General features: G+C 56.1%; 1 protein-coding gene and 1 long non-coding RNA gene across 7 annotated transcripts; one reads left to right on the top strand and one right to left on the bottom strand.

The window, feature by feature from the left end:
- Positions 1-19,371: 19,371 nt before the first annotated feature.
- KLF13 (KLF transcription factor 13) lies at positions 19,372-59,692 on the top strand. 6 transcript variants are annotated; one of them, XM_057720488.1, is made up of 4 exons: positions 19,372-20,471; positions 39,024-39,107; positions 47,559-47,660; positions 59,069-59,207. In XM_057720488.1, the coding sequence occupies exons 1-3, from the start codon at positions 19,883-19,885 to the stop codon at positions 47,609-47,611; spliced, it is 726 nt and encodes a 241-aa protein (XP_057576471.1). In that variant the 5' UTR covers positions 19,372-19,882; the 3' UTR covers positions 47,612-47,660; positions 59,069-59,207. The 6 variants fall into 6 exon arrangements, with proteins under 6 accessions (XP_057576471.1, XP_057576465.1, XP_057576467.1 ...); XM_057720482.1 differs by having other exon boundaries at positions 19,375-20,471; positions 47,467-47,660; positions 59,069-59,360; XM_057720487.1 differs by lacking the exon at positions 19,372-20,471 and adding an exon at positions 36,280-37,521 and having other exon boundaries at positions 47,467-47,660; positions 59,069-59,360.
- On the bottom strand, positions 54,400-59,162 carry LOC130844227 (uncharacterized). Its single transcript, XR_009051217.1, has 3 exons — positions 59,044-59,162; positions 58,461-58,559; positions 54,400-54,727 (listed from the first exon to the last, which is right to left on the bottom strand). It is a non-coding gene; the product is annotated as an uncharacterized LOC130844227 (long non-coding RNA).
- Positions 59,693-69,182: the final 9,490 nt, after the last annotated feature.

Below are 69,182 nucleotides of genomic sequence, written 5' to 3'. Positions count from 1 at the left end.
GCCCTGTGTGTCCTGGGCCCGTGTGGACAGAGGAAGGGCTGCCCACTGGGCCGGGGTCACCACGTGCAGAGGTCAGAGACCCCCTGCAGCCCTTCCCAGCAGTGTCAGGCCTGGGAGACGCTGAGCAGCAGAATCAGACCCCTACCCCCACCCCTCCATATGGCTGGCAATGTCCCAAGGGAGGTTGACTTCAGGCCATGGGCAAGACCAGCAGTCGGGGTTGGGTGGTGCCTTCCTGGGGAGCTGGGGATGGTAGGATGACTTTGCAAACGGGTTCAAAGCTGGAAGGGCTAGGGTGGGAGTGGGAGCAAGGGGCTTGGAAAGCAGGCAAACAGACCGGCGGGGACTTACACCTGGGTTCAGGCAGCAGCCTCTGTGGATGGCAAGGCTGGGAAGCCCCCTGCCCAAAGGAAATGTAGCCTGCCTTCTTCCTGTCCTCTAGTCATTATTTATCTACCTGGAAGATCCTTTGATGACAGAAATTCAGCGCTGCACACAGCCCTCTCTAATGAGGGTGACTGGGAACAGAAGAAGGATGAGGCTGTCCCCCTGGGCCTGTTATGGGAAGCTAATAGCCTTTGTGTCCATGGAGCCCTGTGCCTGCTCTAACACATGCTCCCAGCCTTTCCCTCCATATCTCTTCCCAGGCCCCGAGGTGCAGAGGCCTCACAGGTCAGATCCCCATTTTACAGACAGGGAGTCACACTGCTGTGGCCACGTGAACATCCAGGGTGACTGATGCGCTGCCCAGAGGCAGCCCTGCCAGGGGCCTGCCATCTCTTCCTGTGCTCAGGGCACTGCACGCCTACGGTAAATTACAACTGCCCGTTGTTGCCATGGTGACTGGTTGCATCATCTCATCCCTGCAGTGCTGGGTGCACCACCATGCCCCAAGACAGACTGTTTCTGCAGGAGAGAATCTCTACCTCCAATCGTGTGTGTGTCCACTACCCTGGCCCTCCTCACCCTGCTTTCTGGCACACCCTCCATGCTCCCTGGACCTGTGGACCCTGGGCCCCTGTGGTGCTGGGCCCCACTCCTTTCCTAGGGCACTGACTTAGCAGAGCAGAGTGTAGGTTTACCCCTCGCAGCTCTGTGTGGTCAGATCCCCTGTTCCAGTACACAAGTGCATCCCCATCCTTGTTTCAGCTGAAGAGGACTGTTCTGGAAATTCCCTGGTGATTAGGACTCGGTGCTTTCACTTCTGGGGCCTGGGTTCAATCCCTGGTCATCGAACTAAAATCCTGCAAGCCCCGCCACGCCCCCCCCAAAAGAGGACTGTTACATGAGTGGACAGGTCATAATCCGTGTGACCAACCCCTGGAGATGGACAGTTGGGTCATTTCCAATCTCTGGCTACTGCAGACAAATCTGCGAAGAATAACCTTGAATGTGTGTCATTTTGTACATGTCAGGACATTTGCAGGATAAATTCCTAGAAGTAGTATTGCAGGGAAATAAGTGTATGCGTCTCTAAGTCTGATAAAATTGCCACATGTCTGTCCATTGTTATCAGTCATTGAGTGCCTATTATGTGCTGGGCACTGGACTCAATATTTTATCCTGATTATCTAATTTCATTTCACCAGGACCCTATGATAAAGGGTACTCCTATCCTTGTTTTACAGATGAAGATACAGAGGCTCAGAGAAATTTGGAAATTTGTTAACTCACCCTCCAGACTACTGTGTGGCGGGGCTGGAAAGGCCCCTGACTGTGTCGACCTAGGATTCAGGCCCTTCCCTTCGGGCACGCAAGCCCAGGAGTCCTGGGATGGTGGGAGTCCTTCCTCCTTGGCACTCGCCATACCTCTAGCTATGAGGCTGTCCACCTGAGACGCTGTCCCCAGGCTTGGTCAGCGTGGCCTGAGCGTCTCCTGCACAGAGGAGCCTGGTCTCATCCTTCTCCACCGGTTGCGCGATTCAAGGTGGTCCTCTTGCCTCCACTTCTTTTCTCTGGTCCTGGAACCTCCTGGCTGAACTGAGGGACCCCAAGAGCCAGATCCTGGCTGGCCTGGTGCCGGGCAGTGGTCATTAAGCCTGGCTGGGGAGGGCGGTGGGGATGGGCAGGAAAGCCCTGCGAGCGCGGGAGGCCTTGCTCCATCTGCATCACAAAGTGGCTGGGGTGGGGGTTAGAGGGGAGCGTGCAGGGCCCCTCCTGCCACATCTGCATCACAAAAGTGGGCCCCGAAGCTGCGCTGCAGCCGCGCAGAGTGGCTTTGTTGAGAGCTCCCAGCCACGCTCAGGCGAGCCTGGGGAATTGTTCCCCATCCCAGGTCGTCCTGAGCTCCACAGCCACCGTGGCTGACAAAAGCCACATTGTGGGGCCGGTGGCAGCTGCCAGCATCTGCTCCCTGTGCCGCCACCCAGGGGCCTCCAGGCTCCGCGGGGTGAACATGGCCTGTGCAAGGGACACGGCCAGGGTCAGACCCCGAGGCCCAGGGCCAGGGCAGGGGCTGACCTTGCCTGATGAAGTGAGGTCTCCAGGTCATCTGGTGACTAACAGTGACCCTAGACTCGAAGGAGGGAAGAATACTGCCCTGGGACTCACACCTGCTACGTGGTGGGTGCCACACCCAGGCTGGAGCATGGCATTATTTGATGCCCCCCCAGCAAAGCAGCCTTTTAAGGTGGGGAAGCAGGCTCAGAGAGGTTCACTAGCCAGCCCAGTGTCACACAGCAGAGTTGAGGACCCAGCTCCTCAGTGTCTGGTTCTCTCAGCTGCCCCCAGGCTCTGGGCCCCTCCTTCTCCTTTCCTTCCTGAACATCTGAACCTTCTCCCTTCCTCCCTTCCCCATCCTTCCCTAGGGCATCCAGCTGCCTGGGCCAGCCTGTGCACTCCTCTCAGAGCCCCCGTGGGTCCCCACCTGTGTCAGGGACTCCCCAGCACATGACCCTCTGCTCTTTGCAAGCTCCTAGGGCCCTGCCATCATCAGGCTGCACCTGCCTCCTGGAGCACTGTTCTCCAGCCAGGTGGATTTCCTAGCCCCTGAGCACACCTCGCTTCTGCTGGGCTACCTCTGCCATCGCACCCCAAACCCCTTCGGTCCTCAGGGGACCCCCGAACCCTTCGGTCCTCAGGGGACCCTCCCAACCCCTGCACACACCTCACCTTCCCCAGAAACTCCTCCCAGCAGCTCCCCAGAGCTTCTCGGCTGCCTTCTCCCCACTCAGGGCCTCCTGTCCTGGCTGTGAGTACCTGCAATTTGGCGCCCTAGGTACTTAGCCCAGAAGCCACACCTCAGTACCTATGATCAGCCATCATTCATGGAACTAGATCCACTTTATGACCATATTCCAAAGGAGAACACGGCAGCTACTCCAGCTTTTGGAAGAAACATTTAAACCTGTATGTGTCTCCAGCTAACCCAGAGGGGCAAGGGTTGGTCTGGCCACAGATGCAAATGCACCCACATGCCCAGGGGAGCGCATGTGGTCTTGACAAGGATGGTAGCAACATAGGGAAACCACAGGGGCAGGGCATCCCCCTGCGGAAGTAAGAGCAGGCGAGGGGCCATTTCCACCCAGGGTCCTCGTAGGGCAGGCACGCAGTGCTGTGAACCAGGACACAGCTGAGTGGAAAGGGTTTCCTTCAAAGCTGTGACCTGCTCCCAAGGGATATGGCCAGTCTGCAAAGACCCCAGGGGATGGCCCCTCCTCCTCTCTCCCCGTGATTTCCTTCTGGGGCTCCCCATCATCTAGAAGAACCCAGAAGCCCAAGGAAGGTGGAGGGTGCCTGTGATCCTCAGTGGGGCAGGTGGAGGTCCTGCTGGAAGACCCCCAGGAGCACGGCCCTCTGTGAAGGCCTGAGCCCAGCTCAGCTGACTCAATGACAAAAAGATGCAGCCACAGGCAAGATAACACCCATCAGCTGAGGAAGTCGGGGCAGAGCCTGGGCCTCAGGAAGAGAAAAGGGGGCCAGAGAGAAGCACCGGCAAGAAAGGAGGTGTGGGGGGGGCGGGGCGGGGGGCAGTAGGCTGCACGGAGAGGCTGCAGGTAGGCTGGGCCTCGAGGGGAGAGAGCTGGCGGGCTGGGAGCAGTGGGAGGGGCCTGGAGTCACAGTACAAGGGCAGCATTTTGGGCAGCCTTGTTGCTGGACCAGGAACTGAGCCCTTGCCAGGGCCACCCACTTCACTGTGATCCCGTGTAACATCATTTATCTTAGCAGGAGAAGGCAGAACCATGATCGCATATTTGGAGGAAGAAGGACCTCCAGGGGATGTCTCCGTCCCGCCCCGCAAGGAGGCTCCGTGGGGTCACAGCCACCTTGACCAAGCCTATGGTGAGCTTGAAAATCCCTCCAACAAACAGGCCAGGAACAACCCTCACCATGAAAACCCTGGAACATCTCAGAGTTGGGCCAGAGATATGGAATTAGAAACACCCCACCCTCTGACCCTTCCCACTAGAAAAACAAACAGAGCATGCGCACATCAGAGCATGCGCATTCGCTAGGCATCCAATGAAACATTACGGGGGCACTGTGAATTTCAATGGCTTCCTTGCCAAACACCCTCAGTCAGAAAGCAGGCTCTGTACCAGGAGCTAAGGGGTGGGGATGGGGGCACACAAGACGTACCCCAGAGAATTGCTTCTTCAGTCTACTCAGAGACTGGCACGGCCAGCTAAAATGAAGCAGAAGTCTCCTGGGAAAGCTGCTGCTTCTCTCATATGCTTCTGCCTTCCCCCCTCAGTCCCCACCCACCCCCAACCCCCCGCCCAGCTTCTAGCTCCAGTTACAGACCTGGAGCTGTGGCCAGTGTCTCTAGAGCAGAATGCCACCATTTAAGGATGGTGAAGGGGCAGGGAGAAGGCACTGGGCTCCCATGGGCACCCTGAGCACGTCTCCAGCCCTGTCATCTTCTGATGGGAGACTCCTGTTTATTTAAGTGACAGTTAACAGGGTTCTGTTACTTGCAACCCAAAGCATTTCTAACTGATCAGCTGGGCTTGGAATCCAGATAGGGCTCCAACCTAGGCCCTGGGTGTGCCTTAGTGTGGCCTCTGCACCTCTCAGAGCGGGCTGCCCTGTGCCATGGGAAAGTTACCACTGCCTCACAGGCTGTCTCAGGCAGCTCCAGCTGCTGTAACAAAATTCCGTTGGCTGGGTGACTCAGAAAACAGACATGAATTTCTCAAAGTTCTGGAGGCTGGGAGTCCAAGATCAAGATGCTGACAGACTCCATATCTGGTGAGGACTCTTCCTGGCTTGCAGACAACCAATCACCTTCTTGCTGTGTCCTTACATGGTGGAGAGAAAAGAGCTCTCTGGTGTCTCTTCCTCTTTTAAGGGCACTAATCCCATCATGGGGGCCCCACTAGTGACCTTCTTTAAACCTAAGTACCTCCCACCCCTTAGCACATTGGGGGTTGGAGCTCCAACAAATAGATCGGGGAGGGGGGGACACAGATATTCAGTCTCTACCATGGGGCCATTGCGGGGCCCAGATACGAGTGTGTGGTGTCATTCATGGGTGGACAAATGTAGACTGTTTGCTAGTGATCACTGATTTCTTCCAGACGTAATCCCCTTCTTTCTGGAGGGCAGTTTGAGGGAGGGGATGGGTGTTCTTTTCTGTCTTTACAAGAAGGAATGAGATGGTGACCAGGTGGGGACAGGACTACAAATGGCTGGGGGCCTGAGGGCAGCCCTGTGGTTTGAGATAGCTGAGGGTGAGATCCCAGGGCTACAGTCTTGAGACCAAACCGTTTAAAGGCAGCCTTTGTCAGGGCTCAGCTCCATCCCTTTAGGGCCAGATGAGGAGGGCAGAAGGACAGTGAGATATCCTGGTCTCTGGTGACTCCCTTACCATGTCCACCCAGTACCAAGATGGGCAGGCTCCATAGCAACACCTGAGGTGGGGTGTGTTTGGGTGGGAGTGTGGTTTTCTCACTTTGGTTGATAAAGAAGAGATGTGTGGCCAGAAAAGAGCTTAAAAGCCATTTGCAAAAAAAATTAAATATGGTTTGCATATTATGTAATTGTCATAAAAGGATGATGAACCTCTTAGGTGCAATTACGGCTTTGTGGCTTCTCAAGGAGCAGGTCCTTATTTTTGGAAATATTTAGGAGTCAGATGTCATGATGTTAACAATGTACTTTCAAATGATTCAGGAAAAAATAGATACAGGACAATATACGGAGAAATAAAGGAAAGCATAGCAAAAACTCAGCAATTGGTGAATCTGCCTAAAGTGTGTTCAATGCATTCCTCTTTCAGGGTGAAAACTTTCAAAGTAAAGTGTTGGGGTGAAAAGCAAGAGCTGTTTGGCCCTCTGCAGTGCCCCCTGAGTTTAAGGGTGTCTGGGACAGTCCAGGTGAGTTTCAGTCCACACTCTGCCCCCTTGCCCCTTCTGCCACCACCGGTGGGTGTCTCCCATGGGCCAAGCACCATCTGGAGCTCTTCCTAACACCAGGGTGTTTATCCTGTGATGAAAGAGGATGCTTCCGATTTTAGGATGAAGATGCCAGGTTGTAGAAGTGGTCCAGCTAGGACTCCAACCCAGACCCCCCTCCCCCGCTTTTGGCTGCATGGCCCCTCTAGGAAGTCCCCTGGCTCCAGCTATATGTTTCTCCCTGTGCTCCCCCTGCAGCAGGGTAGATCTGAGATACTCACCCGGGCAGCTGCTTTGCTGACCAGGGCCCGTGGGACGCCTGCTGTGTGAACCACCCACCGGCAGGACTAACCCTGCGTCCATCAGGCCACCTCTTGGGGTCTGTCCCAGGAGACTCAGAGGGTCAACAGAGGGTGCTGAAGCTGAGCTGCATGGGGATGGCTGCAAGGGAAGCTCAGGGTGCAGGAGCCGGTGTGCACAGCAGGTAGAGATAAACAGCCACAGTGCCCACAGAAGGAAGGGCCCATGCAGCTCTGCTGTCCAAGTGTCCCACTGTCATGCTTCCCTAGGCCTTGTCCCTGCAGGAAGCCCCCAGGGCCCAGAGGGCTCTGCTTACACAGATGCCTGCTCCAGGCATCATGGGAGAGAGGTTGTGAGCCTAGGGCCAGGCCACCTCCACAGCAGAAATTCCAGTGCTGCCCGATTCCAGGGTGCTCCTTTTCTTCCCTCAGGGAGGCAGCCCAGGGGTCAGGGCAGGGCACGCGTGGTGACTCCTGGAGGGCCAGTAAGTCTCTAGATTCTGGGCAGCCGGTACACAGAGAGCAGAAGGTGGCAAGGGTCCACCTCTCCCTGTCCTGGGTTTCTGGGACACCATATCTCCATGGGCCCCCTTAGATCCCATTGGTCCAAATGGAGTCAGAGGCATGCCCAGCTCCTAGAGGGGCTGGGAAGACCAGAGATTAAATATTCCCCTGTCTCTGCTGCAGAGGCCCTGGGGGACACATCCAGGACGCAGCATGGCTCTGAGGGGGGCACTCTCAGCACCTCCCTCTGGAAGTGGCCTTGGGTACCATCTCAGGGGCCCACTCTCAGGCTGCTGGAACCTCTCTCCTGCTGGGCCCAGATTCTACAGTGACCACAATTTGTAGTGGAGACATATCTCACCTTGATGCTTATAACATTATAGTTTATCTTTAAAAGGAAATAACACCTCTTTTTCTCAAAAAGAACTTCAGTTTCCTCAGAGGAAGGAAGGAAGGGAGATTGGGCTGTGGCTTTTTCAGTCCTCCCCAATGTCCTTATGAATTGCAGTAGAATTAGACACCATTCCACTTCAGCACAGAAAGGCCTCCAGCATCCTCACTCCCTATGGCAGGTTTTATTCCCTGAAGAATGCCACAGAAAGACCTCCCATCCCATATGCTCTTCTAGAACCTTGCTACTCTCCCATTAAGAGGTGTCCTCCCCTTGAAGAAGGGTGGCTGTGTGACTGCCCTAGTCAAGAGAGTACTGTGCAAGTAAGTAATGCCATGTGACTTCTGGGTGTCAGGTTTTTAAAATGCCGTGTGCTTCCATCTCCATCTCTTGGGACACTTGCTCTTGGAAGCCAGTCCACCATGCTGAGTGAAGCCCAAGCAGCCTATGGAAAGGCCCACTTGGAGAGGGTCCACGGCCCCAGCCCCTCAGCCCTGGTTGAGCCCCCAGTGGATAGTTAAGACCAACTTGCCAGCCTTGTGAATAAACCACAGTGAGACAGATTCTCCAGCCCCCATTAGGCCTTTGGATGCCTGTAGCCCCATCTGATGTCAGGGCTATAATCTTGTGAGAGAGACCCCAAGCCCGAGTCCCCCCAGCTGAGCCACTTCCAAATCCATAGAAACTGTGAGTGATAGTAAATATTTATTGCTATCTTAAGCCACTGAGTTTGGGGGCACTTTGTTACGCAGCAGTAGCCGACTAAGACAATAAACAATTAACAATGACGGTCACAATGAGTAAATAGAGAAAACTGGTCTGTAGATGGAAAAGATGGCAGAAAAGAGTAAAGAAGGGATTCTTTTCCTGGAGAGAATGGAGATTAATGGTAATTTTTACTTTTTAAGCTTTTGAATATTTTTCAAATTAAATAATGTTACTATAAGGATGCTATTGAAGCCTGGAATTTTTGAGAGTGTGTCAGAGGGGCCAGGGCTGGGACAGCCATAGTCCCAGTCACCTTCCTGAAGATGAGGCTGGGCTGCAAAGACTCCAGATGGGTCAGGTGCCAGATAGAGGTATGCCTTGGAGATGCGGGTCCACACAACGGCCTCCACCCAGCCTCTCAGAGGAGGGGCTGAGGGGCTGGCCACTTGGGGTCTCTCCCTGAGCCGGGAGGTGAGTTTCAAGTCAGTCTCTAAGTCAAACAGAATAGGTCAAGTCCCTTGAAAATCCTTCAGCTCACATGTAGAGTCCAGACCTCAAACCCAAGCCCACCATCTTGGTTTTCCCCTCCCCAGGATCAAAAGAGATCCCTTTTCTTTGATCCAGACTAGATCAGTTATTTCTTGGTTTCCAGGGACCATGTTTATTTTAGTTACTTTTGCTTGGTAACAAATAATCCTAAATGTAATAGCCTAGAGCAACCACCATCCTTCTATGGATCAGGAATTTTGAGGGGGGCCCAGAAGGGATGGTTTGTTTCTGCTTCACTGATACTTGGGCCTCTGCTGGGAGGTCTGGAGGCAGTAGGACCTGAGAAACAGCTGCAAGACGCTTCTTCACCCATAAGGGGTGGAACGTCTTACACGGAAGCTCAGGGCTCCAAGAGGGAGCCTGTGATGGTTGCTCTGCAGAGCAGCCTGGAGGAGGCCTCTGCTTTTTAGCACCAGAGGTCACACGGCTCCCCTTCCATGGAGTTCTGTGGGTTGAAGCAGTCGCCAGCTGCCCAGAGTCAACGGGAGCCATGTCAAAACGTTTGTGGCCATTTTTTAAAACTGCAACAATATTGCAACAATATTTTAAACTGCCCTGCAATATTGCAACAATTTCTGCCTTGAATAGTGATCTCTCCTTCAGCTTGGCAGCCTTGGGTGGGGGTGGGAGGGGAGAAGGTCCCCTGGTCCCTGCCAGCAGGCACTGTGTTGATGCTGTAGGTAGAACTGTGTGCATCACCCCGATGGTTCGGATGACTCTGGCTCCCTGCCTCTCAGCCTGCCCAGGAGTCTGGACTGCAGTCTCTGAGTCCGGTCCTCCTAGCCCAGGAGATACTGCTTCACAATGATACGTGAGCAGATAAAGGTCTTTAAGGTGAGACTTCAAGGATCCAGCAGAATGTGTCCCCCATTCACTGAGGACCCGTTCCCTGAGGGGCTGCACGCCCCAAGGCACTGGATGTCACAGAGCATCGTCCAGTGGTGGCCCAGAGCTAGGGGCATCCTTGTCCCCTTGGAGAGAAGCCTTTAGAGAGCCTGCCTCCTGGAGACCTGCCAGAGCCAACGCAGACCACTCAAACGGCCTCTGTCAGCCATTTCCAGTGGGAACTATTTCTGGACTTTCAGGAAATGACTTCTGGTTGGAGATGGCAGCCTCTTGGCTGCTCTCAAGTTACCTGAAATGTGATTAAAACTAGTTCATTTTCAACTTTTCCTTTCCTTTTCCTTGGGGGAAAACTTTTTTTTTCCTGGAACATCAAGAGCCCTGGTTGTGCAGTTCTCTGCTTTACATATGAAAGGAGTTTCATACCAAAGACCAAATCCAAATCCCAAATCCCAAATCAGAAAGCTCCAGTTCAAAGAGCCTTGAGTAGAAAGGACCAACTCATACTACATTTGGAAAATATTTTAAATCAACTAGTTGAACTATAAAATCAGGTCTAATAGCTACTGACTCTTGAAGTACCATCCTACATAGGAAGTCCAAAGCCCAGAAAACCAAGTGAATATACGAGGATGTGAATGATGGATAGATTCTGAAGGTGATCACAGACCCCGGGTGCCCATACTAAAGTGCCCACCTGACTGGGCATGACCCAGCCCCACTTGCTAACTCCCTTCAGCATGAAGGAAAGAAAGAAAGAAAGAAAGAAAGGAAGAAAGAAAGAAAGAAAGAAAGAAAGAAAGAAAGAAAGAAAGAAAGAAAGAAAGAAAGAAAGAAAGAAATACTGCTTCCTTTGTGTCCCGTCAATCATCCTTCTGTTCTTCACTAAGGCCTACAAGCAAACAGCCAAGAACTAAAGAGTCTTCGTCCTATATCTTCATGGCAAATCCGCCCAATCCCATTAACAGGAATACTCAGTAGACAGGATTCCCACGAGAGCCCAGAATGGACTAAACTTGTTCTTATTTAATTGATCTTATAAATGCCCACATTAATTAGCTAGCTTCGCAGAGGCTGGCAATGCAGGCACCATGGTGAAGCCAAAGATCCCAGGCTCTGTGACTTGCTAGGTGTGGCCTTGCTAGGTGTGGCCAGGAAATCTCTCGGCCTGACTGAGGCTCGGTTTTCTCACCTATAGAGTGTGAAGGAGTGGCCCCTTTCTTGTGCCATTTCCACATGTGTCAATGTGTTAGGGGAGCTCTGAAGCATTCCCTGAAGGTTGGGACTTTTTGACCTTGATTGATACCAGGCAAGCATCTCAGAGTCAACTCAAAAGGATAAAATACAGCATTTGGCCCAGAACACCCACCAGGGGGGCAATTACCAGTTAGGAATGGCAGACAGTATGGTGTTTATTGTCAGGGCGGAGGGGGCAGTGCATGAAAGAACAGATAATTGCCAACAGAGACAAGAAACCCTCCCAGATCATTGTGAAGGAGGGCAGGATCCCATGTCACTCGTGCTCAGGAGTGGGAGCCATCTGTTCCAGCACCCCTGGAAGGGACCATCCTTCACTTTCACATGCTTTCCTCATACATTTGTTGCTGACCCTGTAAATATCTCTTCAGTCTTTCGATGGCTGGGTCTCAGAAGCATTTCTGGTTTTAATCTTTCCCTACGTACACCAGATGCGAAGCTGGCTTTCATCATTTGGGCCCTGATGAATTATTTTGCACTCCAGGACCACTGGGAGATGGGACGTGGAAACAGTTTTCTGCTCCACCCGCATGTCACACAACAGAGGATGACTTGTTCTCCTGTTAGCGCGGCAAGCCCTCAGTGACTCCCTGGGAAGGAGGAAGGACGATGCTCAGAGCTGGCACCCCACAGCCCGACGGCCAGCAGGAAGCCAGCAGAAGAACACTATAGCACAAAGCACAGACCTCACTCCACCTGCCACCAAGCCCTCTCCTCATGTGCCCTCTTCTGTTGTTTTCCTTCCATCCCCTCTCCCCTCTCCCACGTTTGTATTAGTGCAGGTCAGCTAAGCTGCAGTAACAGGTAGGCCCTGGATTATTATGGTTCAAACACAGTGACCATCTGCAGCACCCTGGGCCAGATTTCTGGGTTCCAGTCTCCTCTATTTTGTGACTCCATCATCCCCTAGGACTTTGTTGACATAAGCATCCAGTCGGCAGAAGGGGAAAAGAGAGGATGAAGGAGAGAGATCCACTCTCTTAATAGCCCACAACCCCTCTGCTCATAGTCCCACCCTGGGGACTTAATTACCTGGTCACACCTAGCCACACAGGTGTGTGGGAAGTATGGTTGCTCGCTGTGATGGAAAGAGGGGATGGATTTTGTTGATGTCTTAGTCCATTTGGACTGCTGTAACAGAATACCATAGGCTGGGGACTTCCCTGGTGGTGCAGCAGTTAAGAATCCACCTGCCAATGCAGGGGACATGGGTTCGATTCCTGGTCCAGGAAGATCCCACATGCCACAGAGCAAGTAATCCCCTGAGCCACAACTACTGAGCCTGAGCTCCGGAGTCTGCAAGCCACAGCAAGAGAAGCCACCACAATGAGAAGCCTGCACACTGCAACAAAGAGTAGCCCCTGCTCACAGCAACTAGAGAAAGCCTGCGCAGCAACAAAGACCCAATGCAGCCAAAAATAAATTAAAAAAAAAAAAAGAATACTATAGACTGGGTAGCTTATTAACAACAAATATTTATTTCTCACAGTTCTGGAGGCTGCAAGTCTAAGATCAAGGTACCAGCATGTTCAACGTCTGGTGAAGACCTGGTTCACACAGAAGGGGTGAGGGAGCTCTGTGGGGGTCCTTTATAGGGACAATAATACCATTCATGAGGGCCCCACCCTTATGACCTAACCACCTTGCAAAGGCCCACTTCCTAATAGCATCACTGGGGATCAGATTGCAACATATGAATTTTCAGGGGACACAAACATTCTATTGAAAGTAGTTTGGGGGCTGGTAGTCTCTGACATGATCTTTCCATTTTAGGTTTTCCTTGCATCAAAGTTCTACATGTTAGATAGCTTAAAGCTGCAAAGTTAGGACACACAGCCATCCCTGATCCCTTTTCTTCTTCCCCATCCCCAGAGACAATTCTTCTTACCACTTTTACCTGATCATTTCCATGACTCGAACAGCATATGCATTTGTTTCCTTCAGCTGCATAATAAATTGCCACAAGCTTAGCTGGAAACATCCATTTATGACCTGTGGTTCTTTAGGTCAGAAGGCTGGGCATGGTGCAGCTGGGTTTTCTGTCTCATAAGGCCAAAACCAAGGTATTGTCTGGGCCGTGTTCTCCTCTGGGGCCTGAGGCCCTGTTCCAGGCTCAGGTGGCCATGGCAGGATTCTGTTCTCTGTACTTGTAGGACTGAGGTCCTCCATTCCTGACAGTCTGCTATCAGCCGAGGCCACTCCCAGCCCCCCATGTTCCTTGCCATGTGGCCCCTCTACTTTCAAAGCCAGCAACAGAGAATCTCTCTCACCTCAAATTCCACTCCTGCTTCCAATCTCCCTGACCTCCTGGTCTCCAACCCCTAGACCCAAATGAAGGGGCTCATGTGATTGGGTCAGGCCCACCCAGATAATCTTCCCCATCTTAAGGTTAACTGATGTGCCACTTAATTTACATCTGCAAAAGCCCTTCACAGAAAAACCTGGGTTGGTGTTGGGCTGCCTGGGAGGAGTAGACACCAGGGGCAGGGAGGTGGAGGGCCAGGTGGAATTCTGTCTACCCTACACGATCACACTGCCTCCTCCCAGGGTTTTGGTCTGGGGTACTGTCAGGTGATCTCCCAGATGTGGGTGTAGACTTGGCTCCCTTTCCTCCCAACGCCTCTGCCTACATGCGCATCTCTGGGGGCCACTTTCCTCCTCTAGATCAGCGCTCCATGTTTTGGATGATTGTTACGGAAACACTGTCTGCAGCTGAGCCAAGTGGTCAATGACCATGGACTTTCTTTTGTTCTCACTGGAGCTCTTGATTACCTTTTTCTGTTTGCTTAGTTTTCTATCTCCTTACCATTAATCCAACCCCAAACTCCTTGCCACTTTTCTCAACAGCCTCTCAAGTCACATCAGGTTTTGTGGAAACCATCAACACTTCTCAGCACAGCTCAGCTCCTTGCCTTCTAGGGACATCGTAGGTCTGCCCCTGGCTCCCTGTTGGCAGGACGGTCCATGTGACCAGCTAAGACCACAAGTGATGTGTGTCATTTTGGGGCCAAGCATTTAATTGCCAGTACAAGGCCTACTAGGAAGTCCTTCTTCCCTCTGCCGTGGTGACCGCCAGTGTTCCAGAGAGGGACTGCTCCATCTAGTTGGAGGATGATCATGCCACAGAGCAGAGTCCTCAGCCAACCCTCCAGGTACCGAGAACTAAACCTGTGGTATTTGAAGCCACTGAGCTTTTGGAACTTTTTTTTTACTGTAGCATAACTTAGCTGCTCCTGACCGGTACAGAGAACTGTAACCAGGAGTGGGGCATTGCTGCCACAGAAAGCAAGGCATGTGGCATTGGTATAAAGGCTGGCCCAGCAGGCAATGAGGACACTGATCGTGGAGGCTGGAGGGACGGCCATCAAGTATCCAGTGGTAGAATATTAGGTAAATTGTCACCTGGGATAACTTAGAAGTTTCAGAGACCAAAGAGACTCAAGGGTGTTCCTCTACCATCAAAGACCAAGAGGCTCGAATAATTTGCAATTCAGCTGAGATAGAAGCATGTCTTGAGAAGTCCTGTGAGGGTGGCCATTGACAAAATCGAACAGATTAGGAAATAAGACAATAACTAGATTTTTGAAGAACTAGTAGGGCCAAAGCAACCATGTAGGAGCACTAATATAGTTTGTGGCTGGAACTTAAGATGACCCTTCATCTCTAACCTTCTACAGGCTGGGGAAACTGCTCAGCCTCCAGGGAGGGCATATTCCCATTGCCCTCCAGCTCCAACCACGCAGCCAAGGAGGTTGATGGTGGAGGAGAAACCCCACAAGGTGAAGCAGGGCCCGTAGAACAGCTGGGTGGCCAGGCCTCCCAGGGAGTGGGACTGGGACTATTCACACAGTCACTCCAGGATCAGGGAGTGACAAAATCTGCCTAGCAGTGTCTCAGAATCGCTATGGACACTGTCTGCAGGGATCTCCCCCTCCTCCCCTTTCTGAATCGGGCTGTTTGGTGTGTCATTCTGTCCCTTTCCATCACTGCACATTGGGATTGTGTATTGGGGCTGGGGGTGGGGTGGAGTCACCTACAGAGGTCCTGGATCTCCAGCAGGATGCTACCTCCCTTGGCTTTGAATCCCCATCTTCCTTCCCATCTCCTATTTCCCTGTCTCTAGCCTCTAGGTCAGGAACGAAAAGGTTTCCCACCTGGAGAAGGGGACAGCGTACCTTGCGTGTGGGAAAGAAGGCGTGAGGGCACCTCTGAGTCCCTCTGCCATGGCGGCCAGCACGTTATAGACAAAGGTTGCTCCATCAACCTGGGCGTCCCCAGGCAACTCACGATGGATTTGTAGCACAGCCAGAAACAAACCTTTGAGATTTGCAGGTGGTTTGTACTGCAGTGTGGCCCAGCTTCTCCCAACATACAGGGATCCTGTCTATCTCACCTCCTGAAGAAGCGTCCGTGGAGCTTCTGACCTACTCCAGCCAGCCTGGTGGCCCTCTGCAACCCTCCCCTCCCACCTATGTTGAACACCTGCTTCCTGGATCACATGCCTCCCCACACGTCCTTGGTTGGCTCCTTTATTTCGGTGAAGAATTCTCTCTGGTAGACTCCTACCATGAGAAAGGACACGCAGGTAAAATTTTTGAGACCTCATTCCTCTCAGAGTACTTGGTTTGTACTTTCACTGGGTAAAGACTGGAGGATAATTTTCCTTTAGATTCCCAAAGCTTTGCCCCTCGCCTTCTGACTCCAGACCATCTCTCTGTGACCTACTTCTAATTTCAGGACACCTTGGTCTCCATTATGCTGAACTTCAATAGTGATGTGCTTTGGGGTAGAACTATATTCTCTCATTGAGCTCCCTGTGGGCCCTTTCAATGCATACTCTTGAGTTGGGGAGATTTTAAGGATGAATTCATTGATGATTTCCCCCTCTTTTCAAGCTCGCCCCTGTGTTTCTCTGATCACATTTTTGGGGTTCCTATTTTTTGATCAGTGGAATTTCTGAATGGTCCCCGTTCGTTTTTTTCTCTCCTATTTCCCATTTTTGGGGTTCCTTTCTGTTCTGCTCTTATAGAGATTTCCTCCTTTATCTTCCAACCCCTCTCTGGAGGCTTTTTTCACTTCCTCTACTTTAAATTTCCAAGAACACTTTTTGTTTGTTCTGCAAATATTCCTTTCTTTATATGTAGCCTCCTTTCATGGGTTGCCATATTTTCTTTAGTTTCTCTGATGACATTATTGATCATTACATTGCCATGTACCTATCTCAGCATACTCTCTGTTTCCTCCAAGTTGCTTTTAAAAAATCTATTGGGGCTTTAGATTTCATGACACAGGCTTTGCTGAGATGCCAGGTCAGCTTCAGCTGCCTGTGAAAGCCCTCTTAGAAGCTCTGCACACATGGGGGCTCATTACCTGCGCCCTTCCCTCTGGGGTGGTATGGCTGTTTGCTTGGGCAACTGCAGGTGTCAGAAAGTTTAGGTGTTCCCCTCAGCCGGGTCTAATGCCCCAGGAAAGACCCTTCCTGCCTCCTGGCTGCCCGCATTTTGAAAATCCAGAAGCGGGGCTGGGGCATGGTCTCAACATCTAATGTCTATAGGTTCATTTAATCCCTCAGTTCCTATTAATGGCGCCTCTGCCCTTAATTGTGTCTGGTATCTCTCAGCCCAAGATGCTTCCTTTTACCTTCTTTAGATGATATACATCCAGTCTTGTATCAGGATGGGGAAGGCAGCACAGATCTGGTGAGAGGAACTGGGCCTCTGGGTGCTTCTTAAGCACACTTTTAGCCAAGTATTATCTTAGCCCCCATTCACACCCATGTCCAGAGATGCCTAGTGCCATCCATTGGTGAACCTTTTGGGGACATCAGAGTTTGTTCTTGGTCTTCCTTCCTGGCTACCAGATCAAGATTTCATTTTCTCAGGCCTGCTAAGTATTTTAGCTTCAACAATCGTGTTGCAGTTACTTCTTCCCTTTCTTGCCCCATTCCTGCCAATTTCTGCCTTACAATGAGCAAACCTACTGCAGTCAGGAGGCTCCAGAAGTCAGAGTCAACACATGGCATCAATTTACCACCTCCAGGGGAAACCTCAGCCCCCTTTTCAGCCCAGCCTCTTCACTCCCCAGACACACCCCTGTCCACTTGCTCTGGACTGATCTCCCCCATCCTGCTTTTGTTTATTCTGTTCCTTCCATGTGACACTTGATCCCCACCTACCCTCATACATACAGAAGGTTCTTCTGTCAAAATCCTATTAAGCAAGGAAAACATGGGCTGGCTGGGGCCAGCAGTTATGGTGAGATTTTCCTCTGGGGAAGAGAACTGTATGGATCTGGAAGATACTCCCATGGAGGATTGGGGTAAAGGCTACTGGGCCCCGGGGCCTCCTTTTGTGAACAATCATCAGAGGCCTGAGAAACAAGCCAAGGGGCTGGGTTTTGCCTCCAGAATCCCGCGGGGGCATAGCCAAAACCCTCAGGGCGGCTGCATCCATGGGGAGGCCTGTAGGCTGTTCTGGGCTGTGGATGGGGGTGGGATGTGTGTCAGTGCAGAGGACCCTTGACCCAGGCCTGCCTCCCCTCACCCAGGGCAGGTGTCTTGTCCATGGTCGTAGCCCAGTGCCTAGAAGGGTGACTACCCCTAGGAGGCCTGCCAGTGTGTGTGCAGGCTGGGGAGTTCTGGGGGAGATCCTGGTGAAAGTGGGGAGATGTGGTACCTTGAAGACTGGGCAGAATCCTGCTGACTGTAGAGGGATGGGTGACTGGTAAGTCAGCATAGGGCTAGCTCCATCCTTAATGAAGTGACTGATTGTGACATGTGGTGAGACTGCAGGAACATTCTGAATCATTATTTGGTCAGAACACAAATCTCTTAAATGTCATCAACACAATCTGCCTGGAGGAAGAATGACTACTTCCTGCCAATAAGAGACCCTCTTAGAGGAACCTGACCCAGCTGGTTGGTACATAGCATACTGTGTGGTCTTCCCAGGGGGCACCGACTCCATCAGGGAGAGGGAACTTTAGGGTTTAAGTCAAAGATACCCAGGGCACCCAAACGTTCACACCAGTTTACAGGTCACCATGACATGCAACCCAGAATGCCCGTCTCAGTTCCTCCTTGGTGACCTGGAAAGAGAAGATATTTCTACCCAGGCCCCAAATTAATTCGGTGAGAAACGCCTGCTCTTAATTTTGTGCGAAGAATGACTTTGTCCCACCCACCCCTCTTCTCGGGTCCGCAGGGATCCGGTGCCCTGGGCTGCCCTCCCTCTCTAGGCTCTCGGCGAGCTGCTCACATGTTTGATTGTCCATTAAGAGCTGCAGACCCCAGCTAGTCTCCCCGGGTCAGGGGCTTGCTGAGCTCGGTTCCGGCCTCCACCCTCTACGGTGATGGCCTAGGCCTGGAGAAGAACGGCGGGGGCTGGCGGGGGGGAGAGTTAGAGAGAGTGAGGGTGAGGGCGCCTGCGAGAGCCAAGGGCAAGTGGGCGGGGCGGGGCACGGAGCATTTCCTCCCGGAGGTCCGACAGTGGGTGGGTGGGGCGCGGTGGGCGGGACCCTCACTGCCGGTGGCGATTGAAGCCTCCCCGGCCGTGGTGGGAGAGGGGCAGCCGGGAGAAGCTGGCAGCGGGCCTGGGGAGGGGAGGCGGGGGAAGGGGCCCTGCGTTCCCTAAGCAGCGGCGCCGGCGCCCCGACACGTAGTTCACTCCTGCGAGCATAGGACGCGGCGGGCACGTCACCCGCGCTGCCGGGCTCATCACCAGCCTGGGGCCAGTCGGGCTCCGGCTGACCCGGGCTCAAGGGCAGCGCGGCCCGGCCCGGTCCCCAGCCGCCCGGGACGGTCGGGGAGCTCCGGGTCCCTCCGGCGGGAGCGGCCCCGCCCCACCCGAGGCCCCTCTCCCGACCGGGCCGCGCGGAGCGCTGGGCTCAGCAGGGGAGGAGCGTGCAGCGGGCGAGCGGCCTGAGTCTCCGGGCGCGGCCGCCCGAGAAGCCAGCTTCGGCGGGGTGCGGCGAGGTTGTTCCGCGCCGGCCGGAGCGGACACGCCTCCTCGCCGGGCACCGCGCTCCGGAGGGGAAAGGCAGAAGCGGAGGCGAGCCCTGCGGGGCGCGCCCATCCCGGCGCCCGGCACAAGCGGGGCTGGAGGGACAAAGGGGCGCCCTCCCGAGCGCTCGCCTCCGCGCCGGGGTTCAAGGCTGTCACGGTACAAAAGCTCCGGCAGGAAAATACGTCGCGGGGTCCCCGCTGCAGAGGGGAGGGGCAGCGGCCCCGCCCCGGCCCGCCGCCCTCGGACGTCGTGCGTCAGCGTGCCCGGCTCCTGGCTCCAATTTCCGCCCCTCCTCCCGCCGGCCAAGGGGGCACGCCCATTGGCACGCGCAGACCCCGAGGCCGGTGGGCGCCTCTCTCTGTTCGGATTGGCCCGGCCGCGAACCTGCGGGCCAATGGCGTCTGCCCTTGCCTTCGGCTACGCCTCCTCCTCAGGCGCGGGCGCGCGACCGCTCCATCCTGCCGGTGCGCGCTCCGGGATCCCCGCCCCTCCGCGTGCGCAGCTCCCCGCGGCCGCCGCCGCCGCCTGTAACCTGCGCCGCCAGGATGTGGCTGGGGGCTGACGTCGGGTCCAGATGTGGCCCCGGCCCCGCCCACCCCCGGGGCCGGGCCGCCCACACCGAGCCGCGGCGCGCACGGCGGCTGTCCCGCCTGCCACAATGCGCGGCGAGGCTGCGGCCGCGACTTGGCGCGGTCGTCCCTAACGTCGCCGCTCGGCATCCTTAGGACAGGCCGCTCCTGACGCCGCGCCGGGACCCCCCTCGCCCGCGCCCCCCCATGCGCTCACTCTTCGGTGCCCAGCCGGGCGGGCGCCTCGCAGACGCGGAGCCGCGCGGGTGACGGCAGAGGCGGCTGCGCGCCCAGCCCAGCCCGCGGAGAGGGCGCGCCGCGCCCCCGCCCCCCGCCAGCTCTCCGGAGGCCGTGGGTGCGGATGCGCCGCTGACGACTCGCAGCGACCAGCAGTGCCGTCCGCCGGCCGGCCGGAGCCCGCAGCATGGCAGCCGCCGCCTATGTGGACCACTTCGCCGCCGAGTGCCTCGTGTCCATGTCGAGCCGGGCGGTCGTGCACGGGCCGCGGGAGGGGCCGGAGCCCGGACCCGAGGGCGCGGCCGCTGTCGCCGCCACGCTGCCCCGCGTCGAGGAGCGCCGCGACGGCAAGGACAGCGCCTCGCTCTTCGTAGTGGCGCGGATCCTGGCGGACCTTAACCAGCAAGCGCCGGCGCCCGCCCCCGCGGAGCGCAGAGAGGGCGCCGCGGCCCGGAAGGCGAGGACCCCCTGCCGCCTGCCGCCCGCGCCGCCCCCCGCCCCCGAGCCCGCCTCCCCCGGCGCCGGTGGCGCGGCGGCCGCGCCCCTCAGCCCGGCGTGGAGCGAGCCCGAGCCCGAGCCCGAGGCGGGGCTGGAGCTGGAGCGAGAGCCGGGGCCCGCGGGGAGCGGCGAGCCCGGCCTCAGACAAAGGGGCCGGCGGGGTCGAAGTCGCGCCGACCTCGAGTCCCCGCAGAGAAAGCACAAGTGCCACTACGCGGGCTGCGAGAAAGTTTACGGGAAATCCTCGCACCTTAAGGCGCACCTGAGAACTCACACAGGTCAGTGGGGCGGCCCGGACGCCCCGAGCGCGCGGCCGGGAGCCAGTGCGAGTCGCCCGGCCACTCCCCCGGAGCCGCCGGCCGGGCGCGAGGGGAGGTCGGCCGGGAATGCTCGGGGCCTCCCCCCTTTCCCCGCCGCTCTGGGCTGCGGGCGACCTCGCGCGCCGCGCGAGGCGGGTCCCGGCGCCGGGAGCCGGCGCCCGACCGGCGACCGCGCCCCCGCCGGGCACGCCCCCTCCCCGGGCGCGCTCGGGCGGGGCCGCGGGGGCGAATGCCGTCATCCGGGCCGGGGGCGGGGACCCCGCCCAGGCCTGGGGGCGCGCGGGCAGGTGCTGGCGAGCTGGGTGCGGGCCGCGGGAGCCGCCGGGGGAGGGGTGTCCTCGCCCGACCCCTCCCCCGCCGGCCGGGCGCGCGCTCGGGAGGGGAGGGGCCGGCCCGGGCGCGCGGCGGGCGAAGTTCACGCAGGGACAGGGCTCCCTCCAGCCGCTCGGCACATTCTTCGCTCTCCTCTTCCTGTAATTTTTCCAGCGATCTAAGGTTTAATTTGTCGAAGCCAGAGCCAGCGGCGGCCGACGCGGGGGGCGGTCCCGGGTCCTTGTCCGCGGCTCTTTGTGGGAGCACCGCCCATCCGGCCGGCGGGGGCGCGCCCGACCCGAGGGGCTCCGGGTGCCCGCGTCGCTCTCTCCCGAAAGGAGCGCCCGTGGGTCTGCGCCGCCCTCCTCTCGGCCCCGCTCTCACCTGCTGGGCCGGATGCGGGCAGGCAGCACCTGCACGGGGGCGGGCGGCCGGAGCGGCAGCCTGGGAGCCGCGGACCGCCGCCCGCCCCCGACCCCAGGGCAGCATTTCCCTTCGCGCCGGCCCGGGACTTTGTCGTTGATGCATCTGTCGTTGGGTTTTTTGTTTGTTTGTTTTTTAAGCGCAAAAGTGGAAACAACCTTTTAACGGATAGTAAGCTTTCTTTCCCAGTTTGGTTTAAAGAAGTGTGTATTTCATCTGAGCTCACGCGAACTCTTCTGGACACTTAAGTCTTTCACCTTTGGGACAGGTTCTAAACCCTTATACTGTTAACCTCGTTATCAAAGGTGTAGGCTTCTAATTTGTAAAACAGTTCACAAGCTGATTAAATGACTGATTTAAAAACCGCAGTCTTCAAGAACCTGGAGTTGAAAGGTTTTTTTCTCCCGGTAAATTTGGAACTGAGCCGGCCCAAGGTCTGCAGGTGTCAGAAACGGCGGATCTCACGAACTTTCCCCTCTGAGGCTGTCCCCGCATTTCTGGTCCCACGCTGTGGCGGCTCAAACCACGTGGCTGGTGGTGGGGTCGCGGCTGAAGGCGAGGCCGTTTCTAGGCCTTCTAAGTCAGAATTCGGGTTGTGTGGACTCTTGAGGGAGGTGGGGACGTTACTGCAAGGGTGGGTGTGGTCGTGGGGGGTGGGCAAGCTAGGTTTGGAGCTAGGTGGACCCGGGGTACCCTGCAGGGACAGCGTTTGGGGTGTGGCTAGGGTTAAGTACCCCGTTGAGGGCGAGGCCAGCACTGGGCAAGGAACTTAACTGGAAAACTGCAGCCTATTTTACTGTGGCCGCCCACCCGACAGCAGCCAGCAGCCAGCTTCGCGAATTACAGAGGGACTGGCCCAGGGGCGGGGCTCGCCGGACCTCCGCCGGGGTGGGGGGGATGTCTTCCCGGTTGACTGAGCCCTCCTGGTGCAGGGTCCGTGTGCCCTGCGCGGCGCAGGGCAAGACGGCTAGATGCTTGGGGCAGGGGCGCTGGGAACCTGCGCCTTCGCGGTGGAGTGGAAGCCAGCCTCTCTGGGGTGCCTGAAAACCCAAGGCAGCCAAAAGAGGATAGATCCATACTTTGCCTGCAGTGTGCTATGTCTATTCTTAGAGCAAGGAGCCGGCGCCGCCCTCCAGGTGTGCAGAAACTTGAAGCTCCATCTCCAGAGTAGCTGCACATCTCCAAGTCAGGAGTGTACCGGCTTCTCTTCGGCCCTTGGAAATGCAGATTTCCAGGTTTCAGATGCTGAGTGCAGTTTAAGGGGTCCTCCAGGTGAATCTGTTTATGAACCAAGAACATACCTCTGGCCCATTTCCAGGCTGAGCCCAGGTGTGCACAGTGTAAGTCACTGGTGTTCATAGAGGGGACAGAGGCAGCCCACAGAAGGGAGAGGAGAGGCAGGCTGGCTTGCAGGGGTTGACTGAGAGGTGACCCTGGGAAGACCTGAGCAGCAGACCCTGGTTTATGGGCTCCCAGAGTGTTTGGGGGGGGCGGGGGCGTATCTCCCAGGTCATGCCAGTACTTTCACGGCATTAGGGAGCCCCCCAATAGTGATTGTATGGTGGGGGTTGAATACCAAAACGACTTTGGCCAAGGAGGCAGTTGGCAGCTCTGTGACCAGGGAATGGTCCCCAGGCCTCCCTGCAGCTTGGTGATGTCTCCTTTGACCACCTGGAAGGTCTGCAGGAAATGAGGGTGTGTGTATGTGAAATTTCTTCGGGAGGTCCTCGGGTTGGCTTTGACTCTGGGGGAAACTTTCCTTCCTGGCTCTGCTCTGATCTCCCACCCCCACCCCAGACCGACTGCATGCAAAAAGCTGCGTGTCCTGGTTAGCTGTGTGGCAGTGTGGTCCCCCGCTTGCATCCCCCAATGGTCATTCTGGGGACTGATGACCCTCTGTCACATTTAGCTAACGGTTGATGTTATAGCAAACTCATGATAAAACAAAACAGAGACACAGACGTGTTTGCAGCTTGGGCCCTTACTATTTGGTTGATCATAACTTCCCAGCCCAGACCTGGGAAGTTTGCTAAGACTTGCTTTGGGGACTAACTAAACCAGGAGCAGATTTTCTTGGAGGCTGAAGGGCTTTGATTTGAATATCCAAGGACTTAGAGAGGGGAAGCTCTGGATTCCTCTGAAGGTAGCCACCCCACCACCACCCCCTAGGTGGCCAGATCCCACATAGGGAGGCTCCTGTCTGCTGTCCAGGGTGGTGGGGCTTGGTGGGCTTCTAGCAGAGTGGGCCCCGTCTTTCTTGGCAGATATGTCCCGAATATATTCCTACCTATTTGTTCCCACAAAAAATGCTTTCAGAAGGCTTCTGTGCCCTGTTTTCCCTCCAGTGCCAGTAGCCAAAACCTCTCCTTGCACCCTGGTCTGGGCCCGTCTCAGCAGCTCTGGGGGCCTGGCCAGAAAGGTGGGTGCTGTGCAGGGCACAGTCCCTCCCTCCTGTAGCCCCAGAGAGTTCCTGGTCACCTGGCCCTGTGTTGGGGGGGGTGGGGTGGAAAGTAGAGTAAGATTTCATTATCTCAGCCATAGCCTGTGATAATTTGGGGCAGGGTTTGTTTGAAATTTATCTTGACCCACTGAATGAGGGATTCGATCCCCCGTGAGATTACTGGGGCAAGGATTTAGGTCCCCTCCCCACTACCAGCTCTGGCTTTAGGACGTGGTTTTCAAGCACAGTGCCTGCCTGGACCCCTGGCAGGTGCTCCCTGGGGCAGCTGCGTTGGAAAGGCAGCCTGTCAGAGTGGAGGGTGGCTGGCCGGGATCTCCTTCACCCAAAGCAGACCAAGCTGGCAGAGGGCCAGCACTTTGTCTGGTACACAGCCAGGCCAGCAGCTCCCGCCCCTGCTCCCCCACAGTCCCAGGCTGCCATTGGGCCTAGTTGTGAAACTCTTCTAACGATGCAGAAGTGTGCAGACCATGTGCAAGCCCTCCTCCCCCCCCACTTAACCACTGTTACCCCATACTTGTGCATCTTTTTCCAGACCCTTTTAATGGATTTTTGTGTACGCACACACACACGTGCATCCACGGAGTAGGTAATTTAAAACACACACGTAGGATCCACGAGAAGCATTCCACCAAGGCTTTTGTCCTGTGTGTTTGCTTAGCGGGGCAGCTTCATTCCTTTTCCTGGCTGCATCGTACTCCAAGGTGCGGCTGTGTGGGCTCTACTGTCCTTTATCCAGCCTCTTACCTGCTGGAGGCACATCTGCGCTGCTTTTCTCATTTGTTTGAAGCCACGTAGCAGTAGACTCTGGTGTGTGTCTCAGTGTCTAGCTGGCATTCGTGTGGGATTGAGACCTGGTGATGGTAGTGACGGGGGCATAGGCGTGTTTAAATGTGTGGTGGAGCTACTTTGTTGATGTAAAGGACACATTATGTTTTGAAAGGAAATTGGCCGGCAGATCTTGGTCTCCCCAGTGCTGAAGTTCCTGCTATGTCTCTGGCTGCCTTTTTAAAAAAATTCTTCCAGTTCTCCTTTTGTACATGTGAAAGCATCATGTTGAGAACGTTTGAAACAACCTCAACAAAACCATTGTTACTCTCTCATGCCTCACGACCAGCTGTCCTGCCATTCTGACTCGGCTTACCCAGTGGTCCTCAGCCCATGCCACAGTGAGGTGTGCCCCCGGGGGCCTCCTCCAAGGCCTGCACTGGGGGAGGGGGACACTGATGTGATGCCATTTGCTCCCCCCTCCCCTGGCTGAAAGGGGACTGGAGGCCCTTCCTCCTGTGCGAGCAGCTGATAGGACCACACTTCACTTAACCAGAGGCTGTGTGTGTGTGTGTGTGTGTGTGTGTGTGTGTGTGTGTGGCTTAAAGCCTCTGGAACCAACAGGGCTGGGGGCCCTGCCCCTTCCGAGGAGGCGTCGCCAAGTCCACTCGTGGCGGCCCACATGCTGTCAGGGCCTGTCTGCTCAGACTTGACTCTGGACCCCAGTGGTTGCCCAGTGGACGTGGCAAATTAAAAGGGCAAGTGTGGGATACATTGCTGGTGCCTGAAAGCAAGGGAGGAAGCAAACCAAAGGGCTAGTCACATGCACGCATGTGTGTTTAAGTATATAACTTGAGAAACCCCACCAAACCCTACAGAACTGGAGCAGACTCAGGGGGTCTGCACGGTCCTCCCCGCCGCACCCCCCAGGAGCCTGCACTCCATGAAACGTGACCTTCTCAGCAGAGATCGGGAGTCCCGGGGCACTGTTAAGATGTGTCTGGTTTGTGCTCTAAGAAGGCCCTGAAAATAGTTTTTTAAATGAAAACTTGTAAAATGACGCACTCAGGGCTCATGCCGTGTCCAGCACATCCACACTGCTTGCCAGAGGCTGGGCCTTCTATTAGCAGTAGTTTATAGTACACTGTTTGATCTTCACGAGGACCCTATCTAACAGGCACTGTAATTATTACTAGTTTTTAAATAAGGACAGTCAGGCTCAGGTGGATTAAGAAATATGCCGGAGGTTGCACAGCAGCTGAGGGTGGAGCTGGGGCCTATGCCCAGGCCGCCCTGCTTCGGGGTGTGGGTGTGCCCGCGTGCCTGACTGCTGCGCCCGTCTGGACTGGGCTCCAGGGACAGCGGATGAGCAAGGCCTCGGGGTGTTAGAAGCCCACGTGCCCCTCACACACTGTTTCCCTGCAAATGGTTATTACTTCTGAAACGTTAAAGGATTGTACAGTGAATTTCGTATACTCATTTTCTGGAGTCATTAGTTAATATACTGTCCCACTTTTAAAAGAATCCTTTCTTCCCTCCTTCCTGCCTTCTCTCTCTAAATATTATATTTTCTCCCTCCCCTGCCTCTCGTCTCTCTAAATATTGCACATTATCTACAATACAGTCCATATTCAGTTTCCCTCTTGACCCCCCAGGTGGTCGTATAGGAGCCAGGATGCAGTTAATCACACGTTGCCTTTGGTGGTTCTAATTCTTTAGAGTCCCTCAGTCTGGAAGAGCCCCCCATCTCTTGGTCTTTGGTGCATTGGTGTTTTAGGGATCCAGGCCAGTTGTCTTGCAGAACAATCCCACAATCTGGATTGGTCTTTTCCTCATGATTAGGTCCAATTTAAGCAATCTTTGGCCAAAACTACAACGCAGGTGATGCTGGGCCCTCAGTGGTGCTGGTGCACCACGGGGGTACATGTGGTGCTGGGTCATGGGTGAGGGGGTGTCTGCCAGGCTCCTCCGCTGTGCAGGGCTGTTCTCTTCTTGACAGTAAGTGACACTCTGAGACCGCGGCTTTCTGGAGGGCCAGGATGCTGCTGGTCCTTCACTGAGCTATGTGCCGTGCTGGGGCGCTGTCTGCTCACCTTTATTCAGCCCCTTCTGCCTGGTCCACTTGCCGGGCTTCTGTTCATCCTGCAGCATCCTTAACTGCACAGGTGCTGGGTTTTTCAGTTTTGTTGTTGGAAGTCTTTTTAAAGTCAAAGAACAACTCAAGAGAGTCTTAGGCGCTTCTTCCCCCAAACAAACGAGATCCCTTAATTTTACATTGAATCAGATGTTTCCAGATGGTATTTGTAGCAGCTCAGGAGGTGGTCGTGGGCATGTTCTCAGTCAGCCCACCCACACCCCAGCTCCGTGCCCACGGGTGACCCATCTCCCAGGCCTGGGTGAGCGGGGCCTGCAGCCAGCAGGCTTAATGTCCTGGTGGATCTCGACATGCTTTCCAGAAAAAAACCCAACTACAGATTCAAGTCCACACACCTGAGCCTGTTTCCCTTTCCTTTCACAGCCCCAGATGGGGTTATTTTCTTGGGAAGTCAGTGTCCCGTCAGGATGGGAACAAACTTCTGAGTGTTCACCCAGCCCGGCGGGTCAGAAGCAGCTGCTGCAGTGTGACTGCGATGGGACGGTGGGGACAGGGGCCCCCAGAGCCGAGCGCTGGGCTCAGAAGGCCTTGGCCACTGCCCTGGGCCAAATACAGTAGAGGCTAGAACTCTGACTTTTCGCTCTGCAGGCAGTGATTTGACAAGAGGCACTTAATGTAGGACAGAAGAACTCCTCACGAACCCGGAGTTCTGCCACTTGGCTGGGCGCGTGCACGCATGCACACCCACGGTACCCTGTCCGTTGCACCTGACCTGAGCATCCAAGCCTGGAATGTGTTTCTGTGGAGCCGTGACTCCTGGTCCCATGGTCACTTTTACAGTCAGGGCCCACCCTCGCCCCCAGCCCTCTCCCATGCAGAGGCCCTGCAGTGAGGTGGCTGCGTCCCTTCACACCTCCGGTGGCCGGGCTCTGCTGTGTCCTCCACCTGCTCCCAGTACGCTGCTGACCCGGATGGGCTGGGGCGTCCTCCCCATTCACGGTGGGCCTTGTGTGCGCAGTGGGGGCGGCCTGGCCCAGTGTGGCGTGAGCAGATAGCACGGGGCACACTCCAGGTTTTTACTGTGATGTGTGTGTGGGGTGTGGGGGTGGGAGATCTGTTTATTGTTCTCCTTTTTTGAAGTTCATCACGCAAAAAACACTTGCTAACCAGGAACTTGGCTGCACTCCGTGGCTATTGGCCAGTCTGTCCTAAGGTGACCTGTTTGAAAAAGTGCTGAGGCTTGATGCCTCAGATTAAATGTCCCTGTGCTGCTGCCACAGGGGTGTGGCCTACCCTGCATGGATGGGTGACCCGTGGTCCCTGAACACAGGGCCCAGGCCTGTCTCCTGGAGCCAGAACCCAGGCACATCATGAGAGAGCTTTGCAAGAAACGGAGGCCCACATTGGCAGTCACTCACCAGAGAGCGCGTGGCTCTGCCCGTGCGTGCGCCTGTCTCTGAAAGAGCTTCTGGCGCCGGCCCGTGTCCTGCAGACATGGCCAGTGGGAGGGAAGCTTAGGTGTGGGAGAGGGTCATGCGGGCTAAGGCGCTCAGGGGGCTTCCTGCCCCCACCCGGGGCCCCAACACGGTGCTGGCAGGGCAGCCTGGCATGTGGCCTGGGGCCCAGGACAGGACTCCTCACGCCCTTGGGTTAGGTTGACTGGAGATAAATTCCTTTTCTGAGTTTTTCACTTGTTTTTAACTCTCTTTTATTGTATAAACGCTCACCATAAAAAAAAAGGAAAGAAAAGAAAAAAGAAAGAAAAAAAGGATAAAGAGCTTGTTTGGGGGTCAGAGGAAGAAGCTGAAGTTAATGGCAGATCAAGAATAGAGGTTTTTGCAAGGATGTGTTGGGAAAGAGAGAGGAACCAGAGAAGGTGCACACAGCCTCAGCACTCAGCCCTACTAGGAGGGGCGGAGCGGGGCCCAGGGGCCCAGGCCCGTCCTTTGGCAGGCTGAGTTGCTCAAAACCAAGTCTGAGATGAGGGTGGGGGTGGGGGGTCCTGGAGGTGGGGGGGGTTAGCACCCTGGGTGCTCCATAGGCATCTTATCAGCAACAGACCTCCCAAGTTTTCACTGGAGGAGGGATGGTGTGAATTAGTTACGTAGGTGCCACTGATACTAATCTAAGCTGTGTAGCCAGTGATGGGCAGTCTGGCTACTTAGTGGCCCTGCCTGCTTCCCTGACTTCTGCCCATTTTCCTCCATCCCCCCCCCCCCACCCGCCACTCTGGTTTGCCCACTGGTCGTGGGTGGTCCTCTCCCACTGGGCGTGCCGAGGGAGCGGGTGGGGCAGGCGCCGCTCAGGCTGTTTAGACGCCATCCTCAGGTCCCCTCCGCCCATCATTGAGGTCTTGCCCACATCCCACTTTGGAATGATTTCCCCGTGTTTGTTCATCAGTTGCCATTTTTGTCCCCAAGCACGGGCGGTGTGGTGTTAGGAGGCCCCCCGGGACGCCAGCTCCTGCAGCCCTGGGTGCTAAGGGTCGTTTCCCAGGTTTCCTTGTCTGTTTCAGAGTGCTCCTTTTGGGCGGCTTGCATAGCAAATCCTGTTTTATAAAGTTTTGCCTTGGGAATTCCCTGGCCATCCAGTGGTTAGGGCTCCGTGCTTCCACTGCAAGGGGCATGGGTTCGATCCCTGGTCGGGGAACTGAGATCTCGCAAGCTGTGTGGCACAGCCAAAAAATAAAAAAAATTAAAGTTGCCTTGTTGCTTGGCTTAAGGCACCTGGGGTATTCCCCGGGAGAGTCTGAGGGCCTTTGCAGGATGCCCTCTTTTATGATGATAAAATGTCATTTAGCATTTTCTCCAAGCGCTCTTCCCGAGCCTTCACTGTGTAGGCCTCCTGCTGTTGTGCTGGCAATCAGGGTGGTTGCCCTGAGCTACTGTCAGGCCTCTGGGGTTTGCAGGAAATTCAGCCTTGGCTTCTTACGTGTTGCTGCTTTGAAGCTGTCCTTCCCGAACACTGGGCTGGGTATTCCGGGCTGGCATCCTGCTTTGGACAGGTTGCATCAGTCTTAAATTCACTCACTTCAGCCTTTGAAAAACGTCAGCCTTTATCTCCGTGTCCCTGATGTCTCCCTGACTTAGGAGCCAAGTGTTTTAACTCCTCCTCTTCAGCTCCTCCCGTCACGTGTTCAGCACTGGGCCTCAGGAGACAGACGCGCGTGTGTGTGTGTGTGTGTGTGTGTGTGTGTGTGCATGCGCCTGTACACGCCAGTGTGCATGCATGTGTGTCCGTGTGCCTATGTACCTGAGTCTGTGCATGTGATCAGCTCCCCCACCAAAGCTCAGGACAGTTGCTTCTTCGGAAGGAAGCCGGTCGGGAGGCCTCTGGCCAGGTGGCTCCTGCTGCCTCACACGGAGGTGGTGCCCTGCAGGGGCAGGAGGAAGGCGCAGTGTGTGTCCGGCTGTGGCCACAGGGGCAGCGCTGGCCTTAGGGCGGAGCGGGGACCCTGGAGCGGAGCTGGAGGGTGTGGGTTCCAGGGCCCGTTCTGCCCTGGATTGGGGCCAGCAGCCCGGCGTAGGGTCTGGCCGTGGCTGGCTGGACGCACCTGAGCTGGGCTCTGTGGCTGCCCAGCGGAGGGTCCAGCCTGGTCCTCACATTTCCTCCCCCCGCCTCTCCTCCTCCTCTTCCTTCATATTCTCCCTCCCTTTCTCCTCCCCCTGTTTCTCTCCTTCCTCACCCTCTCCCTCCTCCTCTTCTCACATCTGGGGTCTAAGCACATTTTTAACCTGCCCTCAGGAGTTTCCAGCCCTTAGGACAGGGGAGGGTCGGTGTGCTGGGGAGCAGGGCCCTGGAGGCTGGAGCAGAGTGGAGACACCTCTCCTTTGTGCTGTGGCCTGGCTCAGCCCAGGAGACCTGGAGACTGACAGAGGTCTGGGGTAGGGCTGTGGCTTCCTCCTCCGTCCTCTGGGCCCCTGGGGACACCCAGGCGGCCCTTCCTGTGGGGGTGTTGGAGGCAGCGGCCTAGGGGCCTAGCTGTTCCCAGTCGGTCAGCATCCTCCTACACAGCAGAGGGAGAGGTAAACACTGGGTCGCCTTGACAACCGGCTGAGCTGGGGCTCAAAGTGCTTGTGGCAAGAGAAGCTCTCATTGTCTCAAGTTTCTAGGATGGGCTTCTATTTTAATTTTTTTTCTTTAATTAGCTGAAGTGACTAAGATACCAAAATGCCTGACCTGGTTCCTAGACTTTCTTCATAAACATTTATATTCCCTTTATAGGAGGCATGTTTCTTACGGTGACTCACGGGCCTTTCTCTTAGGCTGCGGAGAGGCCCTGGCACGGCAGGGTGGGGGTGGCACAGAGGGCCTCCCATGCCGATGGTTGGCGCGGCCGCAGGCGGGGGCGCTGCCAGGGTCCCGGCCCAGGAGTGCTTAGTAAACACCACGCCAGCACTGTACTGACGTCGAGGTTGATTCCATTCCCTGGAGAGTTTGGGGGAGACGCCTCTCTCACCTCAGGATGTTCGGAGCCCTGTAACGCGCTTCCAGAAGTCTGTCTGAGCCCAAGCAGTGCTCTCCCCACCAGATGCCAGGTTCTCCCGGGAGGCCAAGGTATGAACCAGTGTACGTCTTGGTGCAAGGTGACACTTTGGTGTTTGCTGTTAAAACCCTCACTGCGCTCATAGGTGGCTAGGCTGGATGTCCCGCCTCAGTGGGAGTGCCTGAGAGGGTCCGGCCAGCACGAGGCACCTCTCTGTGGGTGAGACTCAGCGGCAGGCTGTCCTGCAGGCCTTGCCCTTTACCTGGGGCTGCCCTGGGCTGCTCTGCTTCATCTGCCTGTGAATTACCTCCTGCAGAGGCACCTGCCCGATGAGTGTACGAGAAGGCTGACCTCATTGGTTCTGTCATGAGTGGAACGGAGGCAGGTGGCTGTGCAGAGTCACACCAGGCCTGTACGCAGGCGCCTGTCTTCATGGTGGGGGTGCAGGCCTCCCTTCCCTCGGCAGAGACAGGGCTGCCTTGTGGGACACCCGCCTGCCCTCCCCCCGCCCCTCCCCCGGGCCTCCCTGCCCACCCCATGCCTGTGGCTGCGTGGGAAGCAGCTCCCTGCGGAGGCGGCTGCTGGGGTCGCCAGGGGTAGGGTGTGCGGGTTCTGTCCTTTGTAAGTCCCGCCTGTCTGGGCTTTGGACTTGGAGTCCTGCATCATCGTTGTATCTCTTGTCCCTGCCACACGGAAGCTGGACTCCACGTGTGCTGTGTCTTAGTTACCTTGGTCAGGTGCCTCTCAGTGTTTCATTTTCTTGTCAGAGAAAGGCCTGTCTGATGGTGCACTGTCATTTAAACAGAGGTAAAGTGCAGTGTGGCCGAGGACGCCTGGCCTTGGAGGGAGAACAGATGGAGCCTGGCTCCAGGTTCTCAGCTGTAAAGCAGGTTGGGCTGTGCTGAGCTCTGACCTCTGACCTCTGAGAGTGTGTGCAAGGCACCTGGTGGGAGGTGTGTGTGGAGGGAGTGTAGTGTGGGGTGTGTGTGTAGGGGCCGTATGTGTGTTTATGTAGTGTGTGTGGTTTGTGTGTCTGTATTTAACCTACGGGAGCAGAGTTTCACCCTCTGCAGTGTTGCTCGTGGGCACCGACGTGAACAGATACTTCTGGCGACCTCTCTTTTGGAAAGCAGCAGATGCTTTAGAGCTGCTTCTTTGACGCAGGTGCCAGCTCGTGCCTCCCAGAGCCAGCCTGTGGCCCTGCGTGTGGGTGAGCTGTGCTCCCGCCTGTCACGTGCCTGTCCTGTCCGTCCTGGGTCTCAGAAAGGCAGTGCAGGCAGTGCCGCTCCCGAGTCCCGTTCTGTGGAGACCCGCTGCCCGAGGCTGCGCTCGGGCTAGGCAGTGGCACGCGCAGGTGAGCCTCGTTTGTTGCCAGGTGCTGGCTGGGTGCCAGCCACTCGGCCCTGGCCGCACTCTTTAAAGACAGAAGCTGCTGAACCGGAACTGTGCAGAGAAGGCCTGGGTCCTCCTCCCCAGAGCAGCTCTGGATGTGCCCGCTGCCGCGCGTGGGAGCAAGGGTGGCGCCCTCCACCTCCCCTCTGCTGGGTGTCACTGGTCTCGACCGTCTCGTGGTGACGGGTGGCTGTGCCAGTCTGCCAGGTGACTGCACCCGAATGGACAGGGCGCTCTGGGAGGGGCTTCCAGAAGCCGGCCACCTTTGGAAGAGGTGCCCACCTCGGGGAGGCCCCAGGGCCCTGATGGCCCTCATAACTGGGAGCCTCTCCAGTTGAAGGACAGAGATCTCGTTTGCAGTGGAAGCGGCCCCTTCACTTAGGAGACGCCGTCCCCGCCATCAGGAGGGGATCTCGGTCAGGACGGACGGTCGCTGTTTGGTGGCCTCCTGGGCCGCTGGTCTCAGCAGCATCCCGCCTCTCGTTTGCAGGGGTAATTGCTCTCATGAGCTTTGGGCCATTTGCAGATTTTTTTCCCCTTTCTTCTTTCTTTTTTGGGGCCGCAATTCTATGTTTGCAGATATGAGAATTGTTTCCTAGAGGGAAGCATGAAAGCATTTCTTGAGGCTGGCTTTTCAGCTGTGGAACCACAGTTCATGCCCCCTTCCTGCTAGGTTTTCACCCTCGTGTAAGTGCACTTGGCATCAAGATGCTTCCTGTGTGGTCTGAGGGGACCACGATGAAGTAGTGTGAGAGCTGAGGGCCTCTATTCTGAGGTGACACCTGGCCACCAGTGTGGCCATCCTTCCTCTGTCCTGGCATCTCGTTTCAGAGGACATTTGTGAGTGTCCAGGTGGGGCAGGGGCTGTTCCAGGGGTTTGCTTGGACAGAGGAGGACACTGAGGGCCTGTCTCCCCGCCCTGCTCATGTGGGCTGGAGTGACTAGGCCCTCGGTGTGGAGAGGCCCCTGCGCCGGGTGCACCCAGCACCCCCATATAGTTCTGTACCTGCACGGCCCCGCTCCTGCCCTGCTGTGCCCAGCGTCACCTGAGCCCTCCCCACCCCCATCCTCAGGATGCTCACCTGCTTGGAGACGGCTAGGAAGCCCGAGTGGGGTCCAGCCTTCTATGGGGACCACAGCAGGAAGGCTCTTCCACCTGCGCATGTGCCCCCCAGTGCCGGCAACACCTCGGGCCACGATGATGCCGGTCAGGTGTCACGTGTTAGAGTATGATTTCCAAGCACAGGAAATGACCGGGGAGGGTTTTCTGCTCACACGGCCCAGAGCTGTTAAGAGCTGGCCAGCCAGGTCCTGTGATACTCTCTGGTTTGCAGGCTCTGCCAGTGGCCCCTGTGACCTTGTGGAGGATGGAGTCTTGCAAAGCCCAGGGCAGATGGTCCAAGGGCGCCTTGGCTCCCAGGCAGAGACTGGCATCCCTTGGTCCAGGTTCCTGCATCACCTGGGGAGGCGGGAGGCATCCGCTTCTCCATCTTCCTGGTGGGGTGGAGTTGTCCCTCCAGGGCCCCTGCCCACTGTGCCGGTGCCTGCAGGTCAGAGCTTGTCACTCCTGTCGCAGAGTCAGGCCTTGCTCCCCTCCGTCCTGTGCATATGGGGCACCCAGTCTGTTCTGACATCTGGTTCCCCCCACCTGCGTTAGTGTTGGGGTGGGGGGGTCAGCAGAGTGGCTTCCTGAGCGTCTTCATCACTTCCCTCACCCCTATTTTTAGGCCAGGGCCGTGGCGCAGACATGTCCCTGAGTCCAGCTAGGGTGCCTGGGAGCGGGCTGGGAACGGCTGCAGCTGGGTGCTCGGCCTTTGGGGTGGCCTGCCCCCTGCCCCACCGGCACGGGTCTGGTGCGTGGGCAGTCACGCGCTGCTTGGGAGCCTGGGCTCAGGGACCTGTTTCCAGCTCCAGGAGACCTGAGCGGTCCTTCCACACCCCTCCCCGGGGCCAAGCGCCAGGGTCACAGGATCTGTCCTAAGAATGTGGAGAATGAGTCCTGGTTCTGAGGTTTACAGATTTTTTCCCTAAAAGCAGTAGAACCTTTCTGGTAACAACATCTCAGTGGATTCCAGGACAGAAAAGAGTCAGGATGGCTGGCAAGGGCAGGGGTGGGGCAGGACGGGCTGCAGCAGGAGCCTCTCCAAGCTCCCGGGGACGGCGCCGGCCACTCCAAGGCCGGGGGCGGGTCCTGCCTCCACACGGCAGGGTGGCCGGGGGACAGGGTCCAGACCCCAAGGCTGTGGGCTGGGTGCACTGATGCTTGGGGCCGGGCTGGGGAGTCGGAGTCAGAACCTGCAGTCCGGGGCAGATGCTTCTGGGCTGGGGGTCCGAGTCCTCCCAGGCCTTTCGCAGGCTTGACTGAGGTGACGGCTGGGGCCCTTGGGGTCTGGCAGGAGGAGGCAGCGATGCGACCCGGGCCACGAGGATAGAGTGAGCCGGCCAGGAGGCACGTGAGGACACATGCCCTCAGGCAGTGGGGTCCTGGCCCCCCCGCTGCAGTCCAGCCCAGGAGTGAGAAGGCAGCCACGGGTCAAGGCGACAGGGCTGGGGCTGGGGGCTGGCCTGGCCGGTGCATACAGGGACCTGCGTGTAAAGCTACGTTTGTGGGGTGTCAGTGCCGGGGCTGGGGGGTTCTTTGCTGTCCCCGGAGTGCCAAGGAGGCCCCGGCTCTGGCTGGCGCTTCTGTCCCTGGAGGACTTGATCCTGGGAGGCCTGTGCCCCCTCCCCCAACACCCCTCTCCTCCCGTGGGGCCCTGTGCACAGTGAGTGGTGAGGGGACCCTGTGGGTGAAAGGAGGCACTGAGTGAGGGTGAGGAGTGGGTGGGGTCTCGGGAGCTGGAGAGCTGAGCTGCTCCCGCTACCCTGCCCCTTCACCAGTGACAGGGGGAGCCCAACGCCCCCTCCGGGAAGCACCCACCTGGCCTGGGGGTGTCGCAGCCATGAGGCCGAACCACGTCCCGCGGTGGGGCAGGTGGGCACGTCCCGACACAAGACAGTGCTGACCCAGGGCGCCCACTCAGCTGGCTGGTGGCAGGTCTCCGTGTTTTAGCTGCAGGAGACATTATCCGCACCTTCCCATGTAGGAAAGGGGCCCTCCTGGGGGGCCCTAGCCCCAGCCGGCTTTTGGCCTCTGCTGCCCTGTGAGTGAAGTCTGTGGTTCCCAACTCTGATCCCAGTTCTAGAGGAAGCACGTTGAGGGCAGGCTTTCCTCGTGCCATCCCACGCGCCCGCGTGTGCACACGAGCCCTGGTCCTCGCAGAGGCCCCTGCTGCCCGGCACCCTGGTTAGCCCCAGCTTGTCTGTCCCTACAGGAATCTGTCCTTCTGCACAGGACACTGAGTTGATGAGCTGGGCTCCACTGCTTCTGGGAAGATCACCCATCTGTGGCTCCAGAAAGTACCCTCTTCCTTTTCCTGAACTTGCCCCCCCCCCGCCAACACACACGCACGCACACACACACACAGCTCACTGCTCCTCCGCAGCACTGGCTGCCTTCTCTCCCAGGCTGGTCCCCATCCCCTTGGTGAGACGTGAGATGGACCTGCTCAGGACCCCTCCCCATGTCACCATCTACATTCTGTCATCCCTGGGCCACCGTCCCCAGCTGCAGCCCAGCTTTGCTCATCTCCCCAGGCCCGGTCCTACTGGAACCCCGCTGCCACCTCTTCCTCCTCTCGGCCTCAGGGGCTTCCAGGCCAGGGGCAGGCACTGCCACCCCCCGCCTCAGCCTCGCTCTAGGGAGGGGCTCCCACGAGGTGATGCCTGACTTGTCACAGCAGCTTACTTATGTGTCTCCTCTTTCAAAGGCATCTTCAACTGAAGAAGAAATGAAAGTACCACCTGTCCTCTGCACCTTTCAGTTTCCAGACAGCGATGACCCAGGCCCCTGGTTGTGAGCCCGTGTGGTCAGTCCGTGGGTGGGCTGGCTCCCCCTCACCCACTGCGCCACAGCCCCCTGCCGTCAGGGAGGTGTTGACGCGAGCAGTGGGTTGTGTGGCCAGCAGGGGAGAGGCTCTGGAGGCGGGGGGCCACACAGGGACCCTGCCCACCGGCCTGCAGCCGGGGCTGTGGTGGGTCAGGTCTGTGCCAAGCTCAGTAGGTGGGAGTGCTTGGGGGCTGAGAAACCAGGCAGAGAGGCGTGGAGCTGGGCTTCGGTGCCCCACCCCCCGGCATCACAGACGTCCCCCCCAGAGCTCCACCAGTGGCACCAAGGCTCCCGAGAAGGCTCCTGCAGCTGAGCGTGGGGACCACCTAGGAGACCAGGGTCCTCAGGGCGCTGGCTCCTGTGCCCAGGCCATTCTGGGCTGGTGGAGGTTTGGGAAGTGCTGTTCTTGGCACTTGTGGGTGGGGAGAGGAGAAGGGGGGTCTTTCCAAAGCTATAAGCCAGGTTCCTGTAAGGGAGAGGGGTTGGGAGTGGACTGTGGGGGGCATGGGAGTGGAGATGCACCGCCCAGTCACTGGGGGGTGGGGCAAAGGGCAGGTCAGAGGGGCCCCTGCAGAGGCAGGTCTCGGCCAGAGAGGTGTTGCCTTGGTGATGAGAGCCAGGCCCAGGGCGTGGGCATCCAGAGGTCGTGAGGGATGGTGAGAAGGGGAGTCCTATGGGGGCTCCTCACCAGCAGGGTCTGGACAGGGGTCATCAAGGAGGGCGGGGCGGCATGACTCAGGAGGCCAGGGGAAGAAGAAAGGAGAAGTGGGTGTTGCGGTTCCCTGCGTGTCCCCCTGGCCTCTGGGGCTGCGTGTGTGCCCCTCCCTTCCTTGGGCATCTTTGGGGGAATGCACAGCCCTCCTGCCCTCCGCCGCCCCGCCCCCTGTAGGAGGAAGGGTGTGTTTCCTGCAGCTTGTCTTATGCTCGGGTGCTTACAGCCCAGCCTTCTGGACGGTCAGCCTCAGCTCTGGCGGCTCCTTCCTGCTCCTTCCGGGCACCCCTTGTCTATTTCTGAAGGCCAGGACCAAACCCTAGGTGTCCCTGCTGGTGGAGGAAAATGGGACGCGAACAGGATTTGGCAAGATGTCAGGCTGCGCACCGGAGGGTTGCGTCGAAAAAAGAGAAGAGGACTTGGCGGAAGCACATGTGAGCAGCCGGCAGCCCCTTTACCCCCCACCCCCCACCCCCACTTGGTATTGCCCTAAAGCGACAGCAGAACCCAAGGGTCTGGCTGCGTCCTCCCAGCCCTAGTGCTCTCTGGGAGGAGGGGTGCCATGCATGGCGCGTGCGCGTGCACACCCGCGCACATGTTTTTATTGAAAATATGTTAACTGCACATGATTCGGGAAAATTTAGAAAAGCTTGGAAAAGAGATTATGTGGCACCCAGTTCTACCTCCCAGAGCAGTTGCTTGGCCCCGCCCTCACCTTTGGGGAATCTTCCATTCCCCAGTGTTCAGCCCCGGGAAGCCCTCCTGGCGCCTGGGCCCAGCCGCGTGGCCACAGCCGCCTGCCCAGGCGTGACGGCTCGCCAGGCCCCCAAGCCTCAGGCTCTGCTTTGCAGCCCTGGTGGCCGTCGGTGGGGTTCGGCACCGCCCAGGGCTGTTTGTGGAGGCCTGCATTCTGTCTGGACCTGGAGTGCAGCTGTGGGGAGGAGTGGGGGCCTGCTGTCCATCCACAGGGGCCTTGGAGGGTCGCGGTCTGCGACTGTCATTCTGATGGCGGCATCACGGGACCCGTGGACGTGCTGCTGCCCTGCGCTCTCCAGGGACCCACCCGCGGTCCTGACCTGGGCACAGTGTTCCCAGAGCAGCTGGCCTACCCGACCTCCGTGGGAAGCGTATACCCATGGGGCTGCAGTGGGAGGAGCAACCCTCTGGTCAGTTGAGCAGCCATCGTCCAGGGGGCCAGGGATTGCGGGCGTGCTTGGCCGGCCCTGGACCCCAGTCTCCGGGCCGGCCAGTGTCAGCCTCTCAGCCCTGGTTGGCTGCCTCCCCACGGATGCTGGCCCCAGCCTCTAGCTGCATGAGCCTTCGGGGGTGCCCACCAGGTGGCTGAAGAGGAAATGAGGGCCCACCGAGGGGACGGGAGTCAGGAGTGGGGTGCTTCAGTCCCTCCAGGCTGCTTCCTGCCCCTCTCCTAGGCCTGGGAGGCTCCGCGGGGTCGCAGCTGCCGGCGCCCCTCCAGCCACTCTGAGGTTGAGTGTGTTAACAGAAGCAGACGAGGTCGAACGCCCCTGGCGTTCCGTAAAGCCGGATGGCAGAACCAGCGGTCGGCTGTGTGTCCTTGGCTGAACCGGAAGCACTAGGAGAGTTGCCAAAGCCGCCAAATCCTGGGAGAAGCTGTCGCAGAAGTTGTGGCTGTTTCTTTGGAGGGTGTGGCTCTTCTGCGCCAAGCAAGGCTCTTTGGAGGGCCCTGGAGTCCCCGAACTTGGAGAATGGTCTGGCCTGTGGCCTCTGTTTTGAAGTCGGCATGCTAGTTACAGGCCAGAGGGGAAGGGGTCTGCCCGAGTCACAGCAGGGGAGTGGGCATGGGGACTCGGGGATCCTGGTGGGGGGAGGGTCGTCCCACAGGTGGCCCAGGCTCCTCCACACGTGGACAGCTGTCCTCAATCGCCTGGGGGCGTCTGTGACCTTCATCTCATTACAGGTCTCGGGGGAATGTATGTGAGGTTCCAGGCAGGGTGCCTCCTTTGGTCCTGTCTTCGTCAGATGCTTGAACTTGCGGCGTGGGGTAAGAGAAGTGAGACCCAGGCCTGGTGCTGTGCGCCTGTCTCACCCACTTGTGTTTAGAGAAAGCGGTCGGGCATGTAAAGAAGCCTCCCGGCTGATTTCAAGGGGTCCACAGGGTGGCTTTGGTGTGGGGACAGCCTTCTAGGACCTCGGGGTGGCCTGGGCTAGTGCAGGAGGTGAGCAGGGCCCACTGGGTTCTGAGGTGCCCCACAGCCGGGCCAGAAGCCAGGGTGCTGGTGGGGCTGCAGCGGTTTTGAACCGATGAGGAGCCCAGCTTTGAGCGGCCCTTCTGCAAGAACGTGATAGTGATGGCGGGACTAGGGACACCACGCGGGTGGACAGCCAGGCGGAGAGCTCCACAGTGTCTCCGGGAACGCCCCAAATCCACCATCCCTGGACCTGACGGCAGCTTCTGAGTTGGGTCCCGTCAACAGTTGGAAAATGTGTGTGCTCCACCCATGTTATGACTCTCTCTTGGTGCTCTGGGACCGGGTTAGATGTGAGTGTGTTCCTGTTTCTCATAAGAAGTTGCTTTACTGGAAGATTGCAATTTCAGCACGTTGCATTTGTTTTTATTTCTGATTATAAAAGTCGAGCATGTTCGTGAAAGAGGATTTGGAAAACAGGAAAATATTAAGAGAGAACTTAACAAGAAGGAAAAGCAATAACTTTAATCCCACGAGTCACTACGTTACCATGCCTGCCTGCGTCTGTTTTAACATAAAACGTGGGGTCATCCCACACGGTCATTTTACGTTTGGCTCTTTCGCACTGTAACATTCTGTTGTGGTCACATCTCCAAAGCGCTGACTGGCTCTTGGACCTGGCCTTTCATGGTTGCCCAGTGCATCCTCATTTGTTTGTCCCCAGTGTCCTACCTGGGCCCTGGGTTGGAGAGCTGTGATACCCCCAGGGACTTGCTCTTCTGTCACCCAGAGTGGGCTTGTCCTTGTTATCGTCCTAGGAGCCAGCAAGGGAATGTGCATTTGGGGCAAGTTGCCTTCTAGAAAGGAAGAATGAGTCTGATACCACCAGCAATGCGTGAGAGCACCCAGACTGGGCCCCTGGCAGAAAGGGTGTTCTGAGATGTCCAGGGGCTTTGCAGGAACTGGCTGGTTGGAAAAGCCCCAGACCCACTCTTTACCCCAGGACCCTCAGACCTCCCTGTTGTACACCCCACTCCAGGCCTTGAGGGTTGGAGGGCATGTGCTCTGTCCTTGGATGCTGAGGTCTCCTGGCCCCGGGAAGGCAGCCGTGGAAGCTTTGCTTATCACTGGGGCTCAGACCACGCTCAGGGCTTTCCACCTCTTCTCAGCACTGGTGTCTGCAGGACACCCTCTGCCTGGAGTCCAGTTCCACCTCTCAAGCCCCCCTGGCTCCCTGCTGTGAATGCCCAGGCATGATGGCCAGGGTGGTGGCCAGCCAGGCCCTGGTCAGCACTTCTGCAGATGTAAATGCAGCTGAGGCAAGTGCCCGGGCCAGTGTGGGTCTGGGCCCGCCTGGCTAGGTGTGGGCCAGCTTGTGCCCTGTGGCAACTTCGGTGACTGAGATGAACGCACATGTGACAGTGGAGTCACATTCCGTGGCTCCAGGGCCAGGACCTGGGCTGGCCCTATGGAAGGGCCTCCATCAGCCACTCTGTCCTGGGGATGGGAGCCCCATCCTTGGGGCCAGGTCCTCCCCATGGCCTCTTTGTTCCAGGCTCCTTCAGGCTTTAGTAAAGCCTGTGCATCACAGGGCCAAGCCGAGTGCCCTTAGGAGTGAAGGGGGATGTTGTTTCCAGGTCCCAGGACCACGGACCGCGACTTCTAGGGGAGCACAGCTCCCTGACCACTGAGCGGCGATGAGGCCAGCCATCTTCCGCTTGTCCATCTGCAGCCACCACGCAGCTGGCCCCCCCTCGGGTGGTCAGGAGTCAGAGCACCTGCCTGCCAGCCACGCCTTGTGTGCTCAGGGCCTTTGGCCACCCTGCTGTGTGACCTGAGGTGTCGCAGACCCTCGGGCCTGATTTCCTGGTCTGTCCCCAGGCAGTTTTACTGGGTCAGGTGAAAAGGCTAGTCCCTTTGGAACCAGGGCAGGAGCTCATAGGCCTGGCTTCACAGCACAATCATGGGGGGGGGGGGGGGGGCGGGTTTATACCTGCTGACCCCGCCCCCCCTCCCCCCCCACAGGAGAAGTCAGCCAGGCTAGTGCCAGGGGGGTCGCCGTGGCCGTGGGGGAGAAGGCCAGCTCCAAGGGCGGCAGCAGGAAGTCCCCGTGGGAGGGAGGAGGGAGCCCCGGGAGGGGCCGGGCTGGGCAGAGGCCCTGCCATCTGGCCAGCCCACCCCCGGCTGCCCCCTGTCTGGCCTGGTCCCGGCAGGGGTTGGGCAGCTTCCAGATTTGTTTTCATTTTCAATTCCCTGTATTGCTCAAACCACCTCAGGGCCACAGAAAACAAACCGTTATCCTCAGCCGACCTCAGATTCCTGGCCTCGATTGTTTGCCGTTTGCTAATTTTAGCTTCTGATCATTTCCACCCTCATCCTCCCCCCAAAGGGAGACACACACCAAGAATAGCGCTGGGAAGGGGGGTGGCCGTGCCTGCAGCCAGAGTTCTCACAGCCATCGGGCCGGGAGTGGGGACGGCCCGGGGCCCGCAGCAGGGACCCCCAGGCCCTCTCGGCGGGGACCCTGCACCCCACAGCATGGATGTGACGAAGAGGAGGAGGGCTCTCCTGCGTCTCTTCCTCCTTTCGAACAGAAACCAGGCCGTTTCTGGGAATACTCCCTCCCACCGTGCCCCTGCCTGGCTCTCAGACCCCTGGAGGCAGCAACTCCCCAGAGCTCCCAGCCTCCAGGGCCAAGGGGACATGCACAGTCTGGGGTCCGACGTGGCGCTTGGTGTGGCCAGGCCCGGTCCCCGCCCAGGGCCCCAGCCTGGCCTGCAGGACGCCACCCTGGCCTTGGGAGGGCGGGCCCGGAAGCCTCGAACCAAAGCCCGGCCTGGGCATGGCAGGCGGGCCTCAGGGACCAGAGGAGGGGCTGGGTCCAGTGAGCAGGGTGGCCTTGGGCCCGGCCTACTGGACAGGAGAGCGGAGCCTGCGAGCAGCGCCCTCCAGCGCCGCCACCCTCAGTCCTCTGCAGGGGACACTAGATGCCCCCTAACGTGCCAGGGCCCCACATTCAGAAACAAAAGTCCAGCGTGTCTCAGGCTGGAGGAGCGCTGAGTGCCGTGGAACAAAGACAGCTGAAGCCTGAAGGCCCTGGTGACGGCGGAGCTGGGGAGTGGGGAGGGTCCCCCGCCCGCCCCTGCGCCCACTGTCAGAGCCGCGTCGAGGGGAGCAGGCAGCTCCCAGGACACAGCGCACTGTCGGCACCGAGCTGCTCTGGACACGGAGCTTTATGGAATCAGAGTGCTCCGGGGGTGCCCCGGGCTGGCAGGGAGGAGGTGCAGCTGCTCACCTAGTGCCAGTGGGCCGTGCCCACCATGGCTTCTGCAGAAGGATGATGAGGACAGCAGTGACTTTGTAAGAAAAGGCTGGGCTGCTGGGAACGTTGGACCTGTCCCTTCTGTAGCTTACTGTCAGTGTTATCAGAGTTGCAGGTATCACCTGAGGGCCACAGCATCCCTGAATCCGTTGCAACAGACAGTGCCTGGCTGTGCCCTGTGGTGAGGTGGCTGTGCTCTTTGGTGGCGATCGCCTTGCCCCCCTCCAGGTCACAGTTTGGGGCATTACCTGCTGACTTCCCAGGATAGGAGAGGGGAGATGCACTCTTGGCACCATGCCCGCTCCCGTGAGACAGGACAGTATGAATTAGGTCATCATTCACATTCAGAGGTGCTCAGAACTAAGTAGACAAAGGTTGCAGGTGAGCCAGGTGTCACGCGTTTTTTCCCCCTGAGAATTGATAGTTGCCCTTTTTGCCTGGTTTCCTCAGTGCTGTTTTCACTGCCTTGCCCCCTGGATGTGTGGCTCTCCACCTAGTGGCACATTCAGCATCATTCTCTGGGGGCCTCCTCTTTGGGCCCTGTTTCCTGGAGCCTCTGCTCTTCCGTGGAGCCAAGAAGGGGGCGCGGGAGACTGTTTTTGGAGACCTGCACGTCTGGGGTATTTTGCTCCTGGCTTCGCAATTGAGTCGTGTGGGCTGGGCATCTGGTCCTGGGTCCCCTGGTATGCCTGAGGTTTGGAGGGCCTCCCTGCGTGGTCTTGGGCCTCTGCTGTGGCTGCTGACAAGGCCAAGGCTGCCTGACTCCTGACGTGGTTCCCAAGGTACTCCTCACTCCTTGGAATGTGGGCGTGGTCTCTATGAGAGGGGGCCACCTGGCCCAGGCTCTGATCCTGAAAGTGGTCTCATTCTTGCTGGTCCTAGATGACGGCCCACCTCTGCATCCTCAGGCTCTCTGGGCTCCTTTACCTGGATCCTTCCATTTTCTTACCTTTCCTCTCGTCATCCATTTATTCGTCCTTAGCATTTTTTCTGTGAGACTTTCTCAGTGTTCTCTTGCAACCCTGAGACTGAGATTTGAATCTCTGCTGTATCTCTGCTGTGTCCTTGCTTTCAGACTCAGTTCCTGGGTCTTCTCTCTTTAAGGAGCATCCTGTTCTTGCTTCATAGACACCATATCTTACCTCTGAGCAAGAGTTACAGCTCTGAAAGTTTCTTCTCTCCCTCTCTGTGTCCCCTGGGCTGTCTTTTTCTGCTGGCGTGTTTGGTGCTCTGGCCCGCCCACCCACATCAGAGGCTCTTCTCAGATGTCTGATGGTTGGTGATGACTTGGAGCACTACCCAGAGGCCAGGAGCTGCCTGGGGGTGTACCTGCCCCAGCTCTGGGAGGGAGAGCCCCTTTCCCTGCTGCCTCAGGCCGTGTTGTCCAGCCCACTAGCCAGGGCCCTCCTTTTGTTCTTGTCTAGAGATGTTATCCAGCCAGAGCCCCAGCCAGCAGTCTTCTCAGGGCAAACAAGAAGGCAACTGTGCAAGGAGAGGAGAGGGCCACTCCTAGGCTGGTGATCACATGACTCTGCTGGTCCTGCAATCTTTGAACTCACTCCGGGTGGGGAGGGCTCACCTGGGGGTTGGCGACTGGCTCTGGGTGGGGAGGACGTGCCCCGGGCAAGCAGGCAGAGAGGATATAGCCCCCTCTGTATTGTGAAAATGTACTTATTGGTTTATCCAGAACTCATTGGCCAGAATCAGTTTTCAAAGCCCATTGTAGCTGCAAGGGAGTCGGGCAAGGAGCATTTTCCCCTGGTGCATTGCTGCTGCAAAAGCTGAAGTCGTGTTGTCTGGAAAAAAGAAGACTCAGACAGTGGTTGCTAGGCCAGTGGGCACTTAGCCATTTCTGCCACAGTCACCGGGCAGCTCCTACACGTTTGGCCTTGGAATGGGCAAGTATTGAGCAGGGAAGTGTCCAGCTGACAAAGGTGGCCACTGGGTGAGCCAGTGCTCCTAATGCATCTGAGAAACCTCAGAAATCACTTACTTTTGCCCACATTTACTTTTTTCCCCAACAAGTGGGGCTGTATTAGCCTTTTTGCACTAAGAAGTACTGACTTATTACTCAGAAATAAGCCACATGGTCACTGCTGTAATGATCACAAAATGTGAATGCAAGGAGTTTTCTGTAATTTCCTATCTGAACGATGGTCAACTCTTGAGGCTCCTCTTGGCTGGGACAGGTTCTCACACTTTCCTTGCTTCCCCTGACCTTGACAGTTGTGAGGGGTGGTGGCTAGGGATGGTGTAGAATGTCCCTCGATTTGCATTTGTCTGGTGTTTATCTTAGGGTGAGAATGGGTTTATGGCTTTTGCGGGAAAATACCACAGAGGTGAAGTGCTCTTCTCATCACTTCATATCAGTAGGAGAGTGGTACCCACATGACTTACTGCTGATATTTATTTTGTTGCTCAAACATCCTAGCCTTGGCCAGGGACTGAGTTAGGTTGGCTCCTGTGTCCCTTGGACCTGCCCCCGTCATGTTGGCTTCTGTGCAGTTCCTCACTTTCTGGCCTCGCAAGCTGCTTCAGGCTTGTCTTGTGTATTTCCCGCTCCAGTCCTAGAATGAGCCATTTCTCCACGGATCCCAGTTTCCTTTTATTGGAAAGTGGTATTTAGAAACCAAAATCTGGGTGCTGCAGGGGTTCCTTACTTCCCTGGGGTGTCACTGCTTCTAGCCCTTCGTGGTGGACAGAGCCAGGAAACACAGGTGTGTCCTAGCCCATAACCTTTACTCCTTTATCCCTCTGTGTGTACTCGGGACTAAGCATGAGTTCACCCGATGTCTCAAGACTCCGGGGCAGCCCCCAGGAAGGGTTCACTGGCCTACCCCAGTTCAGCTGTAACCACCCTCTCCGAGAGCGAGGCATGGGTTCCCACCACCCACTGTGCACTCACCTGTTGGTTCAGCCCCACATGTGAAGCAGTTTGCGAATTGTCTACCCTGGACACTCTCGTGAGAAGCTCGAGCTTTGTTCAAGTGCAGTTCCTCCTGTTGGCTCCTTGTCCCTGCCCCCACCCCCGAAGCCAAGGCCATGTCATGTGTTTGTATTACAGAGTCTGCTGTCCCAGCCTGCCTTCCATCCTGGGATCCCCAGCCTCCTTTAAAGGCCAAACATTTGCAAACATTCGAGTGCATTCATGGTGAAGTATAGTCTATGGGTTTGACAGATGCAGAGAGTCTTGTATCCACCATCTCAGCAGCAGGCAGAGCAGTTTATCACCCTAAAAATGCCTCAGTGTGGTCAGCCATTTCCCAATCCTCAAGCCCCTACAACCCCTGGTGCGTGTTCTGTCCTTACAGTTTTGCCTTTGGCAGGATGTCGTATGAATAATCATACAACATATAGACTTTGGGGTCTAGCTTCTTCGACTTAGCAAGATGCATTTAAGATGTGTCCATTTGTGTGTGAGTAAATCAGTGGTTCCTTCCTTTTTATGGTTGAATCGTGCTCCATTGTGTGGACGCAGCTGGTATGCAGCCACTCACCTGCAGAAAGTGCTGACTTCCAGCATTGGCCAGTGGTGAATAATGGGTCTTTCCCTTGGTGAATGCCTAGGAGTGGGATTGCTGCTTTATCTAGTGAGTCTGTGTTTAACTTCATAAGAAACTGCCAAACCGTCTTATAAAATGACTGCCCTACGTTGCATTGTCACCAGCAGCAAACGAGAGTTCCGGCCGCCCCATCAGCATTTAGCACGGTTCGTGTTTTGGATTTTAGCTGCTCTCACTTGTGTATAGTGTTGTCTCATTGTTTTACTCGCATTTCCTTGAAGGCAAATGATATTGAGCACTTTTCACATGGTGTTTGCCATCTTTATAGCTCCTTTAGTTGAGTTTGGATCTTTTGCTCAGTGTTATAGTCAAGTTTCACTTATTGAGATTTAAGAGTTCTTTACACATTCTGGATATGAGTTCCCTTTACTATTAATCAGCCTCACATAAAGAACATTTTTATCAAGTGACTAAACCTGGATCTTTAATGGTGGATTCCAAACTCATGTCCTTGCCTTTCTGGGGTGATGGAGAAAATCTCTGACGAGATGGCCTGAAATGTCCTTCCCAGGCTGTCAGCAGCCGGCACGGCTGGTGTGCAGCAGGTCACAGGTTTCCAGGCTGGGCCGCTGACAGTATGCTGCTCCCGAGAGAGGGGAGCGCTCCCCCCAAGACTGCAGGGAACGGGGCCAGGGCCTTATCAGAGCCTCTCCCCGCTCCCCTCAGCTTGGGGAGGATGCTCCTGGCTTCCCTTTGGAGGCAGTTAGTGATGTGACCATCAGAACAGAGGGAAAAGAAACAGAAGCCTCTGTTCTTTGAGTTCAGCTCACATGAGTCGCTCATGGCATTTGATCACCTGGAGACGGTCCCTTGTGTGGGTCCCTTGTGTGTAGCAGTCCGGGATCTGGAAGCTTTTGGGGTGGGCCCCAAATATACCTCTCCCTGCATGTCCCCTTAGGAAAAACACGGGGTTGTAAGTCGATTTTGTGTGTGTGTGTGTGAGAGAGAGAGAGAGAGAGAGACATACAGAGACACAGAGACAGACTCCAGAGCCCTTGTCTGGAGTGGCTGCTGGCCACCTGCTGGCAGAAACCATTAGTATTTTTTTATTGCTATCTGAAAGGGACCTTGGGAAAAACGGAAATTTTCAAATGTGTTTTGTAACCCTTAGCAAAAGCAGAGAAAACACCTTTCTGAAATTCCTGGCATGTGGTGCTTTTGACCTTTGCAGGCATGTGCACCCATGTGTGTAAATGAGCACTGCTCCCTCGGTGGGGGGGAGTTAGGTGAGACGGTTATTTTGTAACAGAAGTCCATAATGTCTGTATACATATATAGATACATATAGACAAGTATGTCACCCTTGTATTGCATTCTTTCTGACTGCAGAAAGCAGTGTAATTGCAAACTATAGGAATGCAGAAGGGATGTGCGTCAGTCTTCCCGAGATCACCCAAGATAACCGTGCATCCTTCCCGCAGTTACAGTTCTGCAGCACGTGCATCTCCCGTGTTCACGGAACAGTAGGGCTTAGCCTCTTGGTGGTCTTTGTTCCTGGTTGGCCTGTGGGAGTGGAACTGCATGTAAGTGGACCCCCTGTCTGTGGTTGGTGAGAACATCAGAGACAGCCAGCTGGCACCATGCTAACCTGCCCCACCCAGCACATGAAACCTGGTTCTGGTGACTTTGGGGGTGACTCCAAGGAGCACCATCTCGGGGTCCTGGGGGAAGGAGGCAGCTTTCACTGGCCCTCCCTTGGCATCAGTCCCCTGGAAAGCTGTAAAGGAAGGAGTTGCTCCAGCCCAGGGTTTCTGGGGTCACTGCAGGGGGTGGGGATTGCAGAGTGGCTTCTGTTTTCCTTCCTGGCCTGTGTCCCCAGGGTCAGCTCCCTTAGAGACCTGCTCCAGGCTGGGCCGGAGGAGGGCATAGGGATGGGTGGAGGGCCAGGCAGGGTGTGAGGGGGAAGGGCAGGCGCTGGCCAGGCCTGTGACGGGGGCGGGGCCAGCCTTTGTCCCCTGATCTCGAAGGCCCCCGTCAGAGTGGGCAGCATAGATCTCTTCATGTGGGGAGAGGGCTGGGTGGTGGGGCGGCGGGCGTCCTTACCCCTCCATGTGTGCGGCCTGGGATGCACTGAACAGCACCCAGGTTTGCTGCAGGGCAAGGCCTCCGGCCTACTGCTCTAGTGTCTGCTCTCTGCAAACCAAATCAGGTATAAACTGCTCCAAGTGGCTGAGGCTAGCTGGGCACTGGTGGGTCTCGTGACCTGGGCTGCTGAAGGTGGGACCCAGCAGCTTTCCTCGGCTCCTTTCTGGGTGTCTGGAGTAGGTCCTCTGCATCTTTGACTGCTGTAGCAAAAGTAGGTCAGTGACTGAGTTTGAGTCTTTTTTTTTTTTTTTTTTTGCATCAGGCCCCTGAAAAATCAAAGGCATTTTAGGACTGTAGTGAAGTGGCTTACTCGTTTTTATTCTGACTTATTAGCTTTATGAAGTCAACTCCGAAAAGTCCATCACTTGGCTCTGTTCTGTTTGAGCCTCGTGACTTTTTTTCCTGAGGGAAGCAGGGCCTGCTTCCTGCACCTGGAACAGGCCAGGTGTAGATGCTGGGCCTGGAGGCAGAGCACCAGGCTCTGGTTTTGAGGGTGCTGCCTCCCGGCACTCAGCCCTTGCAGACAGGCCAGGCTCTCGGAAGAGATCTGCCCGCCTCCTCGCACATGTTGGGTGTGGACAGGGACACCCCTGCCTGGGCTGGGGGGCTGCTGACCCTTCCCTGGGGAGCCGAGGGGTGCCTCGTGGCATGTGTGGGGAGGGTGGTCTTGGTGGGGCAGGTGCCGGCCTCCGGGCCCTGTCTGGGCAGTGAGGCCGTGGCCTCCAGGGTCCCTCTTCTGCTCTCACCTGGGACGTTAGTGGCCAAGATCCGCGTGGGCATCTGGCCGCAGCCGAGCCTGGTCCACAGCGGGGAGGGAGGAGATCTGGACACGGGCCGGCCACACCGCTGCGTGAGCTGGGTGAGGTCCTTCTGACGTTCGACCTCCGTCCCCGTTTCTGACCCCTGCCTGCCTCGCAGGGTGGGTCCCGAGTAGCGCACCTCAAGAGTATAGGCGTGTGCGCTGTGGGGGCCGGGTCCCTGCTGGCGAGGCCCACCCAGGAGGCACAGAGGGGAGGAGCTGAGGGCTGGGGGAGGGGGACACGGGAAGAGGAAGTGGGGCCAGAGTGGTTGCACAGGCCCTGCAGAGAGCCAGCTGAGAGCAGGGAGCCACTGCGCACAAGCCGGCCGGCACAGGAAGGGGATCGCGTGCCCCAGCGGGCCAGGCCCTCTCCCAGGGGCTCCGGCTGACCTTGAAGAGTTGGCTTCTTTGGGGCTGGGGTGGTGTGGGGGCCCCAGGTTGGCTGAGGGCCTACCTGTGTTGAGAAGCAGTCTGGCTCCTCTGTGAGTCTCTAACAGACCTCTGTGTGTGGCTGCTGGTGACGGTGCCACCCCCAGCGTCCCAGTCCCGAACAGCCCCAGGAGCTCTTCCGTGCTGTGGCCACTCCCCCGCCTCGCCTCCTGTCTTGTTTGATCCGAGAGGAAACCCTTTCCCAGAAGCCTGCACAGGACGCCCAGTTCCCACCTCTTCACCGAGTCCCGGCAGAGGACATTGATTCTCCTGCCTTGAACTTGGGGTCTGCGTCCTGACAGCGGGGTGAACTCGCCTGGGTTACGAGGGGAGGAAGGGTGGCAGCCGGCACCGGCCCTGTTCACCCAGGCTGACTCCAAACGGTCAGTCAGTCATGGGAGGGTGGACAGAGTGACTTTTATGACAGGAGCCTGGGGAGCTTCCAGCACAGGATTACAGCCCTGGGTCTGCTGCTGTTGGAATGCATCACCGCTGTCTTTTAAGTCAGGCCGGGTCTGTCAAACCCTTTATCAGGGAGTGCCTTCCAGCCAACCCGTTTGCAGTGACCCAGGGGCTCTGGAGCCCTGGAGTCCTGCCCTGGGAACTCCTTCTAGAAAGGTAGATTGGACCTAATTGCTGTTTCTGAGTTTCTCGTGCTCTCAGGCCCACCCCCTGCCAGGTTCTAAGGGGAGCCCTTGGGCTGGTATCTCTGGCAGTGGGATTTGGAATGTGCTGTGGAAACGGCCTGGCCAGGAATGGGAGCGTTCATTTAACACCCGTCTTTCAATCTGTGTTATTTGTGGCTACTATTTCCTAGTTTGCTACAGATTTCTGTTTTTAATTTTTTGAACAGGTAAATACACTGCATTTTTCAAAATCTTCGGTTTTCAATTGTTTTCCAAGGAAAGTTCTCTGAGTCTTCCTTGCCCTCCGTGCGCCCAGCTCTCTGCCCCCACCAACCTCTGCTCCTGGTCCTCAGGTGCCCACCCAGAGCATCTCTGAAGACACAGGCAGACACACACGCGGGTGCATGACATACTCAGCCTCCTGACCTCGCGTTCTGCTCAGGACCTTGCTTTTCTCACCTCAATGCTGTTCCTCGGAGACCTCTCCATCTCAGTTTAGAACCCCTTCCGCTCTTTCTTCATATGATTCTGTCATATGAGTATCTGTTAAATTTATGTAACGGGCCCTGGACGGGCATGAGTTGTTTTGAGGCTTTTGCTGCACTGAGTAACCGGCACACAACCCATCTTGTAGGTGTGCAGATGTGTCTGTAGGAGGATAGCTTCCCCAGGTTGAGTTGTGAGTTCAAAGGATATACACGTTTGTCATTTGGATAGTTACTGCCAAGTCGCCCTCCGTAGAGCTTGTGGCAGTTTGTACTCCATCAGCAAAGTGTGGGAGTGCCCGTTCCCACCATCTCAGCACCCTGATAGGTAAAAGTAGGGTGTCTGTGGGGTTTCGTTTGTATTTGTCTCCTGATGGATGATGTTGAGCATCTTTTCAGATGTTCCAGTCATTGTACCTCCTGTTTATGAACTGTCAGAGCCATTGCCCATTTTTCTATCGTATATTTTCCTTTTAATTTCTGTGAACTCTTCCTATATTAGAGATTAGCCCTTTGTAACAAGAGCTGCAGATATATCTTTCTCAGTTTGTTATTTGCTTTTTGCCTTTCCTGTGACTTTGTCTGTGGAGATATATTTTATACTTTTGTAGTCAAATTTATCAGTCTTTTCACTTATGGCTTCTAGATTTTGATTCATAGAAAGAACTTCTATCCTAGCATTTTAAAGGAATGTTCTCATGTTTTTCCTGAGAACATCTGTGGTTTCTCTTTTCCCATTTAAATCTTTGACCCATTCAGAATTTATCCTGGTTTAAGGTGTGAAGCATGGACTGGTTGTTACCCAGTTGTCTTAAGACATTTTTGGGCCCTGTCCCTCTACCCTGCCTTAGATGTCATTTTCTGCTACACAGTTCCAACGGTCTTCAAATCTGGTCCAGGTATTTCCACTGTGCTCCACTGCTGGTCAGCAGCTTGTGCAATGGCATGCTGGAATCTGGTGGTCCAGTCTCCCCACCTCATTCTTCTTTTTCAGTTTTTCTAGCTATTTCTATTTGTGTATTTCTCTGTATGAATTTTAGGATCAAGTTATCCTATTCCAAAGCAAAAGCAAGGCAAAGCAACAACCAAAAATGCCTACTTTCAAAATACACCTGCATCCATTGTACAAATGTGGAGAAACACGCGTCTGCAGAAGGCGGATTTTCTTGTTTAACGCTCACCCCCAGGCTGTGTGTAGCACTCTCCGGCCAGGTGCCGCCTCCCTTCATGTCCTGCCAGCCCTGGCATGTGCGAGAGTGCACGGGAGCGTGTGATGAGCCACACGTGTGCACCACAGCAGCGCTGGAGGAGAGCACCTGGGGCAGGGCCAGGGCCAGGGCCAGGGCCAGGGCCAGGGCCAGGCAGTTTCAGCAGAGACTGACTGGGGAGGCTCCCAGGAGCCCCACCAGTGATAACAGTGTATCTTCTCTGAGCACGTGTGTGTTCTCCCACTTAACCCTCAGTTACTGTGAGATGCAGCCATGATGAATGAGTAAGAGCGCAGGAGTAGGGGAGGGGCAGGTGCTGACCCCTGCAGGGGCTGCTTCCATGCTGAAACTGCCTCTTCTGCTGCCTGCTGAGTCCTAGGGTGAGGGGGACCCCACTGAGTGGCAGCTCTATCTCCTGGGCCTCACCTTCCTCACCTGTACAATGGTGGGAAAGAGCTTCCAGCCTGGACTTCCCAGGAGACGGGACATCCGTGTGTCAGCTCCATGTGGGTCTGTAAACCGCCGGTAGAGTCACCGGATGGCCTCCTAGAGAAAATAGGAAAGTCGGCTTCCCCCTTAGAGGACAGGCCTTTCTGCTGACCCAGAGGCTGCAGGGCTTGGCTTTCCTTGGAGGCTGGCAGTTGATCGGCACCTGTGGTCAGCCATCTGCCGAGATGCCCCAGAATGGGAGGGCGAGCGGGCCTCCCAGGCGTGAAGAACGTGGCCGTTTGGAGTTTGGGAGCGGGAAGCAGCCCCACGCTGGCAACCACAGATGGGAGCTATCTGCTGATGAACGACAGGCCACTGGCGGGCAGCAGATAGCTGGGGCCTGGGGCCTGGGAGCCTGGGAGCAGCTGTTTCTCTGTGGAGGCCTCTCCCGGTGCCTCCCTCTGACTCTCTGGACCAGCCCTGCCCTTCACCGTCACCCCCCAGACACACACCCGCACAGGTGCACACGGAGGTCTGCTCTTGCGGGCCTGGGCAACCCTGCACCATCTGTTTTTCTGTCTCGGGGGCCCCTGGTCAGAGATGCCTCTCCTCCGTTTTCCCTTCCACGGGGGGACGCTCAGCCAGGTTTCCTGGAGCCCGGGCTGGTGGAGGCTGCCCAGAAGAGGCCCTGGTCAGCCGACCCTGCTCTGGTCCTGGCTCAAAGCACACCCGCCCCGCCCCCCCCACCCCCGACTGCCCACCAGAGGCTCACAGAAAAGAACCACGATGGTCTTTTTTGTAGGTTCTGTTGTAGCCAGCACCTCCCTTCGCCCTACGTTGGCTAGCAGGTTGGCAGAGGCTGGATGGGGTGGGGGAGGTCACGGGCGAGCGTGCCCTTGAAGGAGGGCGAGCCGAGGCGGTCTCAGGACCAGTCTCGGCCGGAGCATGCGCACTGGTGAGCCTGGCTGCACCTGCAGGGGGTGGGTCTGCGGGAGGGGCCCAGGGGCGGAGGCTCCTCGAGGAGAGCCCTGAGCTCCCGCCCGGCCTCTTGTGGCTTCTCGAAGAGAACACGCTGTCCCCGCCCAGGCCTGCGGCTTGGGCAAGAGTGTGGGACGCCCTGTTCCCTGATAAGATGAGGCAACCGTTCTCGGCTGCCTTGCAGGGCGCCAGGGAACATTTGTGTAACCCCCGCCCTGCGCGCCCCCGCCCCGCCCCCATGACCCGCTCCCTGCGGGCCCCGGCCCCGACTGTCGCCCCCCACCGCTGCACAGCCCCAGGCCCGGCCTCCCAACTCCTCCCCACACTGCGTCCCCAAGGACCAGCACCAGCGGTTCCTCAACCTGCCCCCACCATGACCCCCGCCCCTCAGTCCTGGCTGCTTGGAGCCCAGCACCCACTGGCGGGTACCCACCCCTCCAGCATGGAGGGCCCCTCCCCCAGCCTCCGGGTCCCCAGGTCCTCCCACAGTGACCCTGGCCCTCCCCCAGTTTCCCTCCTCCCTGCGCATCCAACCCCCCTCCCCCTCCCCTCATAAGGCCCTCTTCGCCATCCTGTCCCACGGCCCCCTCCATCCACAGACCTGCAGCCCTCCTGGCTTCTGAAGCGGGGGGTGGGGGGTGGGGGGGTGGAGCGCAGAGCGACCTGAAGTGCCCACACCCCAGGCTTAGGCTCCAGGGAGGCTGCAGGAGGCCTGGGCTCCCGTCATGGGTCTGGGGTCTGGGATGGGTCTCCCTTCCAGGGAGGGCCAGGATCCCTTCTGCCCTGGACCGAGCGCCCTCCGGTGGCAGCCCTGCGGTACCGCTTCTGCCTCCAGGTCACAGCCCAGGAGGAGGCAGGTGCGGAAATTTGAGCCTGGTTTCTCCTCGCATTTGTTTGGTGCATGGGTGGACTCCCTGCCGGGCCTGGAGCTGCTGGGCCCCCCCCCCCCCACTCTGGGTGCACCCCTCCCCCGCCCCCCCCCCCCCAACTCAGCTCAGCCAAGTGCACCTAGGGCCAACCTCTGGATGGGGGGCAGTTTTCAAAGTGAGGCCCAGAAACACCTGCAGGTACTCGAGACCCTTCCAGGGTGTCCTAAGGTCAGAACTATTTTCATAACAGTAACGCTATTTGTCCTTTATTCTCTCAAAAGAATACAATGGAATGTTCAGAGACTGCATGATGTGTGATGACATCATCCTTCTGACAGCTACTGGAATGTGTGCTTGAGTTTAAATGTTTTTGTTTTAATTTCTACAGTAAATGTCAGTGGACATAACCCAGGTGAACAAAAGCTCCTTGGGTTCCTCACTTAAAGAGTGAGCAGTGCTGCGGTGGAGAGCTCTGTTCTCCAGGCCCCTGTCCCGGCTGCTTTTGCCCCACCTGTTCACAGTTCTCCAGCTGCTCCTGGTCAGTCTCCTGGGTGCCGCTTGAATGTCACCACTCAGAGGCCAGCTGAGCAGACCCCCTGCTGCTCCTCACCAGCATGAATCATAACTTATGAATGGTTTAGCCGTCTGTCCATGGACTGGCTTATTGGCTGCCTGGAACGGGCTAACAGAAGAATAGAGGGTGAACAAGGGAGAACCCTGTCTGTCAGCATCACACCCACGTCCCCAGGGCCAGGCACTGAGTTTGTGCTCCATAAATGTGTCATGCTTCTGATGCCCTGGTAAGCTGAGGGCTGCATGCCCACCGAGTATCGATACTGGGCTTTCCCCACCTTCTGCCACCAGGCTGCCTGGCACCAGCATCCCATCCTGTTGGATGCTGCCCCCACTGCTGCCCTGGGATCATGCAACCCATCTCTAATTATATCCACCTAATGGGCCTCCCTGGGTTATAAGCAGAAGGACCCTGAAAAGGACAAGCTCCCAGTGAGGACCCAGGGCTTATTAGGAAGCAAGGCTGAGTGTGACTCTGGGTTGGTTCTGTGCCCCTCCCGGCAGGCCCAAATCAGAGAAGACCTAGTTGACAAGAATAACAGATAAGAGCAACAGTAGCATCTCAGGAGTAAGCACTGGGCATGTCCCAGACACAGTGCCAAGAGCTGGTTGTGTGCAATCCTGTAGAATCACCATTGTAGACCCCACTATGAGGACGGGCACTGTGTTCACTTCCTGTGGCTGTTGTAACCAGTTACCACAAACTGGGTGGCTTAAAACAACAGAAGTGTACTCTCTCACTGTTGCAGAGGGCAGAAGTCTGAAGTCAAGGTGTTGGCAGTGTTAGTTCTCTCTCCCAGTGTCTGGTGGCTGCCCCAGACACCGAGTCCCTTGGCTTACGGGTACATCACTCCCTGGAGTCCTTTCCCTTCTCTTCTAATGTTTGTGATCTCATCTCATGGTCTGTACCTTAATTGTATCTGCAAAGACCTTTTTCCCAAATTAGGTCACTTTGACAGGTTCCAGGGATCAGGCCATGGATGTATCTTTGGTGGGGACACTGTTTAACCCCCTGTGGGCAGTGAGACACTTGTCTGAGGCTACACATCAGTACACAGAGAGAGAGGCTAAGCCTCTTCTGTTGGACCTGCACCAAAGTCTTGAGTGTAGCACCAGTCACATGAAAGGACAGCACTGTCATTAAGTGCTGGACCTTTCCAAGCACTTAATGACAACAGCGCACTGTGAATCTCCTAGGGTGGGATTAGTGTGCAGTATTTCTCAAACTTTTATTGATTTCCACCCAGAAACCGATTTTTTTTTTAATTCTAACTTTCTTTTAAATACGGTTTGGGAAATGTTGGGCTAGATAAAGAATTATTTTTCTAACATTCCTTTTTATTGTTATCAAAGATATAAATGCATATGATTTTTTTAAAAGATACATAACACAAAAGAGTTTGAAACAGCAAAAAAATCCTCTTCCCAATTCAGCCTTATTCTCTAGACACCAATACTGCTCTGATTTTAGTTGTCTTGGTAGTTACTTCCATTAAAAAAAACTGTGTGATTTTATTACTGTTTCTCATTTTATCAACTTTAGATGCCATCCCTTATTTCCCTACCCTGAAATTTAAGGAATTACCTCATTCCTACCCCCTACCTCCTAAATTGATGATTATATTATTATTTTTAATTCTTTTGTGGATTATTCTTATAACTTTAATATCACTTAGATACTTCCTTTGACTGCACATGTGTGTATTCCTACCTTTCCCTTAAATCTCTTCTGGGGCCATGAGTCACTCATATGGGCTTTGTGTATAAGATTGATTCTAACCACTGACAAGTAGTGCTAGGGTTCATATGACTATGACTGTGTGAAGATTGCTTCCGTATGCCAAGGCCCGTGTTGGGAACCACAGTCCCTTCTGCCACCTCATGGGATTGTTGTGAAGGATAAATAACACACAAAAAGCCCCTAAAACAGTGCTTAGCTCAGAGCTCTTCCCTCATTGCTCATAATCTTGTGGCATTTTAGTTTGCTTCTAATTTAGACAGTTTTCTTGCATGTCTTCTATTTTTCCTGGAGTTTCTAATTGCCTTTCTTTTTTTCTTTTAAAGAAAGAATAGTATGTGCCTTCCCTGTGTCCTGAAATGTATTCAGCCTCTTGATCATATTCTCTGGTGCATGGAATTCCCTTTTTTTTTTTTTTTTTTTTGGCTGCATTGGGTCTCCATTGCTGCACGCAGGCTTTCTCTAGTTGCACCAAGCAGGAGCTACTCTTCATTGTGGGACGCAGGCTTCTCATTGCGGTGATTTCTCTTGTTGTGAAGCACAGGCTCTAAGCACTCGGGCTTCAGTAGTTGTGGCTCGTGGGCTCTAGAGCGCAGGCTCAGTAGTTGTGGTGCACAGGCTTAGTCGCTCCACGGCATGTGGGATCTTCCTGGACCAGGGCTCGAACCCATGTTGCCTGCATTGGCAGGCAGATTCTTAACCACTGTGCCACCAGGTAAATGCCGGAACTCCCTTTTTTATTGTAACCTTCCCTCTGTGAGTCCTGGCCCACAGCTCCAGTGGCCTACCAAGTCTCTCCCTCACTCTTGTCCTGGGATGACCCTTCATAACTTCCCTGGCTTCTCAGTTTTTTCTTATTTTTGCTAGAGTGTACAAGGTAAACTTCGGAGGCTCTGTTGCTCTGTTATCTAGCATCTAGCATGACTTAGGAGAAGTCTGGTGTGTATCTCAGCCTGGTTCCCTCTCAGACGACCTGCTTCTGCCCTTTCTCTCCAGTATGTTTTGGGATCTCCTCTTTCTACCTAGTGTTCTGATACTGAGATGTTCTCACAGCAGGAGCCTTTACTCACTCCCCTGCCCACCTCTGTGCTGACCCTTCCCATGTCAGTTTCCTGCTCCTTCTTTTACTCTGACAGATGCTGTTCTGTTGTTTCTTTGGTAATTTCCTCTCCTCCATCTTTTTCTGTTCTTTTACGCCGTGTCTTCTGTAAGATGTTGCACCCACAGGATTGATAACCTGTGACTCTGAACTTCTAGCTCCTACTGTTTGTAACAATCAGATGGAAGTGATGGTTTGCTCTCCTGCTTGATTTTGAAACTCCCTATCCCACACCCAAAACAGAAAATCAGTAAGGAAAGCACATAGAGCCACACACAGCTCTCTGCTTCAGCATTACTAGGAGACAAAGAATACTGTAACATTCACATATTTTCTAGAGCTGTTTTTTTGTTCTCCTTTTCTGGGATATATCCTTGAGTATGTTTCCAGCTTTTCTGTGGAATTTTTGTTTGGGCAACAATACTCTCAATTTCTAAACACTATTTTTTGTTCTCTGAACTTCCTTTTTATGGTATCCTGTTTGCTTTATGCATAAAATTTTGTGTGAAATTTCTTCGTGAATGCTAATTAGAATTTTTAGGTTAATATTCTCTTCTGTTTCCTGGCTTCACTCTTTTTTCCTCTGGAGTCAGTGGTTTTGTTGCTCTTGGCCTTTCCTTTTCATGCCACTGGTTTTCCTTGGCTGTCTGGCCATCTTTGGGTGTCTGTTTATATTTATGGTTGATGGGCTCATTTGGAGTGGGTAGTGTAGATTTCTTCTGCTGGGCACTGGTGGACCAGCTTCAAGGACCAGCTCTCAACTTCAGGGCCAGAATTGGGGAGTGAGGGGGAGAAATGGGGCAGGAAAGGGGACTGTGTAGCCACCCCCCAGTGCCAGAGGGCTGCATTCTGAGGTGCTAGAACCCCCTACTGGTTCTCCCTGTGCAATTGATGTCTTTTTTAGTGTGGTTCAGAGTTTGCCTGGGTAAAGGCTGGCCTGCCCCTTGCTCTGAGCATTGGGTGGGAGGGAGGGGCGAGGTCCTGACTGTGGCCAGGCTTCCTTACCTCCCTCTCCTGGGTGTCAACCAGAAGTCTCCTCCTCTGATGCCTGTTGGCCACGTTGGAACTTCTGGGAGAGGAGGAGCAGCAGACTCTAGTTGGGTCCTGCTGCAGTAAACAGACAGCTCAGTCATAGACTCTCAGGCCCTGGAAATTGTATGCCCTAACCCGTTCCTGTTACAAATGAGTTCCTGTTACAGATGAGTTCCTGTTACAGATGACTGTAGAGAGTCTGAATGGTGGCTGGGCGCTGGCGACTGGCGAATTGTCTCCAGGCCCTGCAGGGCTTTGGGGCTCTGGAGTAGGGCTCCCGCGGGGCCCGGATCGTGTGGCCAAACTTGCAGGCGTGCGTGCTCTCCCTGACCCCTCCACCCTCTCCTCCTAGCTCCCCTTCTTAGAGCCCAGGGACAGCTGACCCTGCACAGGGTACTACTGCCTGTACATCTCCCAGGAGATGTCTGCTTCCATCCGCCATGTGCACGGGAGGGCGCTGGCACCCACGCCTGTGCCCTGAGGCTGGCAGAGACCTGGCACCGAGGGAGGGGCTCAGGGAGGGAGGGGCAGGCTTGGGGTATGCGCTGAGACTGACCCTCCTTCTGCCATGTCGCCCACAGGGGAGCGCCCCTTCGCCTGCAGCTGGCAGGACTGCAACAAGAAGTTCGCGCGCTCCGACGAGCTGGCTCGGCACTACCGCACGCACACGGGCGAGAAGAAGTTCAGCTGCCCCATCTGCGACAAGCGCTTCATGCGCAGCGACCACCTGACCAAGCACGCGCGCCGCCACGCCAACTTCCACCCGGGGATGCTGCAGCGGCGCGGCGGGGGCTCGCGGACCGGCTCGCTCAGCGACTACAGCCGCTCGGACGCCAGCAGCCCCACCATCAGCCCGGCCAGTTCGCCCTGAGTGCCCAAGGGTGGGGTGGGGTGGGGCAGGGCCCGTGGCAAACCACGCCCACCCTTGCCGGGCCTACCGGAGGCCACGCCCACCCACGGGACCCCCACCCCCACCCCCCACCCCCGGGGCCCTCGTGGCCCCGCCTCCTTACCACAGCCATGAGCAGATGCTCTCACTTTCTCCCGTGATTCCGTGTCTTTTCCTTTTGTAATAAGAAGAGAGAGAACTTTATGAAGTCAACGACAACAAAAAAAACAATTTTCTTCACCTCAGGTGTCAAAGTAAATTTGTAAAAAAAAAAAAAACAAGGAAAAAAATTCCAAAAAATACCATCCACAATTGCACAAGAGACATACCCACAAAGATGAGATTCAGCGGTGTTGAACCCCCCTTTCTCAGGGATGGACGTGTTCCATGAGGTCAGTGAGGACACCCTCTTGCTGCCGCCTTACTCTGTACATAGATTTGCACTCTGGAATTTCCTTTTAGGTTCGGGCACACAGTGGGGGCGGAGCAGTGCGGGTGGAGCTCCGCGGCGGAGGATGCGCCGGTTGGTCAGTTTGGCGCCGTGGTCACTGACCTTGTGCTTCCAGGGCAGACCCCTACGCGGGGCCCGTGGCTCCCTCTTCCTGCCCCCCTGCCCAGCCTCAGCCTCGTCCCAGCTGGCGGCAGCAGCGGGCTCAGAATGCAGACGGTTCAGAGGGACGCCTTCAGCCGTGGTGGGCAAGGGGAACACTCCCGGGGAGCCTGCAGGGGTCCTCGCCTCCTTGACCCTGCCCAGGCCCCGCTCGGAGTGCTGGAAGCAGAGATGCAAGCCCGGGTTTGGCAGCAGGCTATACCTTCTGATGTACGCCAGGGCCTCTGCCCACCGCTGTGTCCCCGCAGAGGGCGCCAGGACCTTCTGCTATTACACCACGTTCTCTGACTGGCCTCCTACAGGGGTGTCCAAAGGTGTCACTGGTGTGTCCAGTTCCCATGTTCTCTCTCACTGGCCCTGCTCTCGAGACGCCTTTGTTTGACCCGATGGGTAAAGCGGGGCCACCCAGCCAGAGGCTCTGTGTGTGTGTGGTCAGCTGTGGCCGCACTCGGCACTTCGCAGAGACTGTTCCGTAGCAAGAGACCGGAACATTGTGACTTGGAACTTTGTGGGGTGGCGAGGCGGATGTTATGGGAAATGCAGTGGGAGAACGTGCATTCTCTTTCCTCTCTGGGGAGCACCGGACGGAAGTTGTGGGAAATGCTTTTTTCAGACCCACCGTGTCCCCAGCTCAGAATTAGCGAACCTTCAGCTTCTCCGCGAGCTCTGTGTTCCCTGGACTCCTTCCTTCCCCTCCTGCTTCTCTCCGCCTACCTGGGAGGCCCCAGCCCACCCCCAGCCTGTGGGGCACTAGGGTACAGGGGCCCCACTGCCAGTCTTCCTGTGCTGACGGGAGCAGGCAGAGAACCCCGACCCGGGCAGGTGGGTCAGGCCAGGCTCCAGCATGCTCCTTTGCGGAGAGCTGAAGCCATCACCTGCCCAGACACCTCCCTTCCCTTCCTCCAGGGAGTTGGGCCTGTAAATACAAGTCCCCAGGACAGTGTGTGTGTGTGTGTGTGTGTGTGTGTGTGTGTGTGTGTGTGTGTGTTGGGGCAGGGGTGTGGGTTTGGGAAGGACTTGGGGTATCTTGCAGAGACCTCTGTTCATTTTGATGCAGAGGAATGACCCTTGGCACCTCAGAGGGCCGCAGAGGAGCTTCCCTGAGCCCAGAGTGCCTTGGTTGTCCATCCTGCTCCCACCCCCCACCTGATCATGGCAAGGGGTGCAGCACAGAGGAACCCTGGAGACCCAGGCCCAGCTGGTGCTCACAGCTCCTGGGCAGCACCAGAGCTGATGGGTGCCCTCTGTCCATAGCGACCAGGGGCCGGCAGTCTGCCGTTTGCAGTGCTCTGGGTGCCCATTTCTAACTCTGCTGTGTGTCAGATGGGATCGGCCAGCAGTGTGATAGCGGCTTCCGAGTAGCATGGTGGGTCCCGACTTGGGCAGGGACATTGCTTGTGCTGTGGGTGGGGACCAGGCGGGAATGGCGTGGGGGTGGCCCCACCCTGGCTCTGTTTGGGCTGCGTGACAGCCCTGCTCACATTTGGTCCAGGAGAGAGAACAAGATGTCCTGGATGCCTGGACAGAGCAGAGCCCTGAGCCCCCGGGGTAATAGCTCTTCACGCCTGGTTCCAAAGTGAGGCCCGGCAGGGCCCTCAGAGGTCCCTCCCAAAGTTGTTTCTGTGTGGGGCAGAGAAAGCCACACTCCGAATACATTTCATGTCTCAGGAACTCACATTCCAGGTTCAGGAATTTTATTCCAAAGTCCTTTGGTGCGCTTGCTGCCCACAGGTCCCCGAAGGCAGGGAGAGGGAGCCCCAGGCCCTGGAGGGGCCAGGCGTCTCCTTGTGACCTGCCCACGGCATTGCAGAGGAAGGAGGGTTTCCAACCCCACGACTCTCTGCACGTAGGAAGGGGAAAAAGGACTCTAAACCCAGTCATCTTGGAATAAAAGGAGAGCTGGTTTGTTTTAGAGGCGGGGTGGGGGGTGGGGGAGGGAAAGTGGGTGTTTGCTGTTTCCAAAGAGAGCACTTAATTTAATTTTTCCTCTAAGTGACCCAGGGCTGTTCCGTCTGATAGATGGAAGGGTAACATTGCCTTAAAACAGAAATATGCAGGCGTTGGCTATTTTCGGCAGATGAGCGTGTCTTCGTTTCCAAAGTGGTTCTCGTCTAATGGCAGGGTGCGGTCCTTTCTGTAGTGGGCCTGGCTCTTCTGCCTTAGGGCACCTGGAGGGAACTTCCGCCCGGCAGGCACCCCTGAGCCCTAGGCATGGGGCTTCAGCCAGCAGGCGACCTGACTCATCTGGGGCTAAAATTTATCTCACTTGAAGGGTGGGGAAAATCCATGAATCGTTAGCATCTCATCATCATGACATGTGGAGTGTGAGTGAAAGAAGAGAGGGTGGGGGTCTCTGGAAGGCCGCCCTCACTCAGCCCCCCGTGGAAAGTGGTTACATGGCGGTGTGGGGGACCCCTCTGAACAGCCTGCATTTTTTTCCTAGGATGTAGAATGTCTTCTCGGCCTGGGTCTGTTTCAGGGTCTTTCATTTCTCTGGTTTATGGCCATGCTTGCTGGTTTCAGTGTAACTGAGGAACCCCAGGACTCCTAGAAACAGTAGTGAAAACTCAAACCTTTATTTTGTGGCCAACTCCAGTGCTTGAAAGGCCAAGGGGGCAGAGATCTTAGAACGAAGGTTTCCTGAGTGACGGGAGAGTCTCCCTCCAAAAAGGCCTACAAGTGACCCTGGACTCAACCAGGGGGCTGGTGATTAGCCCACATCCCAAACAAGGAAGCCCTCTTCGTGTCAGCCGTGTTAGGGTTGTCAGCTCCCCGTATGCTGACCCTATCCAGCAGCCATCCGGAAAGATGCAGCCCCTTCCACAAAGGGCTCTGGGGTCCTCTCCTGTTGGGTGCTATGTAGGAATGGGCAGTGATGCCCTTGATGGGAATGTGGTCCTGGAGGTGCCCTGCCTGCATCCTGCCTCACCCCACCCGCAGCACGCGAAGTGCACGACAACGACCCCCCCTTTTTTCTGAGGCCATGCATCCAGGCAGGTGCAGGATTCGCCAGGGTGCAGCCTCCAGGTGCAGACTTCAGCAGCACTGGGGTCCCCAGACCTCCCCATGCCCTGGTCACAGCTCAGACCAGGGACGGTGATTCAGAGGTGGGGACAGGCAGCTGGGCCACGGGTGGTCCCCAGCCCACTTGTTGGGACATGCAGATGGGGCTGGTGGTTTTCTGGGGTCCAAATGAAGTGCGGCAGAAGCGGGGTCTCCATTCAAGTCTCCTGCCCCCCCAGCCCAGTGTCTCCAGAAGACTGGCCACTTTTCTTGCCAGAAGCAGGTGCTAAGGTGGCTGCCAGGGTCAGGGCACCCCCCCAGGGACTCACTCCTTGAGCTCAGTGAGCAGGAGGGCCACTGAACAGGGAAGCGTGATTTGAGCAATAGTGTCCCCTCACGTCTCGACTCCTGGTTTCGGCTGTGTTTACAAGGCTACCTGATTTTTTTTTTTTTCCACTTCTGACAGCTATCACTGAAGTTTTTGTTCTTTAAATCTTTTTACAAAGTCACTCAAAGACTCAGTGCTGGAAAGTTTGAAGGGCTTGATATATTGATCACGTTACAGCCAGTAAGAAATGCTTTGCAGGTCACCCACATCTTTCTGTCCAAAGATTCCATGTGCGATTCTGGTGACTATATTTTCCAAAGTTAAAATCAAGGGTGTGGGCTAACACTTTTTGAATTCAGGATCGTCCTGGGAAAAAACAGATCTTGTAACTGATTTTCCTGATTCTGAGGCTGAGTTTCAAAGGTTTGTCCCAGACACATTCCAGAGAATTTTGTACCAGAATTCGGATGCACAATCCAGCTTACTACTGATAAATGCCTGAACACCATTTAGGGAGAGGCCCTTCCCCCACCTGCTACTCTGTCTCTCATTGGTTAGAAGAGTTAGATTTGGTGGGAGGCATGAGCCTGGGGCCACACTTGGTTTCTGCGGACCCCCATTGAGGTATTGGGCTCACCGTGTGTTCCCGACACCGCCCAGCCCCTCTCCCTTCTCATGCAGCTTTAAAACCTTACTACTTTTATTTAAAGATGAACAGGATGGGAGAAAGTGGCTTCCCCAGCCCCACACACCACGCATTCCTTGTGGGGGACACAGGATGCACAGCGGGGGGGTGGGCTGTCTGTGCACAAGCAGCTTTCTCCCAGGGCTCTTCCTAGTGACAAGGGGCTCATGTGGAAGCCAAGCTGAATGCCTGCCCGGCAGCCACAGGTCTGGGTGAAGGCCGTCTCTCCCTCTCAGCCCAGGGGCGCCTGTTCCAGGCCAGACCCCTCCCTCCCCAGCCTGCCCTCCATGGAGCAGGGGGCCACCTCCCGGTGTGGCTCAGACACCCCGTGGGAGGCGTCCACTCCTAGGTCGGGGTGCCTGTCTCTGGGTGTGTGGGCGGGAGGCTTTGCTCCCTGGCCTTGCCTTGGCGTGTACCTTGTGCCAAGTCTGCGGACCCTGAGGTCTGGAAGGCATGGCTCCGCTGAGCAGCTGTGCGTTGTTGGGTGCCGGTCTCTGTGGCTCCCCTGGGGCTGGGAATGGCTGTGTGGGTGTGCAGGGTGCACAAGGGGTCTCGGCTGCCCCCAGACTCCACACAAATGGCCCTTCCTCCTTCCAAAGCCATTGATGGAGCGTCTCTGGAATTGTTTGCCAAAACCCCAAGGTAGAATCCAAGGGTCTAAGACCATTTCCATCGAGCACACGTTTTCCTTTTCCATAGGAACTTTTTTTGCTGTTTTTTTTTTAAACTAGCACCACACCATGCTTCCGAAGGCCACAGTTCGTCTTTCCTGGATCACTACAGTGAAGTATTACAGTTGTACAGTTCCCAATCTGGCCTTGGCTTGCTCGGATAAAACTTTGTATGTATTTTGTAAGGCATAGATTCTATATTGTAATGATGTCCTATGCAAAAAGAAAAAAAATTAACTAAATTGTAAATTTTATTGTTTTAATGTGTATGCATGTTTAGTGACGTTTCCATTTTGAAATAAAGTTTATGATTCATTATTTATTTGCCAGATCTGGTCCTTTGACAGGCATGCCTTGAAGAGGCTCTGGGAGGGGAGGGAACTGAAATGACCCAGCTCAAGCAGTTGGATGTAGTTGGCTGAGGGGCGGACACCAGCCTGCAACTGGCAGGCCTTACACAGGGAGGGGTAGAAGGCTTTGCAGGGGTGAGTGCTCTTCTGGTGGTCCATTCCCCAGGGCCCTCACCTCATCACATTGCACCCTCAACCCGTCCCCATTCCACCCCCAGAAAGCTCAGCCTCAGAAATCCAGTCTCCAGAAGCGCTGAGAAGAAAGGTAGGTTCCCGTGCAGGGCGCAGCGCTTGTCCAGAAAACACCCTGGGTAGGTGGCCTCCTAGGTCTCCCAGGTCAGCCACGGAAGCCAACCCCAAAGCATGACACCGTGGGGGCCAGCCTGGCATTGTGGGGACAGAATCAGGGTTCCTGGGATCTGGGGGGCGAGACAGCACCTGTTGATGCCGGAACCCACTTAAATCTCCTGCAGTCATGAACTTCCCCAGCTGCTCCCCAAAGCAGGCCCTGTCCTCGGCGGGCAGCACAGGGAGGGGGCCTAGACCACAGCTGTGCTTCCGCCCCATGGTGCAGCCCACCAGGCACAGACCCAGGACTGTGATTCTTACATTATCATCTGTTGTCCACACGTAGGCTACGTGAAAACCCTGAAGAAACATAAACAGCAACAACAGGAGGCTTTGCAGTGGCCGAAAGATGCTTTTTCCTAAAACGCCATCCACACTGGCAGGCGTTTCCTGATGAGAGCTTGTTTTGTGCATTACAGACGAGGAGGAGGGGTGGGAAGGGAATGGCCCCCGGCGCACACTGAGCTGTCAGGAAAACAAGCACACGTTTTCAAACAAAAGTCTGTCTGGTGCCAAGACGTGTGGAGCCTGGTCTTGGTGGGAGCGTGTTCCTGGGATGGCCGTGATTGTGCCTTCTTGGAGACGGTTCCTGGTTTCTCAGAGCTCCCCAGACAGCAGCAAGCGAGATGGAGCCACTTCCATAAATAATTGTGTGCTGAGAGCCCAAAAGCTTCAAAAATATTGTTGGGAAAAAGCAGCCATCACTCCTGATGTCACAACAAAGGTTTGAAAGAGGTCGAGGGCTTTGCTGGTGTTCCTTTCCAAGATGGGGGGGGCCTGGCGTTCAGGAAGCCTCCGTTTCAGGAACCTGGGATCCCTAGAGACCTCGAGGGGCCCCCAGTGGTGTAGAAGGAAGAAAATAAACAATAGGTTTTCCTGGTGCTTGAAAAGCAGATTTACTAGTGCTTATCCAGAAACGTAGCACGTAAGCAGTGTGGGGGAGGGTCGGTGGGGACAGGACCTCAGCCCTGGATAGTGACCAGCTGTCACCCTGGACACTGCTGGGCCCCACCCCTTCTGCATTTTATCAGATTAAAAGGTCAAACTGAAGGCAGTAGGTGCGGTGCTGAGGGCATGGGGGAAGATTGCTCATAGACTTGGGGGTGCACCCGGCAATGTATTGGGTAACAGAATTCAAAACAGCCCGCAAGCCGACTGGATGACAGCAAGTCCCTGAACAGAGCTGACAATAGGCGTGTGCAGCTCCTGGCTGGGACAGATCTATCTCACTGCATATGGGGGAGACCCGGCCGGGCCAGCCTGGCCTGCAGCAGGTCTCCGGGGTGGGGGGGACGATGACCAGAGAGCTGTCTGAGCAGATGCCAGGTGGCATCTGGTGCAGGGAGTGTCCTCCCCGAGGGCAGAAGCTGGCCGAGCATTTCCATCGCCTGGCACTGGCCCGCAGGCCATGTGCACCCCGCCGTGGTCTGGGGGGGGGGGGGGCGTGGCGGGGAGCTGGGCTTCAAGTGGAGGCAGAACCTGCCAGGACTGCCTGGCAGGGACCTGCATTCTGCAGGGGAGCCTGATCAGGAGGGAAGGGGAAGGTCGCAGAATTTTTCAGGGGGAAATCCGAAACCATCTCCTCATGGACTTGGCAGAGCTTTTGGGGTGTGGGCTGGCCTTTGGTGGGCTGGGCTCGAGGCAGAGGGCCTTGAGTACCAGCTTAGACTGTGTAACTTATTCTGGGGATGTGGGTGGCCCCACCCCCCCGGTCAAGCTGCCTCTATCCCATGATAAACTTTCCATTAGCAGCACTCCGGAGGCCTTCCAAGTGGTGCTGACCTGGTGACAGCACCCAGCAGCAGCCTCACGGATCAGAGAACCCTCAGCCGCGGCCCCAAGACCGGCATGTGTCGACAGGGATGGTGCCGGAAGCACAAGGCCCGTGTTAGTTTCACGGCGTGTGGGTGGTCACCCACCCTCATTCACAGGAGACAGAGGCCCCGGGAGGCGGTGCTCTGGGCTCAGCCTCTACCCCGCCCCCATCACAGGGTCTTCCATTCCCAGCATCAACAGTGGGGCGACCAGGTACTTACGCATTCCACAGGAGTCCCGGGTGAGTACAACAACAGATACCAACATGATGTGAGTAGTCACCGGGCGTCTCCTTGGACCTCCTCGGAAGAGGCGTCAACACACGCACCAGCCACACTAAGGGCTGCTGCTTAGGGATCCATTGCTGCTTCGGGAAAACAGTACTGAACGTGGGCCCTGGTGACCGGAAGCAGCTTTCTGACCTGCTTTTTCTAACCGTAAGCCCGTTCCCGAGGGTTAACTGTGTGGACCCAGAGCCGGAGGGTGGCTCAACCGGGGCTCGGCAGCTCTCTCCCAGCCACGGTCTGGTGGATTTCTGATGTGAACCTTCCACTCTGGGTGGAAGCTAGAAGCTGCTAGTGCGTGGACTCTGACTGCAGCGGCAGCGCACCCCCCAAATCCTCCGTGGTGGGGGACACACACGGCAAGTGTCGGCCATGAGGGGCCCTTGCTGGGGTGGGGGTCCAAACTCATGCTTCCATTACGTATATTCTTTTGAATGCAGCAAATGTGAAATAAAAATAGTAACAATTCAATAATAAATAAAATTAAATAATAAATAGAAATTAAATAATAATAAATAATTAAAAAGTTAAAGTTAGCTGTTAAAATTACCAGGATGTTTAAAATAGCATCAATAGGAATCAGGAGTTAGTTAAATGAACTATTTAACATCCAATATGTCCAATATCCACTATATTGTTAAGGGAAGAGGCAGGTTATAAAACAACATGCAAAATATAATCACATTTTTGGGGGGGCCACACCACGTGACTTGCAGGATCTTAGTTCCCCAAGCAGGGATCAAACTCGGGCCCTCGGAAGTGAAAGCGCAGCGTCCTAACCATTGGACCGCCAGGGAATTCCCACATGTTATTTTTTTAAAACGTTCTCTACAGCTATGTAATTGTGATTACATATTTATATACACAGAAGAAATACTGGTAAAAGACATAAAACTCAAGCAGTTGTTATCTTTAGGTAGTGGAAAATAGATTATTTTTGCTTACTTATTTTGGTTAATTCTCTAAATTTTCAAAACTACTCAGGTATAACGTTCAGAATTAAAATCACAATAGCACTTTTATAAGGCTAAGAGCTTGCCCAAGGTAAGCTGGGGAGCACCCATTCCCACCTCCAGGAGACGTCCACCCGCATTCATGGCAGTGCCTTCTTGGGGAGCAAAACCCGGACACACCCGAAGGCCCCCACGTGTGTCCACCCAAGGGGGGACATGCGCAAAGGCTACTTGCACATCCGTGCAATGGCGCCATGCAGAACTGAGGGCATTAACCTTACAATATCCAAAAACAGTCCTGCAGAAAGAAAGCAAGTTGCAAACAGGAAGCCTGCCATAGCACCATGCTTATGAGAGCTGGGACACACAGTGCTGGTACCCACAGCCCAGGAGTACAGAGGATGCAGGAAGGGCGGTGCCAGGTGACTCAGAAGGGCCCAAAGGGCTTTCACCAGTACCCTCGACGTGGCATTTGCTTAGTTAGGATCAGAACTAGGTGGTGGGAGCTCTGGCGTTGTCTTTCTCCACATTTGCTTCAAGTGTGAAACGTTGGACAGTTTGACATTGTCCACGGATGCAGCCTGCATGAGTCACCTGGGCTCCTCCAGGCAGGCCTGCAGGCTGTCTCTGCACCAGGCAGAGCTTTGCTCCCAAAATAGGGGTGCTGCCAGGGAGCCTGGCACCTGGAGCACAGCCACTGGCTGGGACGTAAGCCATACGCAATGACCAGAAATAAAAATAGAACTGCTCCCGCCAGAG

Source organism: Hippopotamus amphibius, chromosome 2 (assembly GCF_030028045.1).
Source record: "Hippopotamus amphibius kiboko isolate mHipAmp2 chromosome 2, mHipAmp2.hap2, whole genome shotgun sequence".
Classification (NCBI taxonomy): domain Eukaryota; kingdom Metazoa; phylum Chordata; class Mammalia; order Artiodactyla; family Hippopotamidae; genus Hippopotamus; species Hippopotamus amphibius.
This window is presented reverse-complemented; position numbering and strand designations above follow the sequence as displayed.

Coding starts and splice junctions, on each gene's coding strand:
- KLF13 (XM_057720482.1), top strand. CDS start 19,883: ATGGCAGCCGCCGCCTATGTGGACCACTTCGCCGCCGAGTGCCTCGTG. Junction 20,472..39,023: donor GCACCTGAGAACTCACACAG/GTCAGTGGGGCG, acceptor ATCTCATTACAG/GTCTCGGGGGAATGTATGTG. Junction 39,108..47,466: donor GCTTGAACTTGCGGCGTGGG/GTAAGAGAAGTG, acceptor TTCTGACTGCAG/AAAGCAGTGTAATTGCAAAC.